General features: G+C 51.2%; 2 protein-coding genes across 3 annotated transcripts in view; one reads left to right on the forward strand and one right to left on the reverse strand.

Annotated features, from left to right (window-relative positions):
* Positions 1-26,894: 26,894 nt before the first annotated feature.
* On the forward strand, positions 26,895-48,018 carry Wnt4 (Wnt family member 4). The gene is made up of 5 exons (XM_052177801.1): positions 26,895-27,173; positions 38,873-39,108; positions 44,438-44,569; positions 44,657-44,799; positions 45,302-48,018. The coding sequence occupies exons 1-5, from the start codon at positions 27,097-27,099 to the stop codon at positions 45,767-45,769; spliced, it is 1,056 nt and encodes a 351-aa protein (XP_052033761.1). The 5' UTR covers positions 26,895-27,096; the 3' UTR covers positions 45,770-48,018.
* Positions 48,019-68,515: 20,497 nt separating this feature from the next.
* Positions 68,516-70,626, reverse strand: part of Cdc42 (cell division cycle 42) — a 43,193-nt gene continuing 41,082 nt past the window's right edge. The window contains exon 6 of one of the 2 annotated variants that reach the window (XM_052177802.1): positions 68,516-68,910. In XM_052177802.1, the coding sequence (XP_052033762.1) occupies positions 68,821-68,910 (90 nt within the window). In that variant the 3' untranslated portion in view covers positions 68,516-68,820. Of the gene's footprint in view, positions 68,911-70,237; positions 70,344-70,626 lie in introns of those variants that run through there. The other variant, XM_052177803.1, reaches the window with a different exon arrangement.

Genomic DNA, 70,626 nt, shown 5'->3' on the forward strand with positions numbered 1-70,626 from the left:
CTGCCTCAGCCCCAGAGTGACTGGTCCTGCAGACTCGCCCTAGTGAGACTGGCCACAGCTTACTCTTCAGGGGATGAGCCTGCCAGGCTCCATAGCAGGACATTTGTTGTTTGTGACAATAAAAGCAGACATTTGGGTTCCCACCGCTCAGATATTTGACATGACCTTTTATTTAATCTTCATAACAGTCTCAGAAGCTGGAAGGAACCTTTCTCTCCACACAAGGACAGGGAGGGGAGGAGTGAGAAGCTAGAGGGGCCCTTGTCTGGCCAGTGCGGAGCCTCAAGGTCAAACCCAAGCTCATCTGCTCCTCCTCCCCCAGGGTCTTGACCCCCTTTATGCAAACAAAAGACAAACATGGCAGCAGCGGCCTGCCTCTCCCTCTAACTCTTGCAACAATACGTGTGGCCACTTGTAAACCTGGGAACCAGTTAATGAAGCTGTTGTCCTACCCACAATGCCCATGGGTGAGGGGGGGGGCAGCCCTCCTCCCGGGACTGGAGCTTCTCTAGGCAGCATTCCCAGACAGGCCCAGCTAGTCACTGGGCATTAAGTAGCCAGAGACAGAACCAATGGATCCCAGAGCCACCGATATCAGGGTGGGGTTTCCCCATCCATGCAACTGCACCTTCCTCCATCAGGTCTGGCTCTCAGCCAGAGACAGCTGCAGCCTCAAAGGCAGCTGGTACCTCTTCGCAGTACCTGGCTGGCGGTATTAGCTCCCAGAGCTCCAAACTGGACCTCTCTGTGTGCTCACGTGGTATTTTCTCCAGGCTGCAGAATTCATTGAGTAGTGGGCGTTGGGGATAGGGTCAGAGCCCAGGCTATCCCAGCTTCTCAGCCATTTATCACAGCCCATTGGTTGAGGGCACTGGTCAGTCCAAGCCTGATTCTTAACCTCTGCAGTGGGCTCTAAGCATCCCTGGATCCTATCTAGATGGAGGCTTCTCCAGAGGTCCCTGCTGCTTCCTTCCAGAGTCCTCTAGGTTGGAGAAAGAAACTACGCTCTGACAGGAAGAGGGCAGTAGGCTTCTGAGTGCTGGGCACTCTCACTGATTCGCCCGTCACCCAGGAAAGGTTATCCTACATGCGGTGGTGGACTGGAGGCATTACATAGTAACTTAATGGCTGGTGGCTGGAGGCTATGAACCCGGGTGGATGCTGTAGGATTGGAAACAAGATGAGGCAGACTGAATCTCCATGGGGAAGAGCTTGGAAAGCTAAAAAAAAAAAAAAAAAAAAAAAAAAAGCTGAGCATGCGCAGAAGTGTCTCAGGTATCCATCCCCAGCTATGCCCACAAACCAGGGGCTCCCAGCAAGGCCGTGTCCCAGGCTGCCACGGCTCATCAGGTAAACCCAGCACCGGGAGTTCAGAACCTACTCTCGGCAGGGCCTTCATCTAGACTCAGCCTTGGGCCATCCGCACAAGGCTAGTCAGACATACACCAGTGCTAGGCCACCAGAACCCCAGATGCCGGTGCTACCTGGCCAATGGGAGATAGGGGAGTACTGGGCAGAGACAGAAAGACAAGGGTGCTGACTGGAGGTTTGGTCCGCAGAGCTGATAGTGAGGTCGGGCAAAGTGACCCCGACAGTTAGAGAAAATGACGCGTGGTAGTTTGTTTGTTTATCTTGACAGTGCTGGGACCAAACCCATCCAGTCAGGTAAAGACTCTACCACTCAATTACACTCAAAGCCATTGCTGTGTTTCTTTTGTTTGTTTGTTTTTGAGACGAGATCTCCCCTATAGCCCAGACGAGCCTCAAACTCAAGAGCCTTGCCTGTAAGCACTAGAGCTGTAGGCTCTGAGCACAACACCTAGATTTTTCCTATTTTGGACCCAGTAACAGTGCTCCCTGCGCAGAACCATAGATCAGTGTTTTGTTTAGGGGTGGGGGGTGGGGTGCAGGCCATTGCTGCCCCAAATCCTTCCACCCCCTGACCCGTGAGTGCAAAGGTCACTGGACCTTTTAAAGATAGAGAGCTGTATAGCCGGGCGTGGTGGCGCACGCCTGTAATCCCGGCACTTGGGAGGCAGAGGCAGGCAGATTTCTGAGTTCGAGGCCAGCCTGGTCTACAGAGTGAGCTCCAGGACAGCCAGGGCAATACAGAGAAACCCTGTCTCAGGAAAAAAAATAAACAAACAAGCAAACAAAAACAAAGAGAGAGAGAGAGAGAGAGCTCTGATTAGATGCTTGCTCTTTTAAGAAGTGGAAAACAGAAGCCAGATCCAGTAGGATCCACAGGGTTCTGCCTCCATCTAACTTCAGGAGCAACTCCAGTAAGCAGGCTGTGACAGTCCTGTCACGGTCCCCTCCGTGGTCAAGTCTCATCCACCCATCACCAAACAGACAAGTCCTAAGCCCCAACCTCCCAGCCTCATCTCTTCTCTGGGGTACCAGACTCACTTCCTCTGGGAAGACTTAGGGCCCTCTTCATAGTCACGTCCTCCAGAAAGCCCTCCTCAATCCACCAGGCAGAGATGGTATTGTCCTTCTTGTCCCTGGCGAACCCTCCACCTCTCCTTCCCTTCACACCAAGACACAGCTTCAGTTCCCAAAGGGTCTGCTGTCCACCATGAGAACCTCTCAAGACTGGGGTCAGCCTAGAGTCCTCCCAAGGGTTAATTTGGGACTTTGATGTAGGCAGTTCTGTAAGCATGGGTTGGATTTCTATGGAGTTAACAGCCAATATCTAAGGAAATCTTCCTTCACTAGATCCCTCCTAGAGTCACTCCATGCAAAGGCGTGGCCTGAAAGATCTGAGAAGTGAGGCCAGGTCAAGCCAGCCTGGCATTTCCTTGGTCTCTCATTGGCTCCGATGGGCATTTCTTCAGCCCTAAGCCAATCACAGAGCCAAGGAAATCCAGCGCTCTGACTGGAAGATGGGAGTCCAGCTTCCAGTAGATAGGGCTAGTTCACACACACACACACACACATTCATTTATGCACACACACACATACACACACATGCACTCATGTATGCACACACACACACATGCACTCATGTATGCACACACACATACACACACATGCACTCATGTATGTACACACACACACATGCACTCATGTATGCACACACACACACATTCATGTATGCACACACATACACACATGCACTCATGTATGCACACACACACACACACATGCATACACGCACCCTCACACTCATGCACCTAGGCATGCACACAGGCATGCTCTCAGGGTAGGTCCTAGAGAAAGAGGATGTCCTGGCTAGTTTTATAACAACTTGACACATAGATAACAAAGTAGTTATCTGAAAGGAGGAAACTTCAATTGAGGAAATGCCTCAGTGAAATAGATCCAGCTGAAAGACATTTTTTTCTTTTTTTTAATTAAAGATTTGTTTATTTTATTTTATACATATGAGTACACCACCATTGCTTCCTTCAGACACACCAGAATAGGGCACCAGACCCAGACCCCATTACAGATGGTTGTTAGCCACAATGTGGTTGCTGGGAATTGAACTCAGGACCTTTGGAAGAGCAGTCAGAGCTCTTAACCGCTGAGCCATCTCTCCAGCCCCCCTGAGCCATCTCTCCAGCCCCTGACATTTTTCAATTAGTGGTCAATGCGGAGAGACCAACCCATTGTGGGTGGGGCCATCTGTGGGCCCGTGGTCCTGCATGCTATAAGAAAGCAGGCTGAGCAGCCCACAGGGAGCAAGCCAGTAAGCAGCACCCCTCCATGGCCTCTGCATCAGCTCCTGCCTCCAGGTTCCAGCCCAGCTTGAGTTCCGGTCCTGACTTCCTCCAGTGGTGGAGGTGCATGATATGGAAGTGTAAGCCAGATTAACCCTTTCCTCCCCAAGTTGTTTTTGACCATGGTGTTTCATCCTAGCAACAGCAACCCTAAGGCAGGGCAGGTGGATCCTGGCAGATATGGACAGATGACCAAACCTCCTGGACCTATACGACACACTTCTGCCCACCTTATCCCTATATCTTATTGCTTTGCTGTGAACATATGTCCGGAAGATTGGTTCACTATTGGTAACATGAGAAACTGCCTGGTGTGTGTGTGTATGTGTGTGTGTGTGTGCGTGTGTGTGTGCGTGTGTGTGTGTGTGTGTGTGTGTGTGTGTGTGTGTGTGTGTGGTGTGTGTATGTATGTTAATGTGAATTCAGGACATTGATTCATGTTTTATTCATCCTTTTAGAGTGTGTGTTTGCAGGTAGTGGGAGTCCAGCCTGCAGACAGAGCTTGAAGCACGTGAGGAGAAATGGCGGTGGGGAGAGGGGGTCTCACCATCCCTCCACTTGGCCTTCCTAGGAGTTCACTTGTTGGGCATATAGCCAGAGCCTCGTGGGAATGGCCAGTCTACACTTGACAAGGCCTTCCCTGAGTGACAACCCGTCCCCGCCTGCTTGTCCCAGCGGCTCCAGCAGGTGTTTCACTGTGAACTCAGTATGGAAGAACCTCTGCTACACTCGGCTACACGGGAGGCTGCTGGGGGCTCTTGGGACCCACAGCGGCTGGAGCATAGAGCCAAAGACATGATGTGAGAAGCGGCAGGCACAAACTGCTCACAGCCAGAATAGGGAATTATGGATCCCCCTGATCCCACCTTAAGCAAATCGACCCCTGAGATCTTTCCAGGAAAAAAGAGGCCTGGCGCCTGGAGTGGGTGTTGGGAGTCAAGGCCAATGCAATCCCTGAAGAAGGACACTCAGGTGGCTCCCATGGGGACACACCCACTCCATCCCAAGCCCCCTCTCATGAGTTCCAAGTTAGTTATTTTTGCTCTGGGAACTGCCACCATGTTGGCTTTTTTTCTGGTTGTTCTGGAAGGCTCTCGCTTGGATTTTTCCCTGCTCTGGTTTTCTTTAGGTTTCCATAATCTCGAGGCTCCTGGGTGGTCTGGTTTCCGACAGGCAGCAGCGTCAGCTGGTTCTCACAGTCCGTGTGCTCATGGAGGAAATGTGGCCTGAGCCGATGTCACCCCACCCACAGAAAGGAAGTGACAGCTAGCCGAATGTGGAGAAATCTATGGGCTATGCCCGTCACAATGATTTCGGTTACAGGGAACAGGAAAGTCTACTTAGACAGCCTTAAAAAATAAGGATGATTTACTGGCTCGAGTGATTAAAAAGCCCTTCAGGAAAAGCTTGATCCAGCAGCTTAGCTTAACAGTACCCAGCAGGCAGAGGGACAAGATGGGGGGAGTTGTTTTCTGTCCTTTGGATCGCCGTTTTCAAGATTGCCTGTCCTTATTGTACCAAGACATCTGCCAGGAGGTCTCAAGACAAAATTAGCAACATGAGAGAAGCACCTCTGCCCTGGGATTCCCGGAAGAGGTCCTGGGATTCCGGCTGGCAGTGGCCCAACAGTAGAACATTCTTCTCTTGTGAACAAGAGCCTGGGTCCATGCCCATGCCCAACCCTAAACCAATCACTTAGCCAGGAGATGGAGTCACTGACACCCCGCTTCCTCTGCGCCCCTCATTTTCACGTTATGTCCTGAGGACAGCAAATGCCCCAGTCGTGTGATTTTGTGAATCATCATAGACTCTCAGAGGTAGCCTGCCAATCCAGTTTTGTAGCTAAGGGCACACATTAAGAGAATCAGCTTATAGCATCGGAGTTAGACGAGGCAGAGGACTGAAGCCAGGCCTCTCTGGCTACCATCTTGTATTGGTTACTTTTCTCATTGCTGTGACAAATTGCCTGACAACACATTAATGGGGGGCGGGGGATTTTTTTTTTTTAGCTCACGGTTTAAGAGTACCCAGTCCATAATGACAAGACTGCAAGGTGGCTGGTCACACTGCCTCCAGTCAAGGAGCAGAGAGAAGCATGGGAGAGACACGCAGATGCTCAGATTGACCTTTCTTTTTATTTAGTCCATGGAACAGGCCATTCAGATTGGGGGCCATTCTTCCCACCTCTGCTTCCCCAATCTAGAAACTCCCTCCCACAGATGCCCAGAGTCTTGTCTCCTAGGTGACTGATCCTGTCAAGTTGACAATCAATATTAACCCATCTTGCTATTCTCCAGACCTCACCCTTAGCCTGACTCTGCATCTTGTGTGAAGCCCTGCAGGGATTTGAGAAACATGCACATATTTTTTTTCATAGCTCTGGCTGGGCACCCAGTCTGTGTCAGCCATTCCACTGTGCTCCAAGAAGCCGGAAGTCATTAGGAACCACGCCAACTTCTGTGAGGCTGGGGTCTAAGAGACTTACCTTGTGGAAGTCCCCTGTGTTGTGTGCACTGCCTCACTGCGTCCTGACAAGCTCCAGGGAGATGGACCCCAGATCTTTTATCTCTATGGGATCCCCTCAGGGTCAGTGGCATGGCAAGGTTGAGTAACTCCAGCTAACCCAGCTGGTTGGGCAGCTCCACCCAGCCTCGCCTTCTGGAGACTAATGAGGCATTCCTCAAAGTTTGATTACTGAGGAGGCCACTGTGCCCAGCCCAGGGCCACTGGGACTCCATGGCCAGAGGGGGGCCAGCAGTGGGGGACAGTGAGCAGGAAGGGTCTGCTGGAGAAGAAGTAGGATGCGGGAAGCAGAGGCTCAGAATGCAGTTTCCCCAGGATCAGGACCACCTCCCACGGCTGCTCAGAGATTCACCTCCGAGGATGCCACACCCAGGAATTCCTGGCCTAGAGTCTCAAGCAAGGAAACTTGTGTGAGTCTCTGGGAGTCACTCCAAGCCCAGGATGGCACAGAAGTTATAACAGCAGCACGTGGCCCTCTTCAGAGCAGCTCAGCCTGACAGTCACTCTGCAGGTGCCCAGCACCAAGGTGTCCATGGAAGTACCACTCCCTAGAGGCCAAGGAGCCAGGACCCCCAATTGCTGAGTCCTGGTTTGTCCTGAGACGTTGGCTTCTGACCCTGGGCACACATGCACACAGGCACACACAAACATCTGCATGTTTAGTGTATACATGTGCATACATATACACGCTGTAGATGCATACACTGTACATATGCACACGCATACACACCCAACCCCATAAACCTTCCCCTCAGGGTGGCTCACCCTGCTGTCTTCCTCAGCCACCCTCCCCTCCCCCAAGCTTCTGTCTCACTAGCTCTCTCACCTGGGTCCCTGACCATGGACTTTCAGGGACTCTCACAACTCAGTTGCCTAAGGACAAGGAACCTGCTCCCTGGCCTCCCCAAACCCGCCACTCATTTCTTAGAGGCTTCATGAAGGAGATAATGACACCAAGAGCCAGCCACAGGGACAAACAGCACAGCACATGTGTTAGACACGGGTGGACCAGGGGTTGGATTTAGAACCAGTTTACTCATGTGCTGGGTGAGCTGAGGCAAGCTGTCTGTGTCCCTCTGTCTGTCTCAGCCCCTGTATCCAGGGTTGCTAAGTGAGAATAAATCTATAGCATATGTTCAAGGCCAGCCTGGGAAACTTGGACCCTTTGTAAACATAAAAATTGTTTTTTAAAAAAATTGGGGTTGGAGGCCAACGAGATGGCTCAGTGGACAAGGAGGTGGGTCACCAAGCCTGATCAGTTGAGTTTGATCCCAGGGAACACACTAACTTCTGAAAGTTGTCCTTGGACCTCCATGTACGCACATGGCTCAAGTTCACACACACACACACACACACACACACACACACACACAAACACATACCACAGCCACCACCACCATCATCATAATAATAAAGTGCAATCTAGCCAGACAATAGAATGCTTGCTTGCATGGACAGGGCAGCCTCACAGCTTAACTCCTGTTTCCACTGCACAGAGATCAGCCTGGGCAAGCCACTCTGCACACCGCGTTTCCAGCTTACACGGTGCCCTGTTCCTGCACACACTTTACCATTTGCTGTGCCGTGCTGGGGACTCTTTCTCAGTACTACAGTCCCTCCACAGTGGCATTCATGTGACTCCGGCCACACTCAGGCTCCACATCCTGCCACTTAACTCTAGACCCCACGGTTGACAAATCTGCTTACTACTTCTGTCACTCTAAGGAGTGTCATGATGAATCTACACACCCAATAGCAAGTACTGTGTCCAGAGCCTCAGAACTTGATGGTCCCAGGTATTTCTACACAGGGCCTTTCAAAAATGCATCTACATTCACTTACTGCATTCCCATGGGCCAGGCATTCTCCCTGATTCTAGGAACAAAATTCTAGGAACAAAATGTGGTCGCTGATCTTAGTAATCTGTAGTCCAATCATCCGTCACTTTTCTTAGGGAGAAATCTTTTCAGGTGGCATGGAAGCTTCCGTAGCAGCTCTGTTTCTGCCCCTCAGCTGCCTCCTCAGCTGCCCTTCCTCTTGAACCTGGTCTGTGAATCACCCTGAGAAGCACGTGCACCTCTGCCTGCTCCGTGCTCCCCTTTGACTGCTGTCCTCTCCCACCACCAGGTCCCGAAGCAGAGGCCACACCCTCGTGCATCTCTTAGCTGCAGCCTAGACAGAATGTCCTCCTGTAGGAAGCGCTCAGCCTCAGCAGCAAGTGGACGGCTCCTCTTTCTCTGGCCGCCATGTTTGTGGTCGTGCTTTCTACGCAGCCCCTGGGGATTGGCTTCCACTGCTCTCCTGTGGGAATGCAGTGACTTGAGGGGGAGGTGCCTGTCTAGACTCAGTGCTAACACTAAAAAATAAATAAATAAATAAATAATAAAAATTAAAAATGGGGTGAGGCCGAGACGAAGAGAAGGCTCAGCGGTTAAGAGCACTGACTGCTCTTCCAGAGGTCCTGAGTTCTAATCCCAGCAACCACATGGTGGCACACAACCATCTGTAATGGGATCTGATGCCATTGGACTACAGATTACTAAAATCAACGACCACATCACATGATGTCTTGTGGTGTGTCTGAAGACAGCTACAGTGTACACACACACACACACACACACATACATACATATATAATAAAATGGGGTGAGGCCAATCTTCCCTACTTTATAGTATTACCTGCAAATCAGAAATCTGGAAGCATCTCCTCCCCATAACCAACTGGGCACTAGGTCCTGCTAATTTTATTTTCAAAGTGTAGTTCAAATTCACTCCCATCTCTCTCTCTATTCAGTCACCTCCCTCATGCAAACCTCATCTGGCTGCCACCATGGCCGCCCACCTACTTTCCTGGTTCCTGCCTGGCCCCTCCCTCCATCCTGTGTAGCTCAGCCAGAGAGCTCAGCTGGATAACACATGTATTCAACAACAACAACACCCCTCCATTAAAAGTCTTCAGTGGAGCCGGGTAGTGGTGGCACATGCCTTTAGTCCCAGCACTTAGGAGGCAGAGGCAGGCGGATTTCTGAGTTTGAGGCCAGCCTGGTCTACAGAGTGAGTTCCAGGACAGCCAGGGCTACACAGAGAAACCCTGTCTCGAGAAAGAAAAAAAAAGTCTTCAGTGGCTCCCTGATGACATCAATGAAACCCCAAGACTCCTAATGCCACCTCCACCTCCACAGAGGTGCCCTTGGGCTGAGGTGCCAGTTACTTGACCCCCAGCCCTCTCCTCTCTCCTGCGCCCAGCCTGGAGGCTCTGCTCCCTGCTCCCCGGTTTGGGCAACTCCTGTCCTAAAACAGTGTCTCAGTTAGGATGTTACTGCTGTGAGCAGACACCATGACCAAAGCAACTCTTTTTTTTGTTTGTTTGGTTTTTTGTGTTTTTTTGGATTTGGTTTTTTTTTTCTTTGAGACAGGGTTTCTCTGTATAGCCCTGGCTGTCCTGGAACTCACTCTGTAGACCAGGCTGGCCTCGAACTCAGAAATCTGCCTGCCTCTGCCTCTGCTGGGATTACAGGCGTGTACCACCACCGCCCGGCTAAAGCAACTCTTAAAAAGAACATTTAATTGGAGCTGGTTTCCAAGGTCAGAGGTTCAGTGGATTATCATCAAGGCAGAAACATGGCAGCATCCAGGCAGGCATGGTGCAGGAGGAGCTGAGAATTCTACATCTTCATCTGAAGGCTGTTAGCAGAATACTGACTTCCAGGCAGCTAGGATGATGGCCTTATAGCCCATGCCCACAGTGACACACCTACTCCAACAGGGCTACATCTAATAGTGCCACTCCCTGGGCTGAGCATATATAGACCATCACAGCAGCCAGTGTCTCCAACAGGTTTCCAGTCTCTGCTTGGAGGTCACACGAGTCCTTCCTCACCTCAAGCATCAAGTCAGATCTCCCATTTGCTGACCTCACCACAGTCTGCCCTTCTACAAGCCTGTCTCGGAGTAACTATCTTCCTAGAGCATTCTTTGAGAGAGAGAGAGAGAGAGAGAGAGAGAGAGAGAGAGAGATTTCTATTTATGTTATGCATATGAGCATTTTGCCAAATGTGTCTGTGTACCATGTGTATGCAGTATGTGCGGAGACCAGAGGAGGGCGTGGGATCCCCTAGAACTGGAGTTACAGATGGCTGTGAGCCACCACGCGGCTGCTGGGAAACAAACCAGGGTTCTCTGCAAGAGCAACAAGTACTCTTAACCACTGAGCCATCTCTTCAGCCCCAGGAAAATATTTTTGCTCTGCCCTAGGAAAGTCGCAGTCCTTCCCAAGCCCTTAGGTCATAGAGGTGGGGCCTAGATGAAGACAGGACACACACATATCAGTAGGAAAGTTAGTAGGGACATGGATTGGGGAAGCCATTGTCCCCACCATATGGAGGCGACCAAATGAGAGAGAAGAATCAGAAGACAGCTAAGTCTGAAACTCTTCTGCTGGTGTTCCACCAGGTGCCAGCCATGCCTGAAAGCCTTGGCAACTGGTAGCCTGCCCATGATATGTGTTTTATTCTGTTTCACTGGGACTAGGTTGAAACAAAACATAGACGGGGGCACATTTAACTTGCTGTCAACTCAAGCCAATGAAGGGAGCCCTGGAGTACGCCCTAGAGGCCCACCTGTGTGGCCAGGCAGGAGCAATGATTCCTAAGAAGCTCCCGGCCAGGGCCAGAGAGATGGCTCAGTGGATGGAGTGCTTGCTTTGCAAACCTGAGGACTGGGAGTCCAATCCCCAGAAGCCACATTAAAAAGCCGGGTGGGAGATGAGGATGTGACTCGGCCGGTAGAGCACTGGCCTAGCACACGCAGATCCCTGGGCTCAGTGCCCCAGCACCATATAAACCAAAGCACAAGGAAGGTGGAGGCAGGGGGTCAGGAATTCAAGGTCATCCTTGGCCATGGAAATTTCAAGGTCAGGCTGGGCTGCATGAGGCCCTATTCAAAAAAATGGAGTGGAGTGGAATAGAGCGGAGCAGAGGGGAGGGAGATGAAGAGCAGGGAGATCCCTGGGGCTCAATGAGCAGGCTGCTGAACAAATTCCAGGCCAGTGAGAGACTACTTCAGATAGATAGATAGATAGATAGATAGATAGATAGATAGATAGATAGATAGATAGATATGTAGATAGATAGATAGATAGATAGATAGATAGATAGATAGATAGATAGATAGAATGTCCTCTGGCCTATACACACACACAGTCACACAGTCACACACATACACACACACACACACACACACACACACAGCTTGGTTCTTTCTTGCTCAGGATGCCATGAAATAGATGGACCAGCAAACCTCCACCACATTCCTCTGCCTGGATCCTCTTCCTGGGGGATAATCCCAGCTTCTAGAACAACCAGCCCCTCCTAGGCCGTAGTTCCTGGCTCTACCCACTATTGGAACCCGAGGTCACCGGTTTCCTTCCTTGCTTCCTAGAATATTCCAGAAAAGACCCATCACCCCCAGGGCACACCCAAGTCACCAAGGTGACTGTTTACCCTCTGCCCTTAGAAACCATCTCCAGTGGTGGCACAGCTGCTGTACACAGCCACTCTCTGCCCACAGCCCAGCCACACAGGCAAAGGCGCTTCCTGCTGCTGTTGGCCTCTACCAGACTGGGTTTCCAACCTTTCCAGCCACTTCTGTCCACCCAGATTTCCATAGCTGTGCTTCTTACCTTTGGGCCTAGCTGGGAGCCAAGCATAGCCACAGTCAAACCCCATTTCTCCACCATCTCAGCCATGCATCGGCCAAGACACCAACAGGCATCCAGACCTAGAACAAAGCCTTGGGCTTTGGGCTCACTGCAACCAAATGCTACCTTCTCCGGCAGCTGGGTGGCCTCAGGTAAGCCGCCTCAGCTCTCTAGGCCTCAACATTCCACAGATAGCATCAAGATATGTGCTTCTCCGCCTTGGGCTGTTGTTCTGAGGAGAGCGATGTTGCACCTGGGCCTGATTACACCCGCCATGACTAGAGGACTCACCCTGTCCTGAGGGGACCCTGAGACCCATTTCTGACACTCCACTGGGTTGGAAGACCTTTATTCAACCAGGGCTATATCCCTCTCTGGGGAACAGCCACCTGCTTGAACAAGAGCAGGGGATTCGCCCTGTTGCTACACTGGTAGAGCGCACAGTCCTTGGCTAATTGCTCCCGATTACTTGATGGGACCCTGGGATGCCCAGTGTGGCTGTGACTCTTAATACATTCTAAGTCCCAGTGGCCACTGTCCTCCCATGTGATCCATCCCCGCTCTCTTAGGGACAAGCTCCCTCTCCCTTAGCTGTACCTGTCACTGGAATTGGCCTCCAATTACACACATGCATGGAATTGGATCCAGTAGCCTAGGGTGTGTCACATCCCTACTCTGGGAGTCCTAAGATAGGAATATATGACACACATCTCAGACACAGGAGGACCAAATGTGGAAACTGAGGCTAGGAAAATGAGCCTATGTTGTGCTTTGGTGAAAGGCTTCCCCCGCCCACCCACCCACCTTGAGATAGCCCACACCAGAAAAGACTCCCAGACACGTGTTAGAATGTAGAGCCTTTGGAAGGTTTCACTCAGATATCCCCATACTCGAAGATGAACTCTGTGTGTTATTTGAGGGTCCAAAGAATGGGCTAGCTCTGTTCACCACAGGAGGATGAATTTTAGCTCCCTTGTGCTACAATCCACCATGTGAAGGTACAGATTCTCTCCTTAAAAGGAGAGTTGCCCTGTTCCAAAAGGGAGACAGCTCTACCTGGCTGGGGAGGGCACAGAGGAGCTACCCTCTCATGCCCCCAGTGAAGACTCCTCAAGACCCTCTTGCCACCAGTGATGGCCCCCAAGCCACACTGAGAGCTCCTCCCTGGTCCTGCCATGGTCTGGGTCCCCATAGCCAGCCCTGCTTTCTAGAAGACAGTTCCAGTCTATTTTGCAGAGCCTTCTGGGTCAGAATCTGAGATACTTAGGCACCCCAAAGCACCTTTAAGAAGTGCCTCAGGGCACCCCAGGGCTCCTTGAACCTTGGACACCACTATGAAAAGGGACCTTCTTCCTGCTCTAATCCAGTGTCTTTTTATTGAGCACCTACTATGTGTCTGACTCTGCTTTGGACCCTGAGGATATTTACAAGAATATACACAGTCCCTGACTAGACACAGGATCACCCACTGTGGGGGGTGTCAGAATTTGACGGTGCCCGCAATAGGATGAGAAAACAGGACAGAGTCATCAAGGAAGACATCCTGGGAGAGGTGATGTCTAGGTGGAAAGCTGAAGGAGTCAGTTGCAGAGCTAACCATTTGGGGGCACTGGCTCCTTCCGGCTCACAAGGACCGAGCTCCGAGGAGCCAGGAGGAACGGTAACAAGGACAGGGAGGCCCAGCCTCCTCTGTCAGACAAAACCCTTCACCAGAGAAGCACGGAGGGAAGTGGCTGATGAGACAGCCACAGGTAAATAGACCTGTTCACCCCAGAGTTGCTCAGGAAACCTGTGGTCGGTGAGCTGCAATTTTGCTTCAGGCTGAGCTCCAGCCACCAGGAGCCCAAAATGGCTGAACTAACTTCAGGCTTCACATGGGAGGCCGGCCAGCAATGAGTTCAAGGCCAGAGAAAATTTCTGCAAAATCAAAGCACAACAGCAAGGCACGCTAATAGTTTGTGGGGCTCCCAGCACAGCACAAGGTGCCAGCAAGCAACCCAGAGGCTTAGCCTAGCGTCTGACCAGGCAAGCTTGACGCATTCCCTGTCTGCCATGAGCCGCCATACCAGACGGATCGCCATCTTGGTGATCTCGGTCTCTGTCCTAATCTTATCCTGTGGCTGCGACTGAAAGCAACATGGGAGAAGAAAGAACTTCTTTGGCTTAGCGTCCATCATCACGGGGAAGTCAAGACAGGCACGTGAAGCATCGTGCTCACTGTCAGGAGCAGAGAGACAAATGCGGCCATGTTCCCTGCTACAATGGGTACTCGGCTAGGTTTCTTCACTCTCAAATAATCAAGGGTCCAGCCTGTGCAATGGTGTTTCCCACGTTCAGGGTGATTCTTTCCACCCCCATTGGCCATTAAGACAATCTTCTATATACATCTCCACAGGCCAGTCTAGATAATCCCTCATCTGGGGTGCTAGTCCCAGGTTTCTACAATACCAAGCCACTCTGAACTCTGAGCTGACCTCAGCTCTCCAGTACTGGGGCACATCTCTAGGTTAATGAACCCTCGTGAGGCCTGCTGAGGATGAGGATGCCGGGATACATGGACTTGGGGGCATTCTGGGTAATTTACTTTCCAGGCCCACTGCTGGCAAATTTCCATGATGCCCTAGTCTCTCAGGAAAAGCACAGCTTTGTCTCCAAAGTGAGGCTCATTCTCAGGTTTATAGGCCAGCCTTGATGACAAGGACCTGTGGGCCACATTAGGCCTTGGGGGGGAGGGGCCCAGCCCGGCCTACTGTTCCCCTGAATCATACTCACCTTGCAGACTTTGGCGGTGCCCTTCTGACCCCCAATTCCAATTCGGCCACCTTAGAGTAGCTCTCCCACATTTTAGATGACAGACTGCACCAGGCCACACGGCACCTCAGAGATCTCAAGACAGCAAGTCCTAAGTGTTCATGAGCACCCAGCCTTCCAGAGGCCCAAGGGGCACTTTCCTGACTCGTCTCGGGTGTGGGAACTAAGGCAGGTCTGGTCTAAGACCCACAGCCCCATGGCAGTTCACATGTTGTCTCTGTATCTCCTCTACCCTAAGGTCTAGAAGGGGCAGCCATGGCCTGACCGCCTCCACACCTCAGAAGTGCCTGGTGTCTGCCTCTTGACCTCCAGGCCCAGGTTCCAGGCTAGCCCATCAGGGCTGTGAGCTGTGACCCTGCAGAAAAGCTGCCCTGCCCCCACCCATGTGCCCAAGCAGCCAGCCAGCCAGCCAGCCACAGACAGACCCGCGCAGCCGCCTCCGCTATTTTTTCCTCCTCACTTTGCATCATCGCAGCTTCCAAAATAAACTTCCCCCAAACCAGTGGAGCTCCTTCTGGACTGGGAGCCCTCTGTGAGAGCCCCCCCTTCAGCCCCTGCCCCCACGTCGACCCAGGCAGAGCCACCAAACCCAGCCTGGCCCCCTCGGCTGCCTCTGGCCTTGATTTAGAAGCAGCTGCTCCTGCCCTGACTGGTTTCTGACACCCCAGTGCCGGGGTGTCTGCATCTGTGGGGACGCCCAGCTGGGCATCTGTGCACAGGAGTCCTGGCTGCAGGCTGAGGATGCAGGCCCCACCTCCATCTGACCACACATGAATGCACACACACACACACACACACACACACACACATCCATGTGCATAGAGGTTTTCCTTGTGTTAGTAAGGTGGGGCTCCCATCCCAGGCCCCCGATGCCCTGTCCAGCTCCATGATTTGACTTTGTGCTTCATTTGCTCATTACCACACTCAGCCCCTTTCCATCCCCATCCCCATCCGACCGCCTCACCAACAAACCCGGTGAGGACTGTTCCCTCAGGCTAGGAGTGTGTTCTCGACTTTCTCCAAACTAACCTTCCCAATCCCTCAGTGTGAGATACAAGTGTCACCTCTTTCAGGAAGTCCTCCTAAGCAGCAGATGGAAACAAGTGGTCTCTAAGCCAGCCTACCTTCTACCTCAAAGCCAAGGGGAGCTCAGAGGTCACAAGGCAGCATGGGACAGGGCTATCTCTCCACAGGCTCCTCTTTGGCCCTGGCTGGGATCCTACAGACACAGAGAAGCCATCACATGTGCAGCAGGACTGGCTCCTTCACCAGGGCCAGAGAGGGTCATTAGTCCACCCTGACACAAAGGCCAAGGGCATTTAACTCACTGATGAATTAAAGACTCTAATTCAAGAATTCAAACTGCAGCTCAATGTTTGATCTTGCAAGCTGCCGGCTCCTTGGACCAGATATTCAAAAGGCCATTATTTCTTCTGAGGTCTTTTCAGAAGGGGAGATGAAAGTCACTGCTCCCCAGGCATGAATCTATTCCTGTGTGAAAAGATCCTAGGCTGGCAAGATGGCTCAGTGGGTAATGGGGCTTGCTGCCAAATCTGCTGGCCTGACCTTGGTCCTCGCTGACCCACAGGGTAGAAGGAGAGAACTGACTCCCAGAGGTTGTCCGCTGACTCTCCACTTGCACCATGGTATACCCACACGCACACGCACACATACATGCACACACACACTCGCAGGCACATGCACACTACATAAATAAGTGAATGAATGGGTGAGTAGATAAATGTTAATCCCAGTCATTGAGAGGCTGAGGCAGGAATATTACACACTCATGTCTAAAAACAAAAAAGGAAAACCCAGCCAGCAAGAGGCAAACGGCTAAGCATCTTTCCCAGTAGAGGAGACAGTGAGTGCAAAGGGCTGGAGGGGAGATGGCGGACAGGATAGATGACTGCCAACCACACAGCCCTCAAGGAACAGGCTAGAGCCAGTCTCCAAGCTGACTAACCACAGGGCCTTTGCATGTGCTTCAACACATGAGACTGCTACCGCAAGCTGTCTCTATCACTACTTCCTTGTCTAGAAAGGTGGCTTTCAGCTGTAAGTGTGACAGACTGCAGCATACAGTCTGCTCAGGAATGACTGAGAAAGCTGAGTCCTGCATGGAACACCTTAGCAGCCCATTTTCTCTAAGAGACTAAGAAAAAAAAAAAAAAAAAAAAAAAAAAAAAAAAAAAAAAAAAAAAAACAAGGACTGGGGAAGAGATTCATTCAGCCAAGTGCCTGGATACAAGCGTGAAGATCACGGCTTCATGCCTAGCTCCCACATAAAAGCAGCTCACACCCGAAGCTCAATGCTGAGCGGCTGAGACAGGCAGGGCTCCATCCAGGCTCAAGGAGACCCTGTCTCACTAGCAGAGTGGAGAGGGACTGGAGCCAGCTAAGAGCACCTGGGCAATCTATGGCAACCCATAGCTGTGGCTCACAATGTGAACTTGACAGAAAGGCTCTTCTACAAGTTAGACTTTTCTTAGAGACTCCAGGCTGTGACTCCCAAGGCTGTCTGTGTCTCTTAAGTTAGTCACTACGGCCTGGCTTTCCCTGATCTCTTTCCCTAAAGCAAATGTGAGTCAAGTTCACATTGGCCACGCAGGCCGTGAACATCCTCCATGTTCTGCCATGTCCAGGAAGGGTGAGTCTGACGGGGCCCTTGTCCCCTTGAATCACCTCCTCCTAGGTGGGGGTCCCAAGCAAAGCAGTTGTCCTAATAGCAGCTTACGTACAATCATCCCATACACATGGGACAGAGCCCTGGGGGAGTCTGTGTCCCCTCAATGCCTCTCTACAGCCCTGTGGGGTGACGCCCCAGGTCTCTCGAGCCATCTTCAGAGTCTCAGCAGCCGGCTCATCGACTTCACCCAGCCCAGCCTTCTAGAAGGCAGGAATGAGCAGACAGCTGACCCCCTGCCCCAGTAAGAGGATGGAACCCACAGGGATTGGCATCCAGGATTTGATGCAGTCTGGTGGACAGAAAAAGAAGGCACCCCTCTCAGAGAGAGGTTCACACTCATGGCTGAGGCTAGGGCAGTGGATGAAACCCCACACATGCCAGATGAGGGGCGCAGAGAGCCCACAGGCTAAGGTGAACACCCTCTGCCCTGACCCCCAAGTGCTTCCCCAGCCTTGGCCCATGGAAGGAATGTCCAGCCTGTCCTGGGCAGGGAGAAGGGACAGGGGCCCCGGAGAAGTGTTGAGAAAATATTCTTTGCTTACAGCCATGAGCGTAGCATGACCAACTTAGCCTGCAGGACCGAGAGTCCTGTGATTCTGAGTTAGTTAGCTCGTTTTTCTTGCAGGGCAGAGAGTCACCCTCTGTATGTAGCCATCCAGGTGGCAGCGCCCTGGTATAAAATCTAGAAGGCAAATAGAGAATGCCCAGGTTGGTGAGAGCCAATCGGAAATGTGATCACTCTTCCCAAACAGCAAGAGATGTTGTAATACATATGCTAAATCTACATAATGGAACAAATATTCAAAACACTCTCTCATGAGTTCATATTTCACTTGCCACGAAATTATCTGCGAGCTTTAAAATCCGAGTTAGGGAGACAGCTACTGGGTAGAGTGCTTGCCTAGCACACACAAGACCCCGGGTCAGTCTCCAGCACCGCATGAACTGGGAACGGTGGCACATGCATGTAAAAGCAGGAGGATCCAAAGTTTAAGGTTATCCTTGGCTACACAGAGAGATGGAGGTCAGCCTGGGCTACATGACACCCTGTCTCTAAATAAACATTAGCAGATAGCTAAACCCAGCTCGATCTACAAATCTGAAGAAAGTGACGCTGGAGCCATAAAAAATGTAGAACACACACGGGGACACGGAAGAAGGACACGGTAGCCAACAGCACAGCAAGCATCAAGAGCAGGGACGCTAGGGCCAACTAACAACATGCAACCATCAAGAGGATAAATCAGCCCTGGACAGGTGAAGGGAGGGACCCTGCTCTTGATTAGGAAAAACTATGACCCATCGCAAGCCCATGTGGGGTGCAGGAGGACCCAAGAGCAAAGTCAGGTGAGGTTATGAGGTGAAATCAGGGGGGAATTGCCCATCTCGAGCACATATCAATGCCATTGTGTCCCTTGTCCATGTCGTTTGAGTCCCGATAAGGCTATGGAGGCAGACATTGTCTCAAAGGTGTTTTCCCAGCTACTTGGGGTGTCTGATAAGTTTGGTGGCCTATGTTCCCGTGAGCACGTATGGGTTTCTGGAATGGTGGTATCTTCCCATTCCTAGAGTATGGGATAAATATTCTCACCACATTTTCAAGCTATCAGCACGCTGTCGCTGAAGCGGAGCCGTGAGAAGCCCAGCACGGACAGGTCTAAGCCGCCAGAGCTTGTTCTGGTGGCCGCTGGTTCTGAAGATGGACAAGGGAGACAGCGAGAGGTTTGGCAGGTATTATGAAATAAGCCTCCAAGGTTACCTTTAATATGTTTAATGATGTGTGTGGGGGCCCCAGCCAAGGTTTTTAAAACTAGGGGAGAGGTTCAGGGATGCTCGGCAGTTAAGGACGTGTGACAGTTCTCAGAGCTCATGTAGGGTGGCCCAAACCACCTGTCACTGCAGTTCCAGAAGGATCCGGGGCCTCTGGCCTCCACAGATATCTGTACTGGTGTCTACATACACATGGGGGTACAGAGAGAGAGAGAGAGAGAGAGAGAGAGAGAGAGAGAGAGAGAGAGAAGAAGAAGGAGGAGGAGGAGGAGGAGGAGGAAGGAGGGGGAGAGAAAGGGAGAGAGGGAGAGGGAATTTAAAACAAAGCACATCTTTTAAAAATGACATAAAGTCTAGGTGAGGCAACCAGGTGTGCTATGCCTGTCATCCTAACACTTGAGAAACTGAGGCGGAAAGACCTCTGTGACCTAAGGCTAGCCTGGGCTACATGGTGAGCTCAAGGACAATCTAGGCTATGGAGGCAGACATCGTCTCAAAATAAAAGTTACCAAAAACTGGAGTGATCAACTGATGGTGGTGGTGCACACCTTTAACCCCAAGCACTCAGGAGACAGAGACAGGAGGATCTCTGACTTTGAGGCCAGCCTGGTCTACAGAGTAAATTCCAGTACAGCCAGGGCTACACAGAGAAACCCTGTCTCAAAATAATAATAATAATAATAATAATAATAGAATTGCCAGGTGGTGGTGGCTCACACCTGTAATCCCAGCACTCTGGGAGGCAGAGGCAGGTGGATTTCTGAGTTAGAGGCCAGCCTGGTCTACACAGTGAGTTCCAGGACAGCCAGGGCTACACAGAGAAACCCTGTTTCGACAAAACCAAATCCAAAAAACCAAAAATAATAATAATTATAATAATAATAGAATTAAGCAGAATGAAGCCTTGATCACTCTCGAGTTTGGATGATTGACACATGGGCTTTATTTACAAATGCTCTTTTCTATTGTGTGTATTTAAATATTCTCACATCAAGAAATTTAGAGCCATAACCATCTCACATATACACAAGGAGGGAAGCTACCATTCTCAAAATTCTAGTCGTGCCCTTTGACCCCTTGACCTGTGGAGCCTCACTTTCTCTACGGTCTGAGGGGGAAGAAAGGGAGTCATGTAGACTGCAAGCAAAGAGCTAAGTCCATCTTCCGATCCTCAGGGGCTCCTACCCGAGACTCTCCCTGGCTATATGACCCTGTGCAACAAGAACCATCATCTGGAGCCTGACTGGACATTTTTGGAGTACCACCTGCAAAGACATGGTTGGTGTTGGGCCACTCTTCCCAACTCCAAGCTTGGTTAGTGGCCGGAAGTTATTAGTAGTTTCTTCTGAAGGTTGAAGGTCAAGTTGGCCCAGATTCTTCTCTGGAAACTGACATTCGAGGGACTAATAATCCTGAGGGCCTCTGTTGTAGACCTAACATGTGCAAGGCTCTGGGGATGGAGCTCTGATACAGACCTAGCATGTGCAGGTCTTGGGAATAGAGCCCTATTGTAGATCTAGTATATGTAAGGCCCAAGGCTTGACCTATAAGATCAAGAAAAAGAAGTAGTTCCTGTGTTACGAACATAACACTTTTACCAAAACAGTGGGTCCTAGGTTGATAAATGCCCCCCTTTTTTTCAAGAGAAATTGAGGTTCTAGCACCCTTGCAAAAACTTCTCCACCTTGAGATGCTATCAGCAAATATGAGTGTTTAACGTCCCAAGGCGGCAAACGTCCTGAGGCGGCTGAGCCAGACTCCCCTGCAGACCAGGTGTGGGTGACCTATATGTGATCACATAGGTCAAGGACAAGGAGCTGGTATCCATGGAAGCTCTACTCACTGCTTCTCAAAGCCTGACCCAGTGCTCCAGAGACTTCATCCAGACTGCCTCACTGGACCCCACCACAGTACTTAGGACAGATAAGGAAACTGGGGCTCCGAAAGATCCAGTTCAAGACCAAATGCAAGTCTTCCCAAGAATCTGTTGCTCAGGTTTTTAGCACCTCGGGGTTCAAGGGCCGTTAGGGCACAAATGCCAGGCAGAGAGAAGAGCTCTTGCCCAGGGCTGGACACCGTGAACGAGGCCGACTGACCAGGTCTTTCAACCCTGTCCTGGTTGGGGACCCAGGCTGGATAGCTTTGAATGCAGCTGCTGTGCGGTCCACCCAGCTCCACCCTGGAAGCCACAGAAACGGAGACAGCCTCCTCCTCCCGCCTCCTTGAAAAGCAAGCACAGACACGAGAGTGTTCTTGCCCCAAGCTGAGGCCTTTACTTTCTCCACTTCAAAAATGCTTGAAATTAGGCTAAACCCTCAGGTGCCAGCCTTCAGACGCTTGCTCCATTATCAGGTGCCTCCAGGACTGGGCTGGAGCCGGATCCAGGCGGAGGGTTTGGAGCCCTTCCCCAGGAGCTGAAGATAATGCCCACACAAGGCGTGTGATTCTCTATGACTAAAACCCGGCTGACAGCTCAGCGGGCAAAGCGCCCACCTCAAAAGCACGAAGGCCTGAGTGTGGATCCCCAGTGCCCACAGAGAAGCTGGACATGGCATTTCATGTCTGTCTGTAATCTCAGCACTGGGGAGGGCAGAAGCAGGTGGAGCTCATTGGCTCATCTAACCAAATCTATGAGCTCCTAGCTCAATGAGAAACTCTCAAAAATAAGGTAGAGTGGAAGGTTTATGGGACATATGGGGAGGTGGGATCTGGGAAAGGGGAAATCATTTGGAATGTAAACAAAAAATATAGAAAATAAAAAATATTAAAAAAAAATAAGGTAGAGTGAAGAAAACACCTGACTTCTGACTTGCACACACACACACACACACTATACACACAGACTATACACACACTATACACACAGACTATACACACACTATACAGATACATTATATACATTATACACACACACTACACACATATACACACATCTCTCCCCCCCCCCCTCTCTCTCACATACACACACATACATACACACACACCTGGTTCTGAGGGCTGGGCTCAGGGGTAAAGTATTAGTCTAGCATTTTGGAGACGCTGAGTTCAATCCCCGGTACTGAAAACAATAATAAAATTAAATTTAAACCTGGTTCTCTTCTTCAGTGAGTCTTAATTGTAAGGCTTAAAAAAAATCACTCTAAAAATGGGCCACTCAGCTTGGTCGTGTGCATAGGTCAATAACCTCAGGAGACAAGAGGATGGACAGCAAGTCCACTGCCCACCTGGGCAACTAATACCAAAGAGCAGACTGGAGAGGAGACAAAGTTGTTAAGAGTGTGTCGTTCTTCCAGACATCCCAAGTTTGGTTCCCAGCACCCTCCCACACCAGATAGCTTATAACTGTTTGTAACTCCAACCCCAAGAAATGGGGCACCTCTGGCCTCTGCTGGCACCAGCATTCATGTGCCATACCCACACACAGAAACACACACATACACATAATTAAAAATAGAATCAAATTTTAAAAATTAATAATAAAAAAAAGAGGCCAGAGCTATCACTGTGAGACAGAACATTTGTCTGGCTTGCACAGAGCCCTCAGTTCAATCTTATAAAAAATAAACAAATAATGTTGGGAGGTGGTGGCGCATTTGCTGACCATGTGACGCGACCAAGCTTTCACATCCAAACATTTGGTCATCTTAGTTCCTGGGCTGTTGGGTCTATCTTAAAGAGACTTAGAACAGAGCTTCATCCCCTAAAGATAGAACTAACTAGCAGCACCCAACTCCTGGGCTGGACATAGAAAGAAAGTCAGTAGGGGGCCAGGGCTGCAGCTCAGGGGTATAATACCTTCCGGGTGTGTGCAGGGCCCTGAGTTCAATCTGCTACTCCACCAAGCAAGCAGAATTAAGCCCTGGCCGTGGCTGGCTCTGATCATGACAATGGGGCCAGTCTCAGTCAGTGATGTTCTTGCTTTGCCAGCACAAGGACCTGAGTTCTTGCACAGAACTCTATTCTCTTCTGTTCTGTTTTGTTTTTTTATAAACCAAGCATATGACACACAATTGAAATCCCAGTGCTGGGAAGGCACAGTCAGGGGAATCCCTGGGGCTCACTAGCCCGGCAATCAAGTCTAATGGACAAACTTCCGGACGATCAAAAAAATGAAGTAGATGCCATTCCTGAGGGAGCACACTCTAAGTCTTCCTCTGCTCTCCACATGTGCACACACATGTGCACACATAGGGGCACATGCATGTGCATACACACATATACAAAGAGCTATTGAGGCCTGGGCAGGGGGGAGGGAGGAGCTCAGTGGTCGAGCACTTGTCCAGATTGGGTGAGGCCCTGAGCTCCATCCCCAGTACCACTAAACAAACAAAAACTTTGTGGAGGCAAAGCCCTTGGGACAATGGCTGCCTCTGACACTGAAGCGCAAGTGGCTGTCGAACTTTCTAACTAGTTTGTGTTTATATCTTCACGGTTGAGCGGATCTTGAAAGTTAGGAGAGCACACTTCCTCAAAGAGATTTTCCCAGCAAGCTTTCCACTGACTCACAGGAGGCCCTCCCCTCCTTATCACAGATCAGGGCGAGCCTCCGGCCTTGGCCCCTGCAGCCTCCTCTCTCGGGGAAGCTCTTTCCAGCACACACGGGCTTCACTTACCCCACTGCACTGGGTGGGGTGCCTCACCCAATTCTCAGGAAGAGGAGGAGGGGGTCAGGGAATACCACTGGAAGTCTCTAGTAGGTTCAAGCCCAAATCCCTGACTGCCAGGGCCAGCACTCCGGTTGGTTCGCCCTCTGTAAAGTGAGGGAATTAACTGTAGTCACTTTGGAATCTGTATTGCAAGACTTCGATAGACAACATACACAGAGACCTCAGAAGAGTGCCAGGAACAAAGGACTCAGGACCTCAGAACAATACAAGGCTGTCTGGCTCCGCCCTGGTTTAAGGCTGATCTCCCAGCAAACCTGATTGGGGTCCCCTATCTCCAACTTTAAATGTCACAGTGTGCAGGCCTGCAAGATGGCTCATTGGTAGAGGCACTTGCTGCCAAGCCTGACGACCGGAGTTTGATCCCGGAACCTAATGGTGGAAGGAGAGAACTGACTGTTACAAGCTGTCCTCTGACCTACAGGAGTGCACCGTGGCACGCACGCCCACACACATACACACACACACCAATAAATACATAGTGAGGAAAAGAGATGGCGCAGCCAGTAAGACTGCACAATGCTCTAGCAGAGAACCTAAGTCCACTACCCAGCACCAACAGTGGGCAGCTTGCAGCTGCCCATAATCTCAGTCCCAGGGAGACTGGGTGCCACTTATCCCTTTGGTTATCTATCTTATTTGTACATATCCATATAGAGGTACATACTTTTAAAATAAAACCGAAATAAATAGCTGGGCACGCCTGTAATCCCAGCACTCTGGGAGGCAGGGGCAGGCGGATTTCTGAGTTCGAGGCCAGCCTGGTCTACAGAGTGAGTTCCAGGACAGCCAGGGCTATACAGAGAAACCCTGTCTTGAAAACACCAAATCCAAAAAACAAAACAAAAAAAACTGAAATAAATAAACATTCATATTTTTCAACATTAGTTGCAGAATGTCGGCAAGAAAAGCCTATATAACACAAATGTCTTGATTTGAAAAGGGGGCTATAATAGTCACCCTAAACTAACAGCCTACTTTTGTTTAAATTATTTATTATTTTCACTATATTGGGTCTCTGTGGTGGCTCAAAATAGCTTAGTAATTCTGTACCACCCTTAAACCTAAGAGTAGCCCTGCCCTGAGCATCCCACAGGCTAGCCTTTTTCTTGGTCACTGACTCTTAACACACAGAGAAAGAAGAGCATAGGGCCAAGGGGATGTGGTTATCTGGAGCCTGTATCCCCTCCCTGGGTCTCACACTGGAGATCCAGGCCCCTAGACTTCCTTGCACAGGTGACTTGTGCTAATTTCTAGGAAAGGTGAATCTCTCTTGCAGACCCAACCTGAGCAGACACTGGTGTGTCTAGCCCTAAGGCTGAAGAATGGCCAAGAATCGTTTTTTTTTTTTTTTCAGGTGGGATGGAGAGGGAAGGGGAAATGAAGGTTGTCTATACAAGCTGAGATGTTTGCATGTGTGCACAAGAATCCATGAAGGGCAGGAAAGGCAGAAGCGGGGGGGGGGGGGGGGGGGACCAGGGGGGGGAGGGGAAGGTGAGACTCAGGACCAGACACCAGGGTCCCTCTCTATGTACTTCATTTCTGTGCCCTGCAGGACCCAGGCAGTGTGAGACGCTCACGCTCAGAGCAGCTCTGCGTGTTATTATGAAATCGTGTTTTTTTTTTTTTGAGAGCAGGCTAGAACATATTTTATTTCTCGTTTTGTTAGCTTGATTTATCACCTGCAAATATTTAGACATGCGGTACATGAACTCACATCTGCACTTTTGCTGGGGGCTCTAGGGATCTCTACCACCTTCTGCCCAGCCTCCGTGCCAAATGCTTATCAAGCCTCTCCTGGGTCAACCCAGACAACTAGAGTCAAACGTGGGGCGGGGGGGGGGGGGCGCCAAATGCACACAGAGAAAACAGTTGCTTCTGCAAGGGCAGAAGCCTGGTCATTTTCTCTCCCCCTTGCTTTTAGTGAGATGGAGCAGGGTCTCTGGGCTTTTGGTTCCTTGTTTAGACAGAGAGTTCCTTTAGCTCAGTGGGATGTAGCCTCAGGCCGAGCCAGAAGAGTCTGGACTCTATCAGTGACCTGGAGAGGGTGTGGCCCAGCCTTGGCAAGTAACTATTATCACGGAATGGAGCTTCACATCAGTCAAGCATAGGTTTTTTAAGCAATAACTCCACTCCATCCATTCACTCCTCAAACTTGACACACACCCACTCTGTGCCAGACGCCAAGCTAAGGGTTGAATCTGCCTGGCATGGGAGAAGAAATAAAAGAAGCGCACAGAAACCCAAGCAGAAAGCAAAGATTGGTTCCTGTGCTAAAAGGAAGCCTCTACAGCCTTCCAGTTCCTAAGCAGGTCTACCCAGATAGGCGAGGGGTTCACTCAAGACCTTGCTGCCTGGAGCGCGCCAGACTCAGGGCTAGGTTTCGGATTCCCGGAGTCTCAGGCCACTGTCCCAAGCTGCCCGAAGTAGAGAGGCCCCTGTCCAGCTCCAGGAAGGCTGGAGGGAGGTGAGTGCTAGGGAGGGGCCGGACCGCAGAACGTGGGGGCCTGAGGGCGGGGAGGGGTCCGGCGGGGACAGCCGGGCGGCACCGCAGTCTAGTGCGCCCGGAGCGCTTGCGACTGGGTGCGCGCGAGTGGCAGCCGCTCTCGCTCCGCTGGCTCCGGCGGGGTCGGCCGGGGATTCCGGCTCCGAGGCGCCGGCGGGGGGCCGCGGGGCGCGGCCAGGGCGGTGCTGCAGTGCCCGCAGCGGCGGGCTGGGGGAGCTGTGCCTGCCCGTCCCTAAGGCCCCGGGCGGGGACCCAGCAGCTGGGTCGCCGCGCCTCTAGCTCGGCCCAACTGGGCGGCGTGCGGCCAAGCGTGCCTGCAGCGGGCTGGGGCTCCGAGCGCGTCCGGGCGCCGGGCCGGGGAGGCCCCCCAGGAGAAGCCCAGTCCCGCGGGCTCAGGACCGCCCCCGTGGGGGGGGGGTGTCCCGCGCCGCTGGACCCGCCCAGGTAACCCCATCCTCGGCCCGCCCCCGGCCCGCCCCGCCGGCCTCCCGCCCGCCTCCGCCGCCACCGCCGCATCCCGGCTCTGGGGCGGCGCTGACAGTCGGGTCCGCCGGGCAGCGGGCGCAGCAGCGGGCGGCGCGGCCGGCTGCTCGGAGGCTGAGCCCCGCCGCGCGCCCCGGCCCGGCGCCCCAGCCCGTCCGCGCGGCGCCCACCTGCCGCCCCGACGGGAGCCTTGCGGCCGCTGCCCGGGGCCGGGCGCCCACGGCACCATGAGCCCCCGTTCGTGCCTGCGGTCCCTGCGACTCCTGGTCTTCGCCGTGTTCTCGGCCGCCGCGAGCAACTGGCTGTAAGTCTGGCCGGGGACCGGGCGGGCGGGGCGGGTCCCGGGGGCAACAGGCGCAGGGGGCTCTCGGCAGGTGTCTCAGCCGTGGGACCCGAGGATCGCGCTCCCGCCGGTTCCTCCTGCCGGCCACCACCACTGTCCGGGCTTCCCTCTGGAGGTCCCGGGACCCCTGCTACTCGGGTCCGGTTTCCCTGCCCCGGGGAAGCAGGGCTGGCAGCGCGTCTGCACCCGGAGGCTGCTCTGGGTGCTCGAGGGCGTGAAGGGGTGCGAGCGCGGGGCGCTGGCCCCGGAGAGGTCCGAGGCGCAAACCGGCGGGCTGACAGGTCTCCGAGGGAAAGAGTCCCGGGCATAATAGCAGGTTAATCGCGAGGAGTCTGGGCGCGAGCTCCTTGCGCTGCGCCGCGCGCCGCGCTGCGGGCTGAGCTGGAGGCGTGCAGAGACCTGTTTCTGCTTGGGGGGCGGGAGCCAAATGTAGAAGTCGAGGACCGGGACGCCGAGCCTCTGAGAGCCCGCAGGCTGGCTCTGGTTGCTCCTCGCTGTTCCCCGAGGCAGGAAGAAACTTCTTCCAACCTTTAATAAAGAAGGCAACAGTCCCCATCCACCTCCAAGGGTCTTGCCTAAGAAGGAAAGGGGTGGTAACTGTTGGTGACCTGTGTGTTTCTCCCTGCCTGGGTCTGCGCTCGCTCTCTCGCTCGGAAGGATCCCTGGGAAGGCGAGCTAAGAAGCTAGTGACTACGAGAACAAGGAACCAGACTTTAGACTCCTTCATCCCTCCTCAGTGACACTTCCTATGGCCCAAGCTTAACCCTGGCCCCAGCTTCTCCTGCCCAGAGCTCTGCTGCCTTCCACTGTGGGCAGCCAGTGGGGAGCCAGGCTCCTGTATTGATCTGAAAAGCATGAGGTGGGAAGGGGGGGATAGCCAACAGTGTAGCTGGGGTTTCCATGGAGACAGTGGGAAAGGAAAAATTCTCTCTGCATCAAGACCAAAGAACAAATATCTCCCATGAAATTGCCCTTAGTGTCCAATGGCTGTTGCTATGAGGTCATTGTGGCCAGCCAGGGCCCTGGAGACTGGAGAGGAGTGTGTTCGTTGGGGTCAGAGCCACCCAGAGCTTGGGAGACTGAGGTGATGTGGAATTCTCCCAGCTGTTCCTGAGAGCTCGCGATTCCTCTGAGGCCCAAAGTGGCTGCAGGGCTTTTGTTTTTCCTGGAGTCTTAATTTGATTAACACTTCAGGGGCAGTGGCAGAGTGGACAGAAACCAGGGCACAGCCACCGCACCCCCTACCCTCACCCCCCCCCCACTTCTTGCAGAATGCTCCCTCCCCCAGTGAGGCCTGGGTGGCAGACCTGAGGAAGGGAAGCGCTTTGGACTTGAAGAAGTCTGGGGTCTATGGAGTTGCCTCTTAAATAGATAGAACTTAGAGGTCTGTGCATCAGGAGAAACTAGAAGTGTGACTGACCTGCCCAGCACCAAGCGGCACAAAAAAAGCTGAAGAAACAGTGGGAAATGTGTGAGCCAGGCCTGCAGCAAACACAGAGACAGCTGCCACAGAAAGGCCCTCTGAAGCTCCTGGCTCTTTAGCTCCCTTTATAAATGAAGAAACTAAGGCCCAGGGAAGAGAGCTACTTACTCAACTGAGGACCGAGGACAGAACCCAGATGCTTCAGTTTCCAGACAGGGATAATCTACTTGTTGCCTGAGGCTGTCCTGAAGTTGACCCAGTACACCCAGGTAGAATTGCCACCCGCCTCCAGCCATGTCCACCACGCCCCAGTCCCAGCCAGGGAGGCAGCCCCAGCTTCAGGTCTTGCAGAGCATGGGGAATTCCAGAGCTCAGTTCTCAAGCCCTGCGCCTGCACCGTGGGGGGGCGGGTGACGAGGGGAGGTCTGGGCTGGGGAGGTTGGCAAACCTGTTCTCTGCAACTGGGATGGCTCCTGTTGCCATGAGCCCGGCTCTAGACAACCCAGTTCACTCCTGTTCCACAGGGCTCCAAGCCAGCTCGGAGAGACAGGAGGAAGGGGCTTCCCAGGAGCCTACCAAACTAGAGAGGCTCTGAAGGGGAAGAGACCCCAAGCGTGCGCGCACACACACACACACACAAACTGGGATGACTACTGTACTTCTAAATATGTCCATCCTCAGCCAAAAACAGGACCAGCCCCTAGGGAAACAGGTGCCACAGCCTAGGCTCCCAGTAGCTTAGGTCTGAGTATAAGAACATGGGAGAAGCCACAGCTGGAATGGGTAAGACCACGCACCTGCTCCTTGGCAGAGTGGAACTCCTCAACCTGGAGGCTGGGGAATGATGACTTCACGGTATCCATCACCCACTGCACTGTCTGAGTCCTCACTACGTTGGGATCCATTTTACAGATGTGAAGACTGAGGGCTACAGCATAACCCAGAGCTACTTAGCCAGTAAGGTGGCATAGCTACCTGACCCAAGTCAGCCTCCTGAAGCAACAGCTCTGGGTTGGCAGGCTGTCCGTCCAGGCATGCTGGTGGCACCGTGTCTTTTCAAGGGTGAGCCAAGGGCCATTGGGGATGGCTTGCTGCCATGCCTGCCAACCTGAGTTCCATCCCTAGGACCCACATGGTAGAAGGAAAGAACCAAGTCCTGAAAGTCACCTTCTGCCCCCCCCCCCCACACACGTGCCTGCTCATGCCCACCTAAATAAATAAATAAATAAATAAATAAATAAATAAAGGCCCAGGAGGTAGTAGCGCATGCCTGTAATCCCAACACTTGGAAGGTAGAGACAGGCAGAGATTTCTGTGAATTCAAGGCCAGTCTGGGTGGTCTATAGAGCAAGTCCCAGGACAGACAGGGCTACACAGAGATACATACATACATACATACATACATACATACATACATATAGGTAAGTAGGTAGGTAGGTAGATGGATGGATGGAAGGACAGACAGATGGACGGACAGATGAATGGATGGATGGAAGGAAGGAAGGGTAGAAGGATGGATGGATGGATGGATGGATGGATGGATGGATGGATGGACGGACGGACAAAGGGGATCAGCCACAGGCCTGGCTCCCAGAGGAGAGCTGGTAGCATATGCTGAGGGGCGAGGCCTGGACAGACCCAGAGGTAGGCTTCTTGTCCAGGGTGGGTGGATAGCTGGTTGCCGAATCGGGGCTGTCTGATGTCTCAGGACAGCAGTCTGGGAGAGAAGAGGCCAGGTGTGCCTCTGCCTGACGCGCTGAGCGAGACAGAGCCAGGAGCTGGGAGAGCTTCGCACCCTGAGGCTGGGCAAGCCCAGAGGAGCTGCATGCCGTGGAGGAGGCTGGTGTCTGGTACACAGACGAAGGTGGCGGCCTGTGCGGCTCCCCCCCGCCACACACACACACCCCGACAAAGATGGAGTGGGGGGGATACATATGTCATCTGGGTAGAAGCTGGCGCTTGCCCTCAATGACTGCCCTGCCACTTAACTAGTCTGAGTCATGCCCAGCACCAAGACTATACCAGGATGTCAGGGACAGTTGGACTCTGGTCACAGTTCTATACTACATGCTGTGTAACCTTGAGTGGGCTATGTCCTCCCTCTGGGGTTAGCCTCAGTAACTTGTTCTGAACCCCAAATGGGAGATGGAGGAAGATTGAAGATGGGAACGCTGAGCTGGGGTTTCAGGAGCAGAGGGTGATGATGTGCTGAGTGGGGATCTTAACAGAACCTCGCTGGCCGGTGGTGGCGCACGCCTGTAATCCCAGCACTTGGGAGGCAGAGGCAGGTGGATTTCTGAGTTCAAGGCCAGCCTGGCCTACGGAGTGAGTTCCAGGACAGCCAGGGCTACACAGAGAAACCCTGTCTCGAAAAAAATCAAATCCAAAAAAAAAAAAAGAACCTTACCAAGTAAAACAGGAAATGCTTGCTGGACTCAAAGGGATCAAGGACAGAGAGTCCAGGGAATCCAGGGTTTCAATCCCAGCTCAGACACCACCTAGCCGAGGGACCTTGGGCTAGCCTAGACTCTCATCTATAAAGTGGTCCCCCCGGGGCACAGATGGCTCACAGTGGTGTTCTGGAGGAGTAAGCCATGCATGCAACGGGCAAGGCACAAGGCCAGGCATGCCCGTGGAGATGGGAGCCCGGGTAGCTATCAGAGGCTGGGCTCCACAGCCACTGAACTGCAGAACTATGTCTTTACCTATAGGGATGCCAGAAAGAATGAGTATTTGGGGTACCCATTATTGTCCCAAATTGTGCTGCCCAGGTCTTACAGTTTTACACAGAGAGGAGTTCAGGCTACCCCCTGCCTGTTCTTCAGAAGTCTACTAGGGCCTGTAGATCCACACTTGGCTTGCAGGCATCCTGCTGGCCAGAGGGTTGTTACCGGAAACACACTTCAGTGTCACTGGGGGGATAAAGGGAGGTGTCAAGTACCTTACTGGCTCCAAGTCCCCACAGGTACTTGGCATCTTGGAGCCAAGCTCACACATGTCTATTTGCCCAGTGGGGATGTGTGACTCCCTAGGCTATGGGCAGAGTGAGGTGTGACTCTCCGGTCCAGGCATGGGTAGAGGCAGCCGCATAGGTAAAGAAGTGGCCTGTCCCCCCAGGAATGTTTCATTGCTCCCCTTTCTCTTTAAATAGTAAAAGGTCATGCCCTTGGATCCTCTCCTACGCCGACTCTGGTAGTGAGTCATTAATGCATACTGAGCACTTTACAGTTTATGCTGGGGACCCCTTGCCACCTTGGAATTATGGACATACTTCAATAGGTCTCTCCTCAACACCCAAGAGTATTAACAGGATATGAGGCCTTTATCCACTAGAAACCAAGAGCACACACTTTGCCCCTTGCCAGCTGATGTCCCAGTATCTACAGACATCACCAAATGTCCCAAGTCTCCCCCTACCCCAGGCACACCTGGTGAATGGATGTTCCTGTAATTTTATACATACTTTCTTAACTTCTTTCCTCCTCTCCCAGAGTGGGGGTCTGAAGGAAGCAGGGCCTGAACCAATGCAAGTCTCAAGGTCTGATCTATGTAACCATAACCACCTGCTCCTACATATAACATGGTTCTGTGGTTTCTAATGCTTGGGAGGTAGGGGGGGTCAAGGCTGTAGTACACACATCTGAATGTTCCTCTAGTGCATGACACATTCCTGCCCCAGTTATGGGTCACCAATGGATCAGTGAAAGAGGGGGACTCAGTCACTGAGGGTCAGAGGCCTGGAAGTAGAAAGGTCTGTCGCTACTTTCCTAAAGTTCAGATGATACTGAAATCCCGACAGCGGGACAGATCTACAAACTGGGTCCTCCCTCACTAGCAAGTGCAGAGCCTCCCAGCCAGCCTGAATCTTTCCCACCCCTCCTCATAGTGGGGGAGGCAGGACCAGGCTCTCTCTGCCTGAGGGGCTTGCTCAGGCGGCAGGGCAGCCGGGACCCAGCTGTCTTGATTTTCTTCCCTCCACCCTGGATTAGCCACTGAGCGACTCAGCAAGTATCTGACAAGACAGTGCTCCCCAAACCTGTTGAAACTCGCCCAACCAGGGCCCTGTGGGTGCACTCGCTCGGGAAGCTGAGTCTCTACACCAGCCCCTGGTTCTCCTTCTTCCCTTGGGGAGGAATGACTCAAACTGAACCAACCAGGCACAGATTGATTGCAGGGGGGAGGGTTGCTGCTGGCAAAGGTGACAGTACCCGCCCTTGGACCCTCCTGTCACCCCTCTGCTCCCAGCTAGCCTGCAAGAGGTGCTCCTGGTGCGGTGCTCGCTCTGCACACAGCTGGGAGGCAGAGCTGAGGAGTGTCCTACAGTCGCTTCCCAGATTTCCAAGGGAGTTGCCAGGTTTTATCTCTGAGTCCCAAGCTGCATCTTCAGTGATTCAGCCGGCCTGAGGGGAAGCTCACTCCCTGCTGTGACCCCCCCCAGTCGCCTTTCTCCTTGCAGCCCCTCTTTGCCTCCCCCATTTTCAGGCAAACTGGAAGCCAAACTATGTTTCAGAGGTTCCCCCTCCAAGTCAGAACCCCTATGGCTCCTGGAAGGGACTTGGTCTTCACAGAGAGCAGGGGAGTGGGAGGAAAGAAGGGAGTTACTATCCTGCCCTTGTCCTAAGACAGCTCTCAGGCAACCTTGGAGGGGCCTGCTCTCTGCAGGGGATTGTTGATACCACAGAGAGGAGCCTTTGACCTGCAGGGACTCAATTCCCGGCAGCAGCCTACAATCCCAGAATGAGAATCCCAGTTTCTCTCCTAAAACTAGAGATAGCAGAACACTCCCTCTTGAGTCATGGTGCCTCGCTGCCCTGGCACCCCAGCTTTAAGGATGAATCACTGTTGGGGAAGGTCTCAGGGACCCTGAGCTACCATACAAGGGAGTGGTGGGCTTGCCCCTTAACAACATGTCTGGCACCTACTGGCATCAGCACTGTCTGTGTTGGAGTGTTGGACTCAGAGCCCCACTGCACATTCATAGCAAAGCCAGAATTCCAGCCCAAGTCTCTTGTCTTCTTCTCAAACCTTGCCCCGGGGCTGATAAACAGGAAAGTAGGGCACAGGACCTAGAGAGGAGACCCCTGGAGGCTCTCTGCTGCCAAATTAGAAGCAAAGTGAGGTTAGGACTCATACCTTAAAGGGGGGTGGGGGTGGGGGTGGGGGTGGATCCAGGTTCAAGGCTTAGTTTTCTTGGCCCAAGGCAGCTACTTGCTCCTCTTTGGAAGATGGAAAATGGAAAGCGAGAGAAGAAACTGACCCACTCAATTAGAAGGAGGGACCTAAGCTTGGCAGTGGTGGCGCATGCCTATAATCCCAGCACTCTGGGAGGCAGAGGCAGGCCTGGTCTACAAAGTAAGCTCCAGGACAGCCAGGGCTATACAGAGAAACCCTGTCTCGAAAAAAAACAAATCAAAAAAAAAAAAAAACAAAAACAAAAACAAAAAAAGGAGGGACCTAGAGAGTTCAAGGCTAGCCTCAGCTACATAGTGAAGTCAGCGCCAGCCTGAGCTATAAGGCACTGTCTTAAAGAGGAGGGGAGATAGAGTACAGTGGCAGAATGTTTGCCTAGCATGTATGAGACCCTAGCCTCAGTCCCCTAGAGCATGAGATAGAGAGACAGACAGACAGACTGACTGACAGACACATACATACATACATATATATGCATGCATAGACAGATACAGATACATACACACATACATGCATACATACATACATACATACATAATCAAAAAAGAAGGAAGGGTTGAATACTGAGTCTTCTGGGGGGTCAGGAGTAGGAGGAGTCAGGGACCCTAGGAAACAGAGAAAGGGAGCCCCAGAAGAGACCGGCATCTCCAGCTGACTAAACAAGTATGGGGCCTAAGGTTGTTGGCCTTGGCATTCAGAGTCCTATCAGGCTGGGAAGAAGGCACGACAGACGTAGCCCCCAGCACCGCCAGAACACAGAGTGTCTCCAGTGGCAGCCCATCCCCACTGGCTGCCCTCCAGTGGTGGTCCCTCCTTCTGGTGACTTCAATGGCACCTGAGAGCACAGCCACAGATGACATTGCACATCAGAGCCCCGGGGACATTTATCACCTCCACATCCTTCACTCCCAATGGTAGTCCAATACCCTGCTGTAGACAAGTCTCTGGAAGAATCCAGCCACCTTGCTCAGTTCTGATGACATTGAGGGGCCCTGCCCTCTAAGCCCCGGGGCCATCTTTGGAAGCTGGAAGCCAGAATGCCCCATTCTCAAGTCCTCACACCCAGTGACTGGCCTTGGAGCCAGAATGCCTTCTTCCTAGAGAGGAGAGATGAGGGGAGGGGACGCCCTGCCCTGTGGTGACTTGGCTATGTGATGGCTCAGGTGACAGGTGTGGGAGGGGCCGTACCTCAGGTCATCTCCTTCCCCAAACAGTCTCCAGGTCCCCTGGGTATGCTTGAGGTCACACTGGGAGGGGTCGCCAGCTCCTGGTCTCCTTGAGGAGCCAGTCTTCCCTCACCACCCTTCACCCCCTGTCCTGAAGGTGTCAAGCAGCTGAGCTAGAAGCAATGGGAACCACTTCGCCAACTCTGAAAACGCACCTGGAAGAATCTCTCAGAAATCTACAGTATAAATCATACCAAAGTGACCCACCATTCCTCTGGAAGGGCACAGAGCTGAAACAAGGCTCTGTGAGGACAGAGAGGATCCAGACAAAGACAGTCACAGAGTCCCGCGAGGTCCAGCTGGGGGAGGGGCGTGGCGACAGAAAGTGCAGAGCAAAGAGGGTAAAGAGGGCCATGGAAGAGGGTCTACCTCCTACAGTAAGAACAAGTGCTCTCCCCATTTTACAGATGAGCACACTGAGGCCAAGGCTCCAAGATGTTCATTAGTTTGCTTTGAGTGACACAGAGAAAGGAGACTGACGCAGGTAATTTGCCCCCCCCCAGACCATACTGCCTGCCCAGAGGGGGGAGAAAGGTCTCCAGAACAGGCCTCTGTGGTGGACAGTACAGCCACCACTCAAACTGGTTAAAGACAGAGTGGACAGTTGAATGGTTGGTTGTGTAGCAAGGGTTGCGGGGAGCTGCACATCCCTCCCTGCTTCCTAAGAACACTGCCCTAGATGGGGTCTGGGGCCCCTCGCTCCTATCTAGCTGCGTCCACTAGCTGAAGACTGCTCTGGCTTCCCCGCTGCTTCCTTCGGGTACCCCCTTCTGCCAACTTGGCCTCCTTCCTCTCTGGTACGGAGGGCACAATTACTCCTGAGGAGTCTCTAAATGTGGCCTGGGCAGGCAGGGAGGCCAAAGGGAGGGGGCAGAGAGGCCTGGGCTGGTGTCCCAGCCCCCACCTGGACACTGTAAGGCCAGGACCAGCACCGCTGACCTGCGTGACTCCCCGCCACGGCCTCTCTTTCCCAGCCCCTCTCCTCTAGAGTCCAGGGAGCACCAGGGAGGAGCCACAGAGGTGTGGATTAGCCTGTCCAATTTTGTATATTTTGTTTAAAAAAGCAAGCAAACCTGGAAAAGCTTGGGACGAGCCCAGCTAATTTTAGTTTCTAATGAAAACAGCAGGTGGCGAGAGGATCTGATCTCCCTGGCAGGGCCAGGGCCCTCCGGCCTCCTAGCAGGCTGAAGGCACGGAGGGGAGGGCCTCCTGGGAGGAGCCTGCAGCACCCACAGGCCCCATTCGAGAAACTGGGCACGAGCTGGCCAGTGGCTGCAGGAGGGGCAGCCTGGGCTGGTGGGGTAACCTGATCAATGGCACGGCCATGGCTGGAATCCTGGGTGGCCAGGGCAGCAGGTGACAAATTGCTAAGCCTGTACTCAGCAAGAGCAGAAAGGAGCCTAAACGGGAGCACTGTGAAAGCAGGGATGGTCAGCCTCAGACAGCCGGCCCAGGGGCAGCCGACACTCAGCAGGCCCTGGCTCTGCCTCTCCCAGAAACGGCTGTGCAGTGGATATTTGAGCCCGACCCAGCTCCCGGGTCAGCGAATGGCACACGTGTCTCTGGGGGAAAGGTTGAGCCACCGTAGAACACTGGGAGGGACCACAGAGGCCAGCCACCCCGATCTTCCTCTGTCACCTCTGCTCTTCTGCCACAGGGGTGGGAGAGCATCAGGACAGAGCCCCTAGCCGAGCTGCAAATATTCCTGAATACCTTCCGTGTGCTGTGCCCTGTGCGGGTCTTAAAGGGATGCAGCCTGGGGAGCCAGCTCTCCAGCTGTCCCATGGGGCAAATCCGCAGCCTGAGGGGGGGGTGGGGAGCTGAGGGCCAAGAACTGTTTGCTGCTAGATAGCTACGGGACTTACAAGCTGTTTCGCCTCTGTGGGCCTTGGTTTGCTCTGTGAAATGAGGTCAGGTCCTTGCCAGGCTCTGGGATAAGCAAGTGGCATGAGGACAGGCTACAGCCACTGAAGGCTGGGCTGCCAACCCTCTCCAGCCTATGCCAGCTCTGGCACGGGCCAGGCAAACCCCTAGGGTCTCAGAGAGCAGGAGCAGAGATGGCCAGGCCTCCCATACATGGGGGGGAGCAGCTGCCGTGTCCAGGAGAGGCAGGCCTGGGAGGTGGGCATGGGTGCTGTGACAAGCAATTTCTCAGCATCTTCCTGGCTCCTGTCCCGTTGACTCACGGCTGTGGCAGCCGGGCAGTGTCTCCGCCACGGCGGTCTCGGCCAGTCTCCCTATTACACTCAGAGCCCCGGGAATGTTCAGTTCCTCGAGTCCATCTCTCTCTTTTGGTGGCATGGGACCAACGGGCCCTCCCCCCTTCTGCCAACAGAAGGAGAATTCGAACTTGGAGAGTGGAAAGGCCGCAAACTCACCAACGAACTCACTGTGCCTAGAGCCAGCTCCAAGTAGAAAGGGACTTGCCACGTGTCACAGTGGACTGATGGCTCAGCCAGACCTCCTTCCCTCATCCTTCTGACTGGAGAGTTCAGCCCCTGAATGGCCCCCTTCAACAGCGGCCGGGTGGGGCCCAATCCAGCCATACCTGACCTTCTTAGCCTATAGGAAGGAGGAAGAGAGGTCTAAATATAAACCCCTGAGTCGTAGAGGGATTGGGGTTTCTGCCCTTTTCTAAGAGTCGTTGCCTGAGTGGAGACAGGAGAATATCCAATGGTGGGTTCAACTTCTTGACCCTTCAAGAAAGGACAGATACCGACACCGTGGCCACTGAACAGTGTCCTGGCCCATCGCCAGTAGCTGGGCTCTTGGCGCCCCCTGCAGGCCATGAGTGACTTCGTGGCTGTGGTTCTGCAGGAGCCCCCACTTTGAAGTGACAGGGAATCCGGGAGCACTCAGGCAGGGCTGAAGTCACCATTTCCAGATGCTCCCATCTCCTGACCGTTAGCATACCTTTCTCCTTTCTAAGAGACTCGGGTTCCTACACAGATTGGCCAGGGTGCTGCTAGTCTGGGAATACATATCCCCAGGACCTAGGGAGATGGCTCAGTCTGTAAAGTGCTTGCTTATGCAAGCTTGAGAACCTGAATTTGATTCCTGAACCCCTGTAAAAAGCCAGACCTGTTAGTGAGGCAGTGGGGCCTAGAAGGGGTCCTGGAAGACCAGGGATGAATGTCACAGTAGGCTGATCCATCTGGCTCTGAGACTACCCAGCTCCTTTGACCCACTGGTGCTACCAGGGACAGCTCCCAAGATGTGCCCAGCCAAGCTAGGTGTATGTCCCATTATCGCAGCAGCCCTTTGGAATAAAAGCCATGACTCCAGCATGGATAAGGAAAGTAGGCTCAACTTTACAGCTGGGGGCTTGGGGTGAGGACTCTTCTCTGGGCTCCAAGACCACAGTGTGGATAGGGATGTCCTAGTCTGAGCCTTCTAGAACTTGGTAGAAACATCACAGATACCTTTTCAAGACTATTCTCTTGGCTAGTGGCTTCCCAGCTGCACTTCAAGATATGGCCAAAGCTCACTGCATACTGACCATATCTGAGGTGAAACCCAGGCATCGGTGTTCTCCATAACCCTACAGATGACCTCCAGGGGCAGAGAAGCCCAGCCTGTACCTCACCCAGCATGCTTTGTTGGAGTGAACCCAGTTCCCTGCTGCTTCTGTCCAAACTGTTCATCTCTAAGTCACACAGAATCTGGCCAAGGGTTATAGAATCAAACAAAAGGTCTGCCTCTCACCAGCTATGAACCTTATACACAAGATGAGGCGACAAGGCAGCACGCTGAACCCTGGGTGTGGGAGGAGAAAAGCAGGCATCAGGACACTACTTATCTCACACATCCGCTACCCCCAGGTACCTGGCCAAGCTGTCCTCAGTGGGCAGCATCTCTGAAGAGGAGACGTGTGAGAAGCTCAAAGGCCTGATCCAGAGGCAGGTGCAGATGTGCAAACGGAACCTCGAGGTGATGGACTCCGTGCGCCGTGGGGCCCAGCTGGCCATCGAGGAGTGCCAATACCAGTTCCGGAATCGGCGCTGGAACTGTTCCACACTGGACTCCCTGCCTGTCTTTGGGAAGGTGGTGACACAAGGTGAGGAAGGTTGTTCTGGGGACATGAGCTATCCGTGTGCAACCCTGGGTGTCTAGGGTCTGGGTGTGGACCTGGGTGTCTGGGGAAATGATATTTCTAGGGCCAGGCACATCTAAGATGGTTCAGGGACAGAGGCAGCACAATTAAGCGCACTAGGGAGAGGGCAGGAGGAAGTCAGACAATGGCCTGCGATCACAAAGCACTCCTGCATGCAGCTGGTTCAGGAGGAGAAGCTGGATAACTTATTTCCCAGAGGGAGAAACTGGGGCTCAGAGAAGAGACAGTCCCAGGTCCCTCAAAGGATGAGCAGAGTCAGGCGCATTCTGTTCACCTTTGAATCTAGCCTTGGGTCCTGGAGCCCATTTGTGCATGTGACAGGTCTACAGAACACCTTGCGTGGCCTGTTCCTGTCCTCTGGGACTCCCAGTCCACCACAACACAATGGAAGCAGCCCACGACCCTGCAACACTGACCAGGCACTGTGTTAAGGACTGTAAGAAACATAACACTAACTTACCAGCCCTTTGAGTCGGGCTTCTATGTCACAAGTGAGGAATTTGGAGGCCCAAAGCAATTACGTCATTTGCCTAGGGTCATAGAACTAGAGAGTGGCAGGATCTGAATGTGTACCAGGCAATGGACGACACTGTCACGCCCAATAAATACAGGAACAACTGAACAGGAAGTTCAGTTGGGGGTCTTACTTGGGTACTACAGAAAGGCTTTTGCAAGGAGATGAAGCTCCAGCTAAGACTAAGCCACAGCCAAACACAGGTGAGCCAGGGCAAAGAGAGGTTTTATGGAATTGGAAGGTTCCAGCCATACAGGGAATGCTGAAAACCAGCTGCTTTTCTACCTCCTGAGCAAGAAGTTGACAAGTCTGAGACACCAAGGTGACGGGGTGCTTTGACTCGCTCAAGCTGCAGGAAGGGGTTGCTTGGGACAACCTTTGTCTTGGCCCCTGTGGGCCTGCACATCCCTGGCTGCTAGGCTTGTAGCAGACAGAGCATTTGGATGCTGTTGGAAACCAACTGTCATTGAAATCTGGAAGCCATTTTCCTGGGAGCTGGCAGGGGCCGGCAGGCGTGAGTGCACTTGGCATGGCTGTCCTGTGCTGGTCTGAGAAGGAGACATACCCAGTGAGCAGCCCAGTGGTGACACCTCTGTGGGTGCCCAGGGCCCAGGGCTGTACTGGTGAGGTCCAGAGCCATCCTTCCTAGAGGTATTGCTCCTGGGAAGACCCTCTCACACAGTGGGTGTTCTGAATATCCTCTAGAGCAGGGATTCCCACCCTTCCCAATGCTGTGACCCTTTAATACAGTTCTTCATGCTGTGGTGACCCCCCCAACCATAAAATTACTTTGTTGCTACTTCATAACTGAAATTTTGCTACTGTTATGAATTGTAATGTAAATATCTGATTTGTAGGACATCTGATATGGGACCCTTGTGAAAGGGTCATTCAACCTCAAAGGGGTTGTGACCGACAGGTTGAGAACCACTGCTCTCAGGGCCTGGGCCCTCTCTTGTTGAGAGATCAACGAGGCTTCCCATGCTGAGCTGTCACACAGCCCCCCCCCACCCCCACCCCCCCCCCCCCGTCCCTTTGCACATGCTATGTCTTCCCCAACACCCAACCCCTTCTCTACCAGCTAAGCAGCCCCACCCAGCTCTTTCCTCTGCCCCAGCCCTTCCCTCCAGGATCTATGCCTTTGTGATATTGTTTCTTTGGAATCTGTTCTAGACTAACGTCTGAGTGGCCTGGTCAAGCATCCCTGTCCCTTTAGAGCTAAGTCAAGACCTTAAGGACCTTAAGATCAGGCCAGTCACAATACAGAGACAGCAGCCATATCTGGGGAATACATCTGAGCACCCCACCCCACACACATGCCTTCCACCATTTTGTATTTCTTTCATTTCTCACTAGAAAAGTTTCTCCTAGAACATTCTTACCTGGTCAGTCTCCACTGAGCCTGGGGGGTGGGGGACGGACTTGCCACTTGGAACACAGGCTTGGCGCTGGAGGCCCAAGAGTTGAAGGACAGCAGAAAGAGGCAAATGGAACAGGAGACCTCATTCCTCTGGGTCCTTACCTGTCCCAAGCATAACTCTCAGGGCTGTCACTAACATTCAGTGACTTGTGCAGTAAGTACTTGATATAGGCCCTGATCTGAGAGCAAGCCTCACAGAAAGCTAGCTAGCATCTTCAGCATTGACTACCAATCTGGCAGGCCTCCTGCCCCCAGCTCCCAGGAGGCAGACTCAGCAGTGTCTATATACATGCGCTACCTGGTTGGGGCAGTGACTTCAGGCATACAAGGGGACAGAAAAGATCCCCCTTTGGGTCCAGGCTGTAGCCAGTCAAGGAGCGTCATTTGTTGGCCTATCCTGTGCTATCTAGCCCAGATCATCCTCACAGCAGCTCTGAGTTTATGTCATTCCCAACTTACAACTGAGAAGTCTGAAGGAGCCAAGGATGGTGATGACCCAGATCCTGTCCCTGCCAGTTGTGAGAACTTGGGCAAGGACTGTGCCCTCTCTATAACTCAGTGTCCTTCCTAGAAAGTGGGGACAAACCCAGGGCCCACCTGCTGAGATCCTAGAGAGCACACAGGGCAATGATGGAGCCGTGCCTATTCCCTGGCCACCATCGGGACACCCACCTGGTGCCCAAAGGTCACCACACCCAGGGCCTCCTCGCCAACGCAGCTCAACTGCAGCCAGTTCTTCCCCCCCAGCTCCAGCTCTTTTCTGCTGGACTGGCTTCCCTCCCGCTATCTGGAGAGATGTCACCATGACATGCTCCTGGGCCGTGAGTCAGACAGGCTCCCCATTTTGCCATTTGCTGCTGAAGAGCCCAGACAAGCCTTGTGTTTTCAGGAGAGCAACCTGAGACTGTGTGAGTCCCGAAGGGATCAGCCCGTAGAAAGACCGCCCCCCTGTATACGGTGGTCCTCAGGAATAACAGCTATTGAGCCTACAGGGTCACTTCGAACTCCCAACTTCAGGCATCTCTTAGCCCCCTAGAAAAGATGGAACTGAAGGCAAACCTACAGAGTGCATAGCACTCAGGCCTGTGCAGCCAAGCCTCGGGGTACCCTGGGAAGAAGTAGTCCAGCAGAAGGGAATTGTAGGTGTGGGAAAGGAGGCTGGTGGGGTGGCAGGGGAAGAAAGCTGCGGCAGGGTGCTTCCCAGGATAGGAGCAGGCAAAGATGCCTCCCTCCTGCGGGCAGGGTGAAGTATCTGTCACCTCCCCAGGACACCCCACCATGGCACTCCCAGACCCACCATAATGTCCTTCTGCCATTAAATAGCTCCCATGGGGCCCTCTTCCAGAGGCCAAGGCTCCAGCCTGGCAGGTACCTGGAAAGCCACAAGGGGCCCGCAGTCCTGAAGCTGAGTGGCTAGAACCCAGAGCCAGTGAGAAAAGACTTGAGTTCAAATCCTAGCTGGGGAACGCTGGGCAGGCTGCCTCCCCACTCAGGGATTCACCTCTATTCCTATCGTGACGAACTATACCTCAGTTAATGTGCTCAGACAACACCTGCACATAGTAGGCTCTCTGTGAGCTGTAGCTTTGGTTAACAAGGTCTTGGAGAGCCTCTTCCTTTCTTTAGTCACTCAGGAAATGATTATGGTGACCTCAGTCAAATGAGACAGTGCTCACCCGAGGAACCCCACAGCGGGACTGGTACCCCCTAAGAACCACTGGCACTAGGGGGCAGAGGTGAACAAGGGTCAGGGTTGAGCAGGGACTGCACGGGCAGTTAAAGAAGCAAAGGGACCTCCTAGGGCACAGGGTTAAGGCCACCCACCAGTCCCATCAGCCCCATCCCCTGGGACTTCCCTTCCCCCTTGGTCTTTGGGGCAACAATTTGTGCTGGTTCAGGCCTGGAAATACCAGAAATACCAGAAACCGAAGTTGTCTCTCTTTGGGCGGCCACAGCATAAAACCAACCAACATGAGCCTGCTATTAACCTCAATTAGCTTGGAGAAGATTCCATCCCAGACTGTTGAGGCCCCATCGCTCCAGCCAAGCCCCTCAAGGCAGGCCCAGAATGGCCAAGTAGCTAGTAGGCAGTGTAAAGGACCCTGGGTGGTACTCCCTGCTTAAGAAATGCACCGAGGACAGGGTGTCCTGCATGCTGGGGGCTGGGCTGCCTCCTGCTCCAACCCCCCGGGCTGGGCTGCCTCTGTCCACAGAGCAGCACAGTGGAGGTGACTGTTCTCATCTGACCGTGGTGACTGCTTCCTGGGGTAGCTGGGTGCACAGGCCTGGGTGTTACAGAGGTAATTGCCAACCATGGGGCCAAAGCCTGTCCCTGCCACTCTTGTGGACACAGACCCTGCATCTAAAGACAGAAGGCCAGCCACAGCACACAGAGGCCCTCACAGGGTCTTGGATAGGAGCAAGGCCCACTGTCTGGTAACACACCCAGCCGGCATGGATGTAACGCACTGCCCCAGCTCACCCCCAAGAAAGAGACTCCACAACAGCTACACCCCAGGCACAGTTCCTAGGCGGATAAAAACATCCATTCAGGCAGGGGAGGAGGGCTGTCACCAAAATAGAATTGCTGAGCAGTCATAGGCCGGAGATGCAACCACTACAGAGAGGCGGGCAGACCCATGCTACAGACTCCTGTCTCTATCACCTGAGGGTGGGACTGGGCCGGGCTTGTGTGCAATACCCTCCCTACCCCGAGTCAGCAAGAAGGGCTCGGTGCTAGAGGCTGCTGATATTATGGTTTGTTCTTCAAGTCTCAAGGAAGCAGGGGACATTATGAGCTGCAAGGCCAGCCTGAGGAAGAGCTCAGGCGGGGTCACAAAGGGGGAACTTAGAGCCCAGAGAATAGTTGAGCAGAGCTGGGGTGGCAGTGTGCTGTAGACGGCACTGCAGCCATCTCAACTCCCCAGATGGCCACAAGATGACATGGCTATCCCTTGCCTTCTGGGGGAGGCAGCAGGAACGGAACGGCATTCTTCGGGAGCTGAGCTATCAGACCCTGAAGCCAGGCTGTCAGCTGGCTCAGCCACGTGCTGTGGGACAAGCCGCCAAGCCTCTGTAAAATGGGGAGGGTGACCGTAGCTCTTGCCTCACCAGGCTGTTGGGAGGATGCACTGGTCCTCACGTGTGAAGGAGGCTCAGCTACCGGTGTGATCAGAACAAGGGCCTACTGTGTGCTTGGCAGGCAGGCTTTGCACCTGCCTTGTCCCTTAGTGCCCAGCATCCAGCAGCCCTCAGGCGCCTTTCCCTTTCTGCACGGGAAATACAGATGTGGTGGGTGCCCCAGGACCTAGCCCGTTTTCTCCCTCTGCTTCCCACAGGGACCCGGGAGGCGGCCTTTGTGTATGCCATCTCTTCAGCAGGTGTGGCCTTTGCAGTGACAAGGGCATGCAGCAGTGGAGAGCTGGAAAAGTGTGGCTGTGATCGGACAGTGCACGGGGTCAGCCCACAGGGTAAGCACATCTGTCCAAAGGGGAGGGCAGGGACCTGGCTCCAGGCTCAAACTCACCCCAGAACTCTTTCTGACCCCCACATTCCAGGCTTCCAGTGGTCGGGATGCTCGGACAACATCGCCTATGGTGTGGCCTTCTCACAGTCCTTTGTGGACGTCCGGGAGAGGAGCAAGGGGGCCTCCTCCAGCCGGGCTCTCATGAACCTTCACAACAACGAGGCTGGCAGGAAGGTAGAGTGGTGCCAACCCCATCGGCACTGGAATACTGGGATAGGGCTGCACAGGCAGAGTCCCTGAAAAGGCCCCGCGGTTACTGTGGAAACGCGTCTTCTCATCGGGCACTTCTGTAGGCCAGGAGTTGGTAGTGGGGGGAGCAGATCCAGTCCTGTCCATCCAGACAGCATGTGCTTACCTGTGACCCTGTCTGCCTTCCTGATGTCTATACCGAGGGTCCCTCACAGCACTGCCTCAGCACCTATCACTCACTCAAATGCTTCCCATAACCGGCGTCCCCCAGCAACTCCAGGTGCCCCAGTACAGGGACAGCGCCTCACTGCTGTGTCCCCAACACTGCTTGCCAGTTCAGCATAGCATCCAGCAGATGTTTATACAAAGGAGGCCCCACAGTGAATCCCTTGATTCTGCACCAGTCCTCCTGGCCACCTGCCGATCCCCAGGGGACCCTCGCTCACCTCCACCGCCCCTGATGGCCCCTCTCCCTCCTCTCCGACAGGCCATCTTGTCACACATGCGGGTGGAGTGCAAGTGTCACGGGGTATCCGGCTCCTGTGAGGTGAAGACGTGCTGGCGAGCTGTGCCGCCCTTCCGCCAGGTCGGCCACGCCCTAAAGGAGAAGTTTGACGGCGCCACGGAGGTGGAGCCACGACGCGTAGGCTCCTCCCGGGCACTAGTACCACGAAATGCACAGTTCAAGCCACACACGGATGAGGACCTGGTATACCTGGAGCCCAGTCCAGACTTCTGTGAGCAGGACATACGCAGTGGCGTGCTGGGCACGAGGGGCCGCACGTGTAACAAGACGTCTAAGGCCATTGACGGCTGTGAGCTGCTGTGCTGTGGCCGCGGCTTCCACACGGCACAAGTGGAGCTGGCTGAGCGCTGCGGCTGCAGGTTTCACTGGTGCTGCTTTGTCAAGTGCCGGCAGTGCCAGCGGCTCGTGGAGATGCACACGTGCCGGTGACCGTGCCCGTCTGTACCCAGGACCACCTGCGTGGCCTAGGGAAGGCCAAGAACTTTAAACAGTCTCCCACCACCTACCCCAAAAGATACTGGTTGTATTTTTTGTTTTGGTTTGGTTTTTGGGTCCTCAAGTTATTTATTGCCAAAAAATAGGCAGGCAACCCCAAGGGCACCAACAAGGGCCTCCCCAAGCCTGGGCCTTTGTGTGTGGCTGCCACTGACCAAAGGGACTTTGTTTATGCCTCTGGCTCTCCACACTGACCATGGCTGACTACTCAGCTCTTGTCAAGTGTCCAATTTTCTACATGTAGACTAAAAGGTAGGTACTAAGGAGTGGCTGTAGACCCCACCATCCAGAGAAACAGATGGTCCAGCGGCAGGGATGGCAGGTTCCATCTTGGTGGAGTTTATTTAACCTTCAGCAAAGGAGCTTGCCCCTCTCCACCCCACATATACACAGGGGCTGCTAATAACCCGGTCTCCTAAGGTTCCTAGAGAGGGATGGACAGATAGATATCAGGTTGAAGGCTAAGGGCTTGAGGCCCTCACGTGAGCAGCTAGGTTCCAGGCAAGCACAGGTAAGTAAAGACAAGAATGCCTACGTGAGGCCAGCGCCTCAGTCTCCTCCTAGGCAGGGTCAGACCTTCCTTCATCTTGGATCAGGTCCTAGCTTGGGCCTGGCGAGTCACACACCCCGCCCCCTGTTGTGAGTCACCCTCACAGTTTTGTCCTCTGTGAAGCTGAGAATGGAAATGTCACACAGACAGGAAAGGCCTGTGCAAAGAGATCCCACCCTCAACAAAACCTACTGGGCAAACACGATGCGATGCCCCTGGCCCTGTCCTGGGGACAAACATAGATGCCCGTGCCCTCTTTACAGCAGGTAGTGATGCCTGCCAGCCCCACAAGGCCTTAGCAGAGGCAGAGTCGGGCTTCTCCTTGGGCCTGAGCAATGGGCGAGGGGCTCTGGCTATAATAAAAGGCACAGGGAGGTATGGTGGCAGGAGCCAGAGACCACAGGCTGGGCTGGAGGCCACATGGCTGCAAAGGACTAAGAGGCTGAGCAAAGAGGGGGAACAGCTGGAGGGCTAATTAGGTCTCAGAATCCAAGGCACCTCCACCCCCAGGACCCTGGGTCTCCAAGGCCTTGAGTACAGTAAGGACAAATTCCAAGGGACAGCTTCCGTACCTGGTGCACCAGCCAAACTGTCAAGAGCCTACCCAATGCTCTGTGAACAGAACCAACTGCCTCTCAGTTGGATGACCAATCCTCAGAGGAACCTTCCAGCCTGATCTCCAAGTTGCTCCCACGTCCAGGACTCCAGGTTTGATGCTTCAGCTCTGGAATCCCCTTTGGGACTCTGAAATCCCAAGCTCTTTGCTACTGGGTGGTGCGAACGTGAACTCCAGGATTCTGAATACGGGCGCAGGCCTGCACGAACTCTCCTCTGGCCCTGTGGTTTGTGCCTTCTGGGGTTGGCTCTGTCATGAAGAGACCTTGGCCCATCTGAGCTCTCTGCTCTCTGTCCGTCTGAAGAGGCAGCCAAAACCAAGTGAGATGCTGGAACCACATTCAAATGCGGGGATAATCTCGGGCAGGCTGCCTCTGAGGTAGATGGGAGCTGTGCTGACCAAGGGTCCCCACAGCGGCCCAGCGGGGCCCACTGCTCCTCTGGTAGACTTAGTTCAGCACCAGGGAAGATGTGACCCCCCTCCACAGAGCCAGGCCCAGCCTAAGGAAGCATAGGGCCACCCCTTCAGAGAATGCTGAGCCAAGGTCCCTATCTCGGGGCAGTGGGGTTGAGACCCTGTACCAAGAAGGAGGGCACCTAGCTCCCCTAAGCTGATCCTCCCGGAGTTCTGCGGGCTGTGACTAGGTGAATCAGACCACAGGGGATGGGAAGGAGAGAGGAGCGTCACTGGACTTGTCCAGCTCCAAACTGTCTCAGATATAAAGCGCTGGCCAAGGCCTGACATAGCTCGCCATATTTGGGTCACACAGGATGCAGGAAACTGGCCAGAAGTTTCCACATCCTACCTGAACCACACTCTGCTGTTCTTGTCACAGGGCAAAAGTGGTACTCCTTCCTCCAAGGGCAGGGCTGGATGCTGCTACTCTACTCTGTTGCCCCACCCCGTCCTCCAGTTTTTATACAAGGCTCCTTGGCATTGTGAGATCCCCATGGCATAGTCTGAGATGCACGATAAAATGGTTATTTCTCTAGCTGGCAATTTGTAGCTGTGACTTTTTTTTTTTAATAGAATAGGGAGAAGAGAGACGCTTCAGAAAGGACATGGGTAAAGCAGGTACTATTTGCTAAGTAAGTATTGATAAAGTAAATTCTAAGTAAGTATTGATAAAGTAAATTCTAAGGGAACACCCTAACCCTGCCCCTTCTGCCTCTAAAGAACTGGAGCCCTCTCAGGGCCTACCTAGCTGAAACATCAACAGCAGCTTTGTCTACACTTCACTGTGCCATGAACAGCTATGTGAACTTTGCCCTGACTTAACTGATCATTCATTTCACTTGTTTGTATGGGGGAATAGAGACCTGTCCCTGTTGATGCGGGACACAGGACAATGAAACAGAATTGAATTCCCATCTTGAGATAAAGGAACCAGAGACCTGTGTCCAGAAGAGAATTAGAGAAATGACACCAGTCAAACAAAGGGATGGAGGTATTTACAGGACAGTGGCATGACACTGACCTCTAATAACGCGCGTGTGCACACACACACTCCTCAGCTAAGGATTCTTGTGATGTGGAGACCCTGGGAAGCCCGACTCTCACTGGTGAAGTCCTCACTCAGCCTTCGCCAGCCTGCTCCTACTCACAATGAAGAGACAGATACACAGCAGCCCGGGGGCGGGCAGACAATGTGTCTGACTTCCCAAACACCTGCTGACACCAGGCGTGTGCTTTCTGAGTGGCAGGAGCAATGTGCATTTGTGACCAGCAGGCAGGGTTCGGTCAGGGGAAGACCTAAGATGGTGGAGCAGAGGTGAGTTGTTTCCTAAACTCGGGGGAGATCGCGGCCACAACCACTGGGCTTGTGGGAAGCACCATGTTGCCAGGTCCCTTAGGCGTCACAGTGCTCTGTGGCGTTCTCTTCCTCATCTGCAGTATGGAGCGTCCCACCACAAACTTCATACAGGGACATATAACAGAATGTGTTTCTTGGAGATAGTGAAGAAGATAGCGGAATATAAAGCTAAAGGAACACCAGCCGCCCAGAGCTGGGAAAATCAGGATCAGACACTAGGGCAGCAGCGAGGAAGGAGGCCAGCGAGCAGCCGAGACTGTGGGCCTCTCCACTGCACTCCAGTGATCAAGAAGCAGGGGAAGGAGCATGGCCGCAAGTACAGGCGGGCATCTCAAAGCTACAGTGGGCATACAGTAGGCCCTGAAGAGTGGACAGCACTCAGCTCTCAGGCTGGGTCGTGTGCTGGGTAGATGTCCTGGGAATTCAGGCTCAATGGTCTCTGGGTAGCCTGTGAAAATGCCTCAGAGGGTGAACAAGCCCTCCTCCATGGGATATGTGTGTAGCTCTGGTCAATTCTGCCATACAAGGCCAAGAGCACAGAGAGTACTAATACTAAAATGGGGTAGAAACTGAGTGAGCAGATGGCGGGAGATGGGGAGGATACACAGGAGGGAGAGAGAGGCGTGGGGGTGGGGGTGGGGGGGTGCCGAGGCCCCTATGGGTGGCCTCTGAGGTAAGGAGCTCAGCAGATTCTTAGTTTGGAGCAGAAAGTACTGAGCTCCGGCACTGATTCAGAGTGGGGTAAGGATCTAAGAATGCAAGAAAGAATCATGGATGTGGCCTGGCTTTCTCTACGCCATGATTTCATAGGCATCCCCCATTTCTTCTCGAGTCGATACTGATGACCCCCTACCCTTTTCTCAAGGGTCTAGGCCAAGCAGGCGTTGACAGGGGAGAAGGGAAGGGACCCTGTAGGGCCAGGACCCCAAGGCTGGCATGGTGCCTGCTTAGGGAGGAGGGGGACTAAAGGCCCAGCCCTTGTCAGCATCCCGGCCGGCCGGCACTTCGGAGGCAATTAGCAGCCCAGCTGAGCTAATCCCCTCGCCTGGCAGGGCCAACACAAACAGGCCCAGGCCGGTGCACACTCGCCTCCCTGTTTGCTGAGGGGCCCGGTGGTCCGCCAAGAACAACATCTGTAACCCCGGCCTTTCTCTAGGTTAAAAGCGAGACCCGGCCTTACTGAAGGGTTGACAGTGCCCAACAGAGCATGCTCTGGCCAGATGCCCTAGCTGCCCCAGAAAGACTGCCACTGTTCCCAAGCTCTGGGCCAGCAGGGAAGTGGAAGCCGGACACAAGGAGCCATGCTCTCTGATTCAGCACACGCCCCCACCCATGCCACCTGTGAGGGAGAAGGCCTGTGCCATCTTGGCCAACTTCACAACTGCGGCAGGCAGGAGCTGGATCCTTTGGTCTGGCCCAAGGATGCAGGCTCCATGCTGGATTGGGAGCCAACGGGCAGGTCACCCCAGGCCCTTGCCTTCAAAAAGTTGTCACCAATCTAGTCAAAGAACAGATGGGGGCCTGGAGCATGGCCAAATCTAGCCTCATCAGCATCCTCAAGACCTGGTGAGGTTAAAGGTGAATTCCCAAGACAAAGGGGAGGGCTAGTACATGTGAAGAAACAAGAGACCCAGAGACTGGCAAATGGAGGAGATGGAAGACAGCCGCAAGCTGGGGGTTGAGGACAGGGGCTGTTCTGTCAGCTTAGATAGCTCAACTCAGTGATCACTGGGATAGACAAGGCCCTTCCCAGACCCCACTTCTGGATTCCAGACAAGTTTGACCTTCAGCAGACCCGCTAAGTCTGGGATATCATTCTAGGGCCACACCCTCTACTTTTAGTCTGGTTCTTTACCTGCCCAAAGACTCCCGCCCCTCAGCCACTAAGTCTTCTCTGGGCTCCTTGGAAGACAACAGCCTCCTTGGAGCGTCTCCTGGGAAAGTGAGAGCCATGCACACCTCTAACTGGGCCAAGTCCCCTCTGGGTCACTGAGCAGGTCACCAGTGCTCGGCACGGCTGTCTTCGGGGCACCCCATCCACTGTGGATCAGGCCCACATGAAAACCACCGACTGAACATAAGGATTTCCTGTGAGACAGGCCAGCACTGAGGCAGACATGATTTCTGTGCATGCTAAGGCTGAAGGCTGAAGCCCATGAAGGGAAGACACTTGCTTAAGGACTGAGCCCAGAGCTTTGGCTTTCTGATCAGGTGCCAGTTTGTTAGCAGAGGCCCTGCCCAGTGCCACCAGCCTTTCTCGTAAGTCTGCCAGTGCCCCTCACTTGCTTCTGATGCTTCCTAGCCAGAGGGCCACGGAGCCTTCAGTCCACCCAACCCCTATAACACAGCATCGTCTATGGCTGTGCAGATCTCAACAGGGGAACCTGCACACAGCCTTCTCTTCAAGGCAGGGGGTGAGGAAGCTGGAGCCCTCTGCAGCCACCACCCAGATGTTACCACTAGGCAGACTCTAGTCCCTGTTCCAAAACAGCCAGACAGACTGTCATGTTCTTGCTGGTAGGACCCAGGGGCTGACAACCTACCATCTAAACCCTTCACTCCTTTTGGGTAACATGATACTTGGCTCTAGAACCACAGTTCTCTTAATCCTGAGGGTCACAGGGCTCACCTAAGACCACCAGAAAACACAGATATTTACATTATAATTCATAACAGTAGCAAAATTAGTTATAAAGTAGCAATGAAATAACTTTATGGTTAGGGGTCACCACACCATGAGGAACTGTATAAAAGGGTCACGGTGTTAGAAAGGCTGAGAACAACTGGTCTAAAGGATTCACCATAGACCAAGGTATATAGATGAGAAGATTTTCCCTATAATTCAAGTAAAAAAAGAAGGCTGCATCCAAAACACATGTTCCACTGGGAAACTGACCACATAAGCCCAGAAACAAGCAGATCCCCTTGGCAGGGCTGACTTCACCTAGCACCTAACTCAAGGATGGAGACACGCAACTTGTCTCCTGAGCTCCTCCGCCAGCAGCCTGCAGAAGCTGAAGCAATTCAATAGTTTCTGGCCCTCTCCTGAAAACAGATGAAGGCCACAGAGCCAGAGCCAGAATGGGTCTCCTGAAGTGTGTGTCTGCACACCCACTCTCCATCTCTCTACTATGGAAGACCGAGTGAGGACTACGGTGGAGTCCGTGATCTGGGAAGACCCCTGAAAGGTACAGATGACAGTCACAAGCCAGTAAACATCCTGGCCTTTCCTTAGCAGTCAGGAAGTGCGTGGTGGGACAGAAAGGGTGGCCCTGTGAGGCCCTGGTCTCGCAGGCTCAGCAGGCACTAGGACAGCTGAGTCTTCTCTCTGAATCCCTCTCATCCCCCCCTCCTTCCATCTTCCACCCCTCCTGCAGCATAGACTCCTCGGCACCCCACCCAACCCCATCCCTTTCTTAAAACAGTGATGGAGCGGCCTGTGACAGGGCGGGCAGCTACCCTCCTCACCGTGGAGCTGCAGCACACTGAGCAGAGAAATGACTGCAATGATATGGGGCTGTGAATGAAGTCGGACTGTTTGAGAAAGTCCTAGAAGCTGGGCAGGGGTGGCGCATGCCTTTAGTCCCAGCACTTGGGAGGCAGAGGCAGGCGGATTTCTGAGTTCGACAGAGTGAGCTCCAGGTCAACCAGGGCTACACAGAGAGACCCTGTCTCGAAAAAAAACAAAACAATAACAAAAACAGAAAGAAAAGGAAGGGAAAGGGAAAGGGAAGAAAGGGAAAGGAGGCTTTAGAGCAGGAGCAGCTTAGTCATCCAAGTCAGAGATTCCCGCCCACCCCCCCACCCTCCCCACCCCCTCCACCCTCCCCACCCCCCTCACCCCACCCTAACCCCCACCCCCCCCCACCCCCCACCCCGACCCATGGTAAGGGAAGCCTTGGAGCTAAAGCTGCAGAGATCTGGGTGTGCACCCTTCCTGCCCCATTCTGGCCAGGTGAGCTCAGATAGGTTAGCTCCTGTGAGTCAGCCTTCCCATTTGGAGCAGCCAAGGGTTGTTATCTAACTAACAGGAAGTAGTCCCTTCTCCTGTCATCTTCTGCAAGGGGCCATGCATGGCCCCTCCACCTCAGGCTAAAGGGCATAGCCAGACATTGATGGCGGCACCACACATGGACTCCAATAGTCTCCTCTGAGAATCTGGGTGACAGTCAAAGGGGCAGGTCAGGTGACTGCTGGTCCTCAGATTGCTCAGATGCCCGCCTTCAACCACAGCAGGCCCTAGTTTGGAAAGAATGCCAGCAGAAAGGGAGAGACAAGAAGAGACTCCCACCCAATCAGCTCTCCAAAGTCTGAATGCCATAGAGCTTCCCGAGTGGAGTAGGGGGACCTGGACGCAGGGGGAACAGCTGCTGTGGCTGCTTCAAATGTGACCAGAAACAAATCAATAGCAGTTCCCAAGTGGACAGCTTGGGCCCTTGATCCCTCTGGCCACCAGCTACTCAGTCACTCCCCTTAGGGCTGTCTAGTGGGGAAGAGCTTTGGAGCCAGCAAACCCCAATTCCACAACTTCCTAGCTGTAGGAAAGAGACCCACGTTGAAGGTAAAAGCACACACACATTGCCCGGCCCACAGCGGGACGATGCATGTCAGCACTTATACACTGTGCCTGCCCCGCGGCCATGCGGTCTCTCAGAGTGGGACGTGATGCCTCCGCTCCAGAGAGGGGCACTGAGTAAAGGGCAGATGAACTGAGGTGTGAAGGGGGGTGGGGGGGAAGGCTGCCGATGCTGCCAGGCAGACTGAGGCGACAGGGGAAGGCAGGAGAGTGGGCTCTGGTCTGTCCCAGTTGAGTTCTCTGTCTGTTACTCCAGAGCAGTGGCTCTCAACCTTCCTAATGCTGTGGCCCTTTAATACAGCTCCTCATGCTGTGGTGACCCCAACCATAAAATTATTTTCCTTGCTACTTCATAACTATTATGCATCATAATGTAAATATGATATTCGGTGTATCTGATATGTGACCCCAATGCAGTCACACAACACACAGGTTGAGAGCTGCTTATCTAGATCCCTCCTTCCCCAGAACAAAAGAATCCTCTCGCCACTCTCCCTAAAGCCAGGACCCCGCAATTCCCCTTCCAGGGCCCCAGGAGAGAGCCTTGGCCTGGTCTCTGACCCCTGGTTCCAACATGAGTCCTCCCTGGAAAGCCAGCCCCTGTGACGTGACTTTATTATAAATGATGCTGTGAATGGCCATCTGATCCATCCTGTCTCCTGGTCTCCTCATCTCCAAGTTCCTGAAGCCACAGCCAAACACAACAGTGTGGGCTTGTTTCTTTGGGGCCCAGAATAGAAGGCTCCCCAGCACCTGGGAGCAGCTGGACACTAGAACTCAAGGACTACGGCTGGTCTCCTCATCCTGTGCCAAGTGCATCTATAAACAAGGCTTCTCAGTGGCTCCCTGCAGCTGCTCCCCACGAGGTCAAAGGGAGAGAAACAGGCTAGAATCGGGGCAGCCTATAGCTCACAAGTAAGGACTGAGCTGGCAGGGGTCTGGCCTTAAAGATGGCCCCTGGGTTCAAGATGGGTACACTAGTGCCCAGGACTGCTGTCTTGTGCCAAGAACCTGGGACCCCATGGAGCCTGTGTCACTGCTGTAGGTCCCACTGTTTTACAAGCTGGCGGGGAGAATGAGCTCGGTAGGGTGGAGATGCCTGGATGCTGGGCTGTTGTGCGTGATCCTGTTTGCTATAAAACAGCCAGACATTCCTAGGACCTGGAATCACGCCGAGGCCGTGGAGCTGGCCTTCCCGGCCATATATCTCCAGGCGGGGGGACAGGCCTGAGACATCTGAGATAATAAAGACATGACTGTCTCAGCCCTGGGGCTCGTCTCCCCTTTGTCCCAGGGCTCAGCAGCCAGCAAGCTTAAAGAGATCCTCCCCCTTCTCCTGGGAAAGTACACTTTCATCAGATTCTACAGCCCATGGGGTTAGCTTCCCAGGAGCCAGGCCTGGGCTGGACTCCTGTTCCCAGCTCAGCAGAGCACGAGACAATCAAAGGCCAGCCTTCAGCAACACACAAGAGAGGGTGGCTAACTGGGCAGTGATCACTCACACCATAGCTATGGCCTGACAACCATTCCCTGTACACACATCTCAAGCTCTCAACTGCCCCATGACATAGGACCTAACTTTTAGGCAAGAAACAAAACCTCCAGGAGGTTAAAGGGCTTTTCTAAAGTCATACCTATTGGGTGGCATTAAGATGTGGACTTACAGCCTGGTGACGTGGCGCACACCTGTAATCCCAGCACTTGGGAGGCAGAGGCAGGCGGATTTCTGAGTTCAAGGCCAGCCTGGTCTGCAGAGTGAGTTCCAGGACAGCCAGGACCACACAGAGAAACCCTGTCTCGAAAAACCAAAAAAAAAAAAAATGTGGACTCGCTGTTCCCATGTCTGTACTCAGGTGCTTCTGTCTAAAGCCTGTGACTCCTGGAGTCACTCTCGCACTGTTCCGGATCCTTCCCTACGCTCCCTCTTCCCTACTTCCAGTGTCTCAACCCCACGGGAGGGGAGGTTTCCCTTTAACATCTGAAGGAGAAAAATCAATACGAGGGAGGCAAACCCAGAAGCCAAAGCCACAGCTTTGTCTGCTGCCAGCCTCGTCTCCCAAGTCACTCCCACCTCAGTATGACCAAGTAATGGCAACAGCCTGTCACAAGGGTGAGTGACTTCGTGAAGGGAGCACAGGGCCATGGGAGGAGCAAAGAATGAATCTGGGACACTTTGTGACTTGGAGGGCTGGGCCTGACCTCTGCTCAGTGGCTGGAAGGTGACATCACACACACACACATAAGCAGAGGGAATATTGGACATAGAACCTACTACAGGCCCAGGCTCAACCAGGGAAGTCTTATATATAAAGCTCAACTCTTTGCCAATTTTCTCATTTGCAAAATAAATACCTGTCCCATTGGCTGTACAGGCCCTTGCAAAGATGAACATGAAAGCGCCTGTGACAGCTTTACAAACAGATGACATCACGGCCCACATGTGCTTCTCCCGTTGCTTTCTTTTGCATTCCTGATAGCCCCTCCTCCCTCCTTTTCTTCTTGTCAAACATCTGATCTCAACATGTTCAGTCTCTCATTAGCTCAACAGGCACAAAAACCTGGGAAGGACTCTTCTAGCACAGCCACACACAAAAAGGAGGCCAAGGAAGGGCTCAAACACCTGCTAAGTCAACAGACACACTGCATGGTGTAAGCCCAGAGCCAGCAGGAACAGACCTGCTGAGGCACAAAAAGGGCCAAGATCTGTCTATTTCTGTCAATCAAAGCTCCCAGGCTCCCCAGACACTCTCCCCTGACAGCAGAGCCCCAGCAGTACAGGATAGTGTCCCTCTAATTCAGCCTTTCCTCACAGAACCACGGATGTCCCTAGGCAACAGATGGAGCAATCTCGCCTCACCCCTCTTTTCCTTATCCTCTCTCTATAGGCCTCTGCACGCCAGGGAGCCTCCACTCTAGTAGGTACACACCTGTCCTCCTTGGAGCAGAAGGCCACTACGAGAAACCAAAGTTTAGAAAATCCTAAGTGGCCAAGAAAATGCTAAGCATTCTCCTTATTTCCCCAACTGGCTTTGAACTGCAGGAGAACATGGCAGTTTTCTCATCTGAGGGTCCTGATGCAAGCTCTCACGAGTGCTACTTGAACATCCAACCAGCCCTGAAATAAACCAATTCCTCCTAAGGCCCCCAACTACATTTCAGTATTCCTTAGTCTGTCTACTGTTAACAGAGGCTATTTCAGACGAAAAGCTCCCCAGAGGCAGTCAACATCAAAAACTTATCACGACTCAATTAGAAAAAGATGAACCTGGCTGCAGGTTACCTGAAAGGAGAACAAACTCCCAGAAATCAAGTTCACTGGGGCCTAGGAGATTGGCAAGCAATCTGTTTGAGAACTGGAAACAGGATGCTTGGGTTAGGGGGATAGTGGGGCTTCTCAGAAGTTAAAAGAAAGGCTGCAGGTTAAAGGTGGAGAGCAAGTTCTTTTCTATTGTGGAGTCTGTGCTTGTTAAGTCCTGGGTAAAAACCTTTGCCAGCCTTTTCTTATTGCTTTTCTGCCACCTAGTGGATGTTCTCCATCACTACAGAGCTACTTCGAAGCCATTTTCTTTGGTCCATGATGCTATTCAAACATGGGTACTGAGCAATTTCTGATCTTCATTACTTTGCCCTTCGCAGTTAGGGCAGTGGGTCCCACCCATCCCTACCCATCCACCTTTTAGTAAGGTTCCTCCCATTGTGGTGAACCACACCCCCAACCATAAAATTATTTTGTAGCTATTTCATAGAATTACTAGCTATGAATGGTAACATGTATCTGATATGTAACCCTCCCCAAAGAGGGTGAGAACTGCAGAGTAGGGAAGCAGAAGCCATCCCAGGCTGCAGAAGACAACAGAAAACACACCACCCAAATCCCCAAAACTCCCTCATGCAACACAATTACTTCTGAAGAGACAGGAGTCTCCAAACTCAGAGCAACTTGAGTTTTTCTCCAGGTCTACATGCTAATGTTCCCTCAGGCAGTTCTCAGCCAAGCAGATGGCAGCAGCCTCCTCCAGCCCCAAACACATGTGCACACACTGGCCCACTCTCAAGCTCCCCATTAAAGAGCCATATGAAAAATGTGTACTAGGGTTCACCAGAGGGATAACAGCCAAAACGTAGAAACAGAGTATCACTGGCTTGTGAATCAACAAACAAAATGTGGCAGTCACAAAACAGACATAAGTAATGAGAAAGGTGTTGGGGCTCAGCAGCAGGGCTTGACTTGGATTCCTGAGGTGGGGGGATAAAGAAGTTACACAAGGCCCCAGAAAACATGCTAAGTAAAAGAAACCAGGCACAAAATACTACAAACTGTTATCTCCACACTGAGAGAACTTAAGGTGACAGAGACTTCCCTGTGGCTGTTTAGGACAAGAAAGAAGGGGCAGGGACTTCCAAAAGAATAGCTCAGGGGCTTTTTTATGAAGTACAAAGTTCTGGAATACCTGTGGACTCCAGAGCAAGGGCCTCCTGCCAGCTGATCCCTCAAGACTTAGGGTTTTAGGTTTTAGTCTCCAAAGTCAATGGGGTGAGTTGAGGATGTTTCTTATGAACCTGGCTTTATATGATCTTAGAATTACTGTGAAATCACTGTTTATATCTCCTGATCTTTCCCTTTCCTGAAGATATGCTCTGCCCACTCTAACAGAAGCACCGTGTATCAGTGGGGATAATACTTGAAGGCTCTAAGCCAGGCCAGAGCAACGCATCAGGACGCATCTCTCCTCACCGCCAAGGACTTTAGGCCTGAACCTTAACAAAAACCTGCTTCAAGAGAACCTGTTGTGCTATAACCAATCCAGGGATGTATGGCCCAGGTTAGCTCCGCCCCTCGATGGGCATTAGTCAAACTCAAGCTGTCCTCTCAGAAACTGAGGGACTGAAGATAAACCTGGGTTTCTTCTAAGTATATAAAACCTTCTCTAACACATGCACACAAGGACTAGGGATATGTAGCTCAGCTAACAGAGCATCTGCCTGCCTGCATGTGCGGGTGGGGGTGGGGAGGAGGTAGGCAGCAGTGCCGAGCAAAGCTGATGAGCCATGAGCTAGGAGTCGCTTCACACTAGCTTTACTCTAGGAGCTTCTGCCACACAAAGCAAACACCCCAAACAGAACCTGGGTCTCTAACTCCCAGGGCTTCCTCCAGGGGTGGTGTCAGGGCAGCGGGGAAAAGGGGAAAGGAACATGGGGGTGGGGGCGGGGGGGGGGGGGGGAAGAAGAAACAAGAAAGGAAAAGAAAGAAACCCTGTGTAGCAGAAAGTCCAACCAGCGTTCAGAATCGAGCCCCAAATCTCCTTCCAAAGAGGGAGGAACTGAGGACCCTCACTCCAGGAGCAGCCCAAGGGCAAGAGTCAACAGACCCCTCTGGCCCTACTTGACAATGGCAATCCAGAGATGATGGTACCCACCCCTTTCCAGCTTTACATAAAGCAACTCTCTACTCTCAACAAAGCACAACCACTTCCATCTCATACAGGAAAATGCTCATCTACCTCGAGTCAGAGACCAAGGGATCAGCAGAGCCAAGCGTAAGCCCTGAGCCTCAGTGCACAACCTGCACAGCGCGCACTGTCAAACTGTCTAATGTTACTCTTCATCAGCTCCCTGCCTTTCTCCTCAGGGAGTGGCAGGGTCAGGTAGACACAAACAAGGTTTGAGTCCCTCTGTTAGGAGAGATGCAGCTCCTTCCACCCATCACCTTGATTTGGGGTAAACAGATGAAGGAAGGGATGGAGACAGGTTTTAAGGCCAAATTTCCATCCTTAGCCTTGGGAGCTTACCTAGGCCCAGCCTCCCAAGTACTAGAGTCATATATGTCTGTACCACTATACACCAAGTCACCTCAAGATACTGAAAAACTGGAAATTATTTTTTTTCTTTTCTCCCTAGTGCTGAGACTCAAACCTTGGGTAAGAGCCTTGGGTAAGCCAGGTGATTGCTTCCCACCTTTCAGGGTGCTCTGAGCCGGTGGTTCTCGGCCTTCCTAAGGCTTTGACCCTTTATATTCCTTATGCTGTGGGGACCCCCTCACACCATAAAATTATGTGTTGCAATTTCACTATAATATTGCTGTCACGAATCATGTTATTTTGGATATAGAGGTTTGTCAAGGGTGTTGCAACCTACAGGCGAGAACCTCTGCTCTGAAGTCATGAACTTGGAGAAAGGATGCCTCACTCTTGGGCCAGCCCTTCAGCTTTTCGCCCATACCTTCCTTACCGTACAGGAAACCTCCCAATGCTCTGTTGGCCCTGGCCACTGTTGAGATAGATGCCCAGGGTAGTTTTCAGCCATATGATTAGCCACACAGATTTTACTTCTACAGGATACTAGTCAAACCCGCAGAAAGATCCAACTCAGAAAGACCTATGTTCTAACTCTGGCTGCGGACATGAGGCAATTACGAATCAAGAGGCCCTCTCTAGTCAGTGAAGATTATCACTTCACGGGCTGTTATACACTTCAGGGTGATGCATGCTCTGCACTCAATCAACACAGCTATTATTCCATCAGCAAACACGTGTCAATTCTTTTACGGCCCTCTGAGTATTAGGTGCTACCCATTACTCTGCTCACTCCTGAGCCCTCGAGAGCCAGTGCTTCACACTGCACACACCTGTTCCCATGCTGTGGTGGCACACAACTGCTGGCTCCCCCCCCCCCCAATACGTCCAGCCTCTCCATGTTTAGTCACATTCTCCCACCCAGCGATCCCTAACTGCGCACCTACCTCATACATCTACATGCGCTCACATACCACATTATTACCCCATGACAATAAGAACAATTAAATGTCACTGTTTGGAGCAACCAGGCAAGCAGCCACCATGGAGCAATGCCCCAGCCCTGGAACATGGTTTTATGTGGAAGCCTTGCTGTTTTATCTCACCCTGCTTGTCGCAGCTCCCCCGATTTCTCCTGCAGTGGTCAGTACTCCCCTGCTTCCTTTCATCCCCTCTATGACAGCTTCTACCCCAGTTTCTAGCTCAAAGGCCTCTCAGCAATTTTTAAAAGTGCACTGTTTCACACAAAAGACATTTGGGAGCTGTCTGGTATTTAGTAGGAAGATGTCAGCCAAGCATTTTTTACTCCTTCCAGCAGGATCCTTTTGCTAGCCAACCTGAGAAAGATCGTTCTTGTTATTCTGCGACACAGAAAACCACACAGCTTGTCTGACCTTCACACTGACTCTCCAGGGACATTGGAAAGGACAGAAACCATCAGAGAGTAAGATCCCTGGAACTCATCAAGAACTACATACTGTGCACATGATGTACTTTTATGAAATTAGAGTTAGGGAGAAATAACCACCTCTCATCTCAGGCTCTTCCTAAGAAGTGGGACTTCCTTACACTGTTAATATTCTTGCCAAAAAAAAAAAAAAAAAAAAAAAAGCACTGAATCTGGGGCTGGGGTTCCAGCTCGGTTGGTAGAGCGCTCACCAACCATGGACAAGCCCTGAAGTTTGCTCTTCAGTACTGCATAAATGAGGCAGTCCAACCATATAATCACAGCATGCAGAAGGAAATCTTTCTCAGCTATATAGAAAGTTCAAGGTCAGCACAGGATCCGAGAGACCTTGCCTGGAATTCATGAGCTCTGCCTCAAGAAAGAACAAACAAGTCGATAGCTGGCCAGAGGAAAAAAACTCGAAGTATCTGGCACACATCACAGTGGCACCAGTCACCATGTCATGTAGCACGTATGCTCCCCTGCAATGCAACTCTACAAACTGCTCACATTGTACAGCAAGGGCTATAGTCTCATTTAGTCCTATACCCACCTGTAGGGTCAACCATTATTCCAACCTACTGAAGTATCAAGGTTATACATAACACTGTCCCAAGACTGTATAGTAGTCAAGGCTCTGCACAATTTCCCTAAGTTAGAAGTTCCATAGATTTTATAATTTGATTGCCTATGGAATTTCCAGACTAAGTCTTAACTTCTTGAAGAATTCACTAGTTTTCCCAGTCCAGCAAGGTACTAGAGAGATCTGCCATAGAGAGATCTGAGAGAGAGAGAGGAGAGAGAGAGAGAGGGAGAGGGAGAGAGAGAGAGAGAGAGAGAGAGAGAGAGAGAGAGAGAGAGAGAGAGAGAGAGAGAGAGAGAGATCCTAGTAAGTAAATGGTATCCAAATTAGAGTGTAATCTAGAGTCAATTGCCAGAGTTTGAACCTACCACTAGATGGAGCTAATCTCAACCACCCAGGAAAGTCTTCAGAAACTGGCACCAGAATTAAAAGTCTCTCTCTGCAATCATTCTGAAGAACTAGACAGTGTGGTATTAGCACAGGCCTTCCCACCTTCCCAAAACTGCTCTGAAGCTCAGGATCACAAAGCGAAAGTGAAGCTTCTCAATTTCAGGCTTGTAGCTCACTAACATCCCTGTGTCCTGCCTCTGGGACTGACCAGGTATCTCTTTTATAACTAACCATAGTCAAAAGACACTGGAGCTCAGACTCCACCCTAATCAAATACTAGTTGATCGTCAAACTAATCCACAAAAGCAGGCACTACTGTTAAATCCTTTACAGCTAAAAATCAACCCTACCCCAGGCATGGTGGTGCACAAATTTTAAGAGGCAGAGGCAGGCAGATTTCTAAGTTCAAGGCCAGTCTGGTCTACAGAGCAAGTTCCAGGATAGCCAGGGCTACACAGAGAAACCCTGTCTCAAAAAACAAGCAAGCAAGCAAGCAAACAAACAAACAACCCTCAATAATCAGAAAAACCCTCAACGGGGAGATCAGCAACAGGACGAAGCAACTATTGTTTCAATACTTTCCCCAGACGCCCCCCCCCCCCACTTAGCTTATGGGAAGTTTTCATTCATATTCATTTCTTACCACTAATTCATATCACCTGGAATCTGCTACTGCATTCCTTCTGCAGGGTAAACTGAAATATTGAGATGAAAGTCTAGACAGCACACCATCAGGTATTACAAAGTGCTTTTGCTAAAAGCACTTCACACTAGCTCCTAACTGAAACAGGGTAGAGGTCGGCTAGCCTTCACCTTACCCAGTTTCCAGATCAAAATGATACTAAACTCAACTTGCAGGCACCTTAATCACTGTCTGTCTGGCCTACCAGAGATACGATCTCATTCTTCTTTGAGGCTTAAGACACAAAGAGTAACTGAGACACTTCACTGTCAGCTTTTAGTGTCCTATTCCAGACCCCCATAAAGGCACCAGAAGTCTTTAGTCACTGTCATAAACCAGCAGTTACTTTGGATTGCAGACCATCAGAGCCTGCCAAGCAGATCACACCAAGATGAGTGGTCATCAACTCTAGGAACCAGAATAGTGCCTCAGGCATTAACTTCATCAGATCACAGGTAGAACCTGACCTATCAGACCACACCCTGACCTTCCTACCACACCTTCTACATTTATTTAAAGCTTCAGTCATTACCCCCAAGGACAGACTTGGAGTCAAAAGACCCCTTTTCAGTATTTACCAACATGGCCTTGCTAACTCTTTCTTTTTTCACTATTCATCCCTTTGGTTGGTATATGGGGGTAGGGGTGCTACATGGCTAAGATTAGATTAACACACTGAGCCTCCTGGTATCAGACTGACTTACTCTAGTGAAAGTAGTCTAACAATAAGCACACAGAGAGCTACCTTACAGGCCAGAAACTCAAAACATTCCCTCCAGAGGGCAGCTCATTAGGATTAGAACTTCAGCTTTAATACAAGGGAGGTTGGCCTGTCTATATAGATAGTAGCCAGGGGCTAGAGCTCACAGGAAATGCTGCTGGACAGGATGCCTCTAATTTGTACTCTAACTGGTAACCTTTACCTTCAAAACCTGTCCTTTCTACTTCAGAAAAAGAATCCAATGAGGACCCATGACACATCTACTGCAGGGTTTTCCTTACATCCTGGCCACATCGGTCTACACAATTATTTTAAACTTCCCCTATTAGAAATATATATTCAGTCTTCCTCCAACACAGGACTCTAACATATCTATTTTTAATAGGCAATTATCTACTGTCTCAAGAGTTCTTATGGTGTACTCCAGTGAAAGTAGTCTCTAACAATAGCATACTTTACAGACCACAAACTCAGAGACATTCCCTCCAAAGGGCAGCTCATCGAAAGAAAGGCTATGTGCCTGAGGGTCAGGGATTCCTATGGGGAGCATAGAGTGGCCAGGGACCATCCTGCCAAGAGCTGGCTTTAATGCCCACACTTCCCAAAGGCAGCGAGACAGTATGAAGAGTCCAGGAAAAAGATCTGGAAAGCAGTGCTCAGCACTGAGGAGACTGAGATGTTGCCCTATTACTCAAACCTGGGGCCAAGAACTTGAAGGTAAACAATGAGGAGGGAAAGTCAAGAGATGTGGGCCCAGCTGTCAAACAGTTGTGTAAGGAAAAGATGTCTGAACTGCCTCATTTTCTTTACCACACACACAATTACCAGATTACATGAACTCCTCTCAGTTCTTTGAATACAAAATACAAGGACTGTGGAAGGACCACGGAACTGCTTGTCCACCTAGCTGTCCTTAGCCTGTTTTAAACTCTCCTCCCTAAACTGACATCAAATATCAACAACCTCAGCAGAGGTGGAGCTTGGCTCAGTAGTTCAGATCAGGTTCAATTCCTACTACCCATTCCTCCAGTCCCAGAGAATCTGACACCCTCTTCCCGCATCCCCAGACACTACATGCATGCAGTGCACAGACATATGAAAGCAAAACACCCAAACATAAAAATATGAGAAACTGGATGTGCTTTTAATACCAACAGTTGGGAGGCAGAAGCAGGAGGAATTCTATGCATTAAGGTCAGCCTGGTCTACAAAGCAAGTTCCAGGCCAGCCAGAGCTATACAATGAAAACCTTGTTTCAAAAAAGGAAAGAGAAAGAAGGGGGGAGTGGGGGAGAGAGAAAAACAAGATTACTAGTGCAGTTACACTGTCCTTCCAAGTCCTATGGGGGTTGAAAATGGCCTACATACCAATCATGCCTTCCAGATGACTATGGGTACTATGGCACACATACAGCAAATAGAGTGAACAAAGCAACCTATGAGGCACCCCGAGGGAAACCTTTTACCCTGCCCACTTACACAGACACTGCTTGGCACTCCAGGTTCTCCATTGTGAGACATAGCCTCTAAACACTGGGAAATAAATGTATCGTGGTATGCACACAGGCAAGCCTTTGGCTGGATTAGGAGCAGTTCAAAGTAGGATGAGTCCACAAGGTTATTCACAAAGAGGCAGCTGTCAAAACTCTAAGGGAAAGAAACTAGCAGGCAGCTACTCATTCTCTGCTATGTCCTACAGTGAATTAAGCGTTTTGTTGTATTGTTTTGTTTTGTTTTTTTTATAGGGAGAGTCTATGTAGCCCTGGCTGTGCTGAAACTGTCTGTATAGACCAGGCTGGCTTCATACAGAAATCTGCCTCCTGGGTACTGAAATTAAAGGTGTACACAACTATATACAGTTTGCATAAAAAGTTTTTGAATATACTATTAAATTTACCAGTTGAGATAATGAATAGCATTTTGAGCTAGCTTAGCTTTTTTAGCATCCTCCAAACAACAGAAATAGAAAATTTAAATGTATTTCTGATTGTGTCCTCCTCCTACCCACAACATGCTACAGCCCATGAGAAGTCCACTCATGGGTCGCCACTGCTCTCTAGATCTAGGTCTGGAATAAATATAAAGCCCAAGCTGAAACTGGAGGTGTATGCAAACAATCTAACAGCAAGAAGATAAACATTATAGTAAATGACTGCTCGTGCGGTTTACAGCTTTGAAGAAGTGGGGCACTTTGCAAAGACCTACAGCAATGCCTTAAGCAGCAGTGGAAAGAAAACACACTCATGGAGGTATCCAGAATTTCTGTGGAATTACATCCTATGCTCTGAAGCTGGGTAAGCACAGGGAATAGCTTTCAGAGAACAAGGAAACCTAAACCAGGAGTGGGACTGAAAGCCCCTTGCCTCATCCTCATATTCTGATGAATTGTCATTCCTGACAGGTCACAGAGGAAGGATGGTACCTTTCCCAGTTACATAACAGACTTCCATCTAAGGAGGAAAGCTAAGAACAGCAAGGATCAAATTTCAATCTTGGTTTTTACCTGTCTGTTTGGGGGAAGGGGCTCACAATGTGCTGGGGGCATGGGTGAGACTTGCTTCAAACTTCATATATAGTCAAGGATGCCTGTGAATGTCTGATTCTCCTGCCTCTAACTCCCGGGAGCTCAGATTACAGGCATGCTCCACTGTTGTTGACTTTCAATCCTAAACAGGACCATGGTGTTAGTTTGTTTTAGAGACCAATCCAGGCAGATGAAGATGACCATGAACACACCTCATCTTCCTTACTTCTATCTCCTACGCTTGGAGATAGAAAATGGGGCTTCAAGCATAGTGAGCAAGCACTCTACCAACTCATCCTGCACTCCTATACATATACTCCCCCCCCCCCACACACACACACCATAAAAATCACAATTTAAATTGTCTTTAAGTTTGAACATGCCATGACTTTAACCCGCTCACACTACAGAACAGTAGCACTCATTACCAAGCCAAAACCATAAAGACGTATATTGAGTCAAAGAAAACAGTATTTAAGTAGAAAACCACATTACCTCCATCTATTTGCTACCCATGTCTTCTAATAAGAAAAAGCCAAAATGAAAAGTATTTTAATTTAACTTCAATTACCTATCACCTTTGTTCTTCTAATGTATATAAATCTGCCAGCACTGCCAGGAATGATGGTGCACGCCTTTAATATTAGCATCCAGTAGAAGAAGAGGCAGGTGATCTCTATGAATTCAAAGACAGCCTGGTCTATATAGCAAGTTCCAAGCCAGCTGGGACTACATAGAAAGACCCTGTCTCAAAAATTTGCTGACACAATCACATGGCATGCATGTTTTTCTATATTCACTTTTAAAATCATATGCCTATCCAATGACTACATTCAGAGTCAAAATTTAGGCTGAGCACCATTCTAAGTCAGGCATAGAACAATAATGAAGGACTCACAGCTACTATACTAATATGTTGGGATATAAATCTCTTCTCTCCAAAATATAATGGCAAGATCCAGTAACCTCTTCCTACAACTGTCAAAAAGAAGCATGTTGCACTGGTTAAGACATGCAAAGGTGGCAGCAAGTCAGCTCAACTGGTTAAGACACTTGCTACCTAGCTTAAAGACCTAAGTTTAATCATTGCGACCCACCTGGTAAAGGAGACTCATATTGGTTGTTCTCTGACCTCTATTCATGTGCCATGGCATGATCATACGTACACTCACAAAATAGAAAGTGATGTAACAAAACTTAATAAAGCTTCAATGTGCCTTTTCAAGCCCCTTCCCACCCAGGCCTGCTTAGTTCTAACAAAATATGCAGTCATGCCAAACTTGAATCCCTACAGGGAACTGAGACTACACAGAACTGGATTAATGTTCTAAGCTTCTCATACAATCAGTATAATGCAATTAAGTTAAATACATCATTCTTGCCAACCAAGATGAAGGTTGATGAAACATATAAAAATAAAAAAATAAAAAAAAATTGTAATATAAGAGAACAACCTAGGAGCAGTGGTTCTCAAACTCACCTGCATTTTAGATGCCCAGAAAACTATTTTTAAGATTTTACTATACAAGCTATACTTTTAATGCAGGCAGGCTGGGGCAAGTAGTCTACTTTCCCACTGTACTATAGGAGTATACTAATGTGGCCTTCCATGAGGTGAGAGCTTTACAAACATTTCTGCACTTACTACTCTTACTACTCAGCATACAAGGTGAGGAGTTTCAGAGCCGGCTGTCACTTTTAGGAGAGAAGGCATAAACCTAAACATATGAAGGTAAACAACTCAAGCTTACTGTCAGAAAACAGAAATAAAACTTTAAAATTTTATATCAAAATTTGTTAGATGTTGATGTCATGTAAGAGTCATATCCTCACTTCTAAATACCTGAAAAGTAAGAGACGGAGGAAAATAACAACCTTCAGGCTCACTTGTGAAGGGTTTTGTTTGTTTAATACATCTGAAAAGAATTCATATACAAAGAGTTGAGACACACGAAAGCATCGGTTCGGCACTAATGAATCCACATGATCAGGATTGGGGAAGGAGATTACCTAAACATTTTTAAAAACTGGAACCTGCAAACAAAATAATCTGATAAAGTCTCTATTAACACTTATAAAGAATCATGAGGCTCTTGCCATTTTTCTTGAGAGAGCTTCGACCAGTTGTTCAAAGGTTCCTCATGGGCATGGAAGAAGAAAGGGGACAGCCCTGACTGGTCCCCATGTTGGTTGGAAGCATGCTCCCCACCCCACATGCTCATCGCTTCTTAATGAAGCAGGCCTGTAACTCATCGTCTGAGAGGAGCCGGCCATCATCAGTAAGGTGTGCTTCCTAACACCATCCGTAAAGAACCCTATGGACCAGGTCTTCAGCTCAATCTAGGAACACTACAGTGAGTTGTAAACCTACGCTAAGCACATAAGAAAATGACTGACAGGGGCAAAAGAACTTCTTTTTTTAATTAGGAACTCAATCCATTTGGTGTATTTCAAAAGGTGCAATACTTTTTTTCATTTATAAATGAAAGAAGTTAGAAATTATCCCCCTCCCCAAATCAGCAAATGGCAAACAAATACCCTTGAAAGTCACAGTCACATGTAGAGTGCATCCTAGAAAGAGGGGCAAGACAGCTTCCACCCATCTTTATGAGTTTCATCAAAGACTGGATCCACTTAAGGGTGGAGAGAAAAGGCAACTTTCAAGAAGGAGTATGTTATTAAACGAGGCATTTCTATACTCCTTCCTAAGAGCACCAGGTGGGGACATATTTGCTAAACTAGACCTAGGGAGTGGAATGTGGAAATAATCTGTCCTCCTCCCCAACAGGCTGTCCTCTGGTTAACCAATTTTAAAATACAAGTCTAAGAAACAACCCCATACACACCCCAAAAGGAGAGAAGGGTTGAGGAAAAACAAAACAAAAAAACAGAAGACACTAAGATGCCCCAGATTACTCTCCAAAATGGAGCCAGGGAGCAGCTTTGACAATTTGAATTAGTCTGTTACAAGCATGCCTTGCTTTAAGAAAAAAAAAAAACAACAACAACAACAACATTGGAGGGGATTTTGTTTTTTTTTTAAACAAGGAAAACAAAAACTAGCACTCAATGCTTTTCTGACAATACATAATTATTCAAAATTAACTATTACTGAAAGGGTGGAGGGGCCATACTAATGGGCCTTGTCTCACATGAGTGCATGTGGGTAGGTGCAGGGCGTTTGTCATTATTGCAGAAACGAATTTTAATTTTTAATCTTTAGTTTGATTTAAAACATTGCTTTTAGTATGATGACAACACCAGCTGTGCAGAAAGGGCTCTGGAGATGCGTTCATAGCAGCACACACCTGCGGCTCTTCTTCGGTTCTGGAGGCTCCAAGGCAGCCAATATTGCTTCATCAAACACATTCTTTAGGCCTTTCTGAAAAGGGGTAGAAAGAAGAAATGGGCAATCTGATTTTCAGTATCACAACAGAACTGGAGTTTATGTTTAAAACAGTCAAACCCCAAAGACAATGGGCAAACAAAGAAACACTAATAACCCTGAAACCCAACCTAATAATTTTGCTTCACTCAGTTGTCTTGTCAGGGTACAGGAGAGATTCAGCAATGCTGGCACAGATGAGCAGATTCATAAGTGATCCTCTGAGATACTTTTTGCAAACCAGTATATCACAAGAAGCAAACAAGCACATGTCATTTGCTCATTCGATGAGTTGTGTAATGTGTAGCTGAAACATTTTACACAGGGAACAAAGGAAGCAGTTCTGCATTCAAATGGAGCAGCAGCATGTGAAACAGAATACACTGGACAGCATCTGTGTTGTATGGAAGGCAGGGAGTGAACAGCGAGGGGGATGGCAGCTATAAATATAATCACCTTGAACTCCCTTTATCCCACTAATTAGACAAAGCCAAGAGGATTCAAGGAAGCAGAGGTGAGTACCTGATACAAGAATGAAGTTAGAGCCAGTTATTGCAATAAGAATAAAGCTTCGCCAGGCATTTATACAAACAATTGTATATTTTTAATTTCAAAATGTAAAGATAACCACAACTGGATGTTTCCCTCGCAACAATAGAATCAAAAGCAGGAAAATATAAAGGCAGTAGCTTTACATTTTAATATCAGCAAACCTTAAGTCAATAGTTAAATGGATGCTAGGATTAGGAGATACTGTGTAACAATGAACTCATAAAGCAGTAAGCAGATACATGGATACCTTCCCCATCCCAGAATGACAAACACTCCACCTACAGCACAAACAGCCAAAGCAAGAACAAAAGTTTCACTGCACACAGGAAAACCATGAGAATCCTCCCTTCCCCGTTACACTCTACTAGCAAGTCAACCTTTTTCATAGTTTGTCATGCAATTACAATTAACAATCAGTAAGAGTAAAATGATGTTTAGTGATACTTTCTCCATCTAGAACTAACATCTAGAAGTGTTAAAACTCTTATTTTCTCCAAGACATCATTCTTAATGCCAGACCACATTCCCTTTTGCAATAATTCAAACCAAAAGCTCTGAGCATCAGGCAACTCAAGCAGCAGAAAGTTAAACAAGTCTAACGTGACTACTGATCACAAAAAATATTCTAATTGCATTCATGATCAAAAATGAATACAGAGTTTGCTCTAAGGTGTTGAGTAAGAAGACGCAGAGGCTTTCAAACAGGATGGTTTTATTCCTTTGTTTTAAATGATCTTTCTACAGTAGTGGGACAGGAAGCAGCAGCAAAGAGGGGAAGGAGAAAACGTTTAGAATATACAGCACTTCCTTTTGGGTTGAGTTTCCGGAGGCTCGAGGGCAGCTAGGATAGCCTCATCAAACACATTCTTCAGACCTCTCTACAAGACAGAGGGGAGGAGAGAGAATAGCAGCCAGGTTAGAGGATTAGAGAGACTAGCAGATAAAACAGCAGTCTGGATTAAAAGAGCTGAATTCACAGAAGCAATGTGTTAAAGGAAAGGAGAAACTAGAATGTTCATTCTTAAGTGAGGGAGTATTGAGAGACTAGATAACTGGATAGAAATTTCAACTCAAAAAAGCTAATTAAGCAACAAAAAATAATGCAAAATGCAGTATGTTAATTACTAAAAGAATCACATACTGAAATCTAATATTACATTT

This window comes from Apodemus sylvaticus, chromosome 3, assembly GCF_947179515.1.
Source record: "Apodemus sylvaticus chromosome 3, mApoSyl1.1, whole genome shotgun sequence".
Classification (NCBI taxonomy): Eukaryota; Metazoa; Chordata; class Mammalia; order Rodentia; family Muridae; genus Apodemus; species Apodemus sylvaticus.

What these genes read in the sequence shown, in the direction of transcription:
- Wnt4 (XM_052177801.1), top strand. Translation starts at nt 27,097, where the DNA reads ATGAGCCCCCGTTCGTGCCTGCGGTCCCTGCGACTCCTGGTCTTCGCC. An exon ending in GCCGCCGCGAGCAACTGGCT is followed by an intron (nt 27,174 to 38,872) that starts GTAAGTCTGGCC and finishes CGCTACCCCCAG; the next exon opens with GTACCTGGCCAAGCTGTCCT. An exon ending in GCACGGGGTCAGCCCACAGG is followed by an intron (nt 44,570 to 44,656) that starts GTAAGCACATCT and finishes CCCACATTCCAG; the next exon opens with GCTTCCAGTGGTCGGGATGC.